The sequence below is a fragment of the Furipterus horrens genome, unplaced genomic scaffold, assembly GCF_987537825.1.
Source record: "Furipterus horrens unplaced genomic scaffold, mFurHor1.1.pri manual_scaffold_12, whole genome shotgun sequence".
Lineage (NCBI taxonomy): Eukaryota > Metazoa > Chordata > Mammalia > Chiroptera > Furipteridae > Furipterus > Furipterus horrens.
This window is the reverse complement of record NW_028327182.1, coordinates 83,220,217-83,277,607: the sequence shown is the minus strand read 5'-3', so window position 1 is coordinate 83,277,607 and position 57,391 is coordinate 83,220,217. Positions and strand designations below refer to the sequence as shown.

The following is a 57,391-nucleotide window of genomic DNA, read 5'->3' as shown; positions in this document are numbered from 1 at the left end:
TGGTTCGCCAACGGGCCCAGCGTTATTTATTATATGGTGCCATCCTTTCCTCACCGATTTGTGATGTCACCTCTGCCAAGCTTTTGCAAAGAACTATGTCTGATTTCTAAGACCTGGACACAACCTTGTAACCCTCCGAGTCCCTTAGCAGCCTTTTTTTCTGAGGGAGCTGCCTCTCTCTTGAACTGCTCTGCTGTCATCAGTGCTGGCTCCCTCGCCCAGCCCGGAGCTGTGCGGAGTCTAAGCTGGAGCTGTGCACCTGCTTGGCCCTGGCTCCAACTATGCTGAGCTGCTGCCCCACTGCCAGACATGGATGGAATGCCACCGGGGGCTGTGGGAACAGGCTTCCTGCGCAGGTGCGAGGGCTGGCGAGCACAACGTGGAAACAAGTGTTAGTCATCCCTCCATGGAGTGAACCTCAACTAGTGGGAGGGAGGAGGAAAGATGGAGCCAGGGAAACAAATTTCCCTCTAAGGTTACATTTCATATTGCCCTGCTTCACAGCGTGTCCCCCCTCATTTTTTTCCCCACCTTACATCCTAGGGCTTGCACCCCCCAAGTCAGTGTCAGCACCTCAATCCTTGCTTCAGGCTGTACTCCCATTGGTCTCCTGCCCTGTGTCAGTAACAGTCGGATTGAATTTTCAAAAGGAATCATAATAACTGGGAAGAGAGGCTCTCTTCCCTCTTCCTTTTATTCAAAACTATTTGACTATTTTTGGCCCTTTCATCAAGCCTGACATCAACTTTAGAATTCGTCAAGTCCTACAAAAATCTTGAGATTTTAACTCAAATTGAAAATAATCAAGATTCTGCAGAAATAGTTTAAAAATTAGACTTAAGTCATGTAACATTAAGAATTTAACAAGCTAATCCTATTTATAATAAAAACCCACTAAAGGACCCATTACTAAAAACAGAAGAAAGATTATTTAATATATAGTACGTGTATGGGACATTTATCAAGTTGACAAACCATCCACTCTGATGTATATACCATATATAGAAATCACTTGACGCATCAAAATATTCCTAAAGAGTAAGGCTCATGTATTCATGTACCAAACATCTGTCAAGTGTCTGCTATAGGCCAGACATCAGAGGTAAAAAGAGAAACGGTAAACTCTCCAGCTCAACGCACTGGCTTCAACAGGCTCAACTAAACAAAAGAACTTTTGTATACAAAAAGATATAAAAAGAGAGGCCTGGAAAAATATTTATAACACCGAAGATAATAGTAACACATTAATAACTATCATATAAAGATATTTGTAGAATAAATCACAGTATGTATCAAAAATCACTGATTCCGTCAATCTCAGGTACAAAAGAACATGGTGGGGGAGGTAGGTGTTCCTGGTGTATTGTTTTTATTAAAATGGAATCATAGGTATAATATTCACTGAGCAATATATCTTGGGCAATGTGTGCACACATACCTCATTCTTAGTTAATTTCCACAGAGTATGTGATGTATATTCCAAGCTTGATGTTGCTTGGTATACAGACACTTGACTATTGTTGAAATATAAAGAAAGGTTCATTTCCTTCCATTTTATAAAAAGGTCAACTGTCATGAAAGAACCTGTTAACTGAAGGAGGACAAGCACCCTGCTTAATCTAGACTTGTATAATTAAAAAAAGTATATATATATATTTTAAATATATATATTTTTTTATTATTTTACTTTATTTATTTTTAGAGAGAGGGGAAAGGAGAAAGAGAGGGAGAGAAACATCACTATGTGGTTGCTTCTTACACACCCCCAACTGGAAACCTGGCGTGCAACCTATGCATGTGCCCTGACTGGGAATTGAACCAGTGATACTTGGTTCACAGGCCGACGCTCAATCCACTGAGCCACACCAGCCACGGCTGCCTTGTAGAATTTTTAACTTCATTTACTCTCATCTGTTTCGGATATGAGTCTGTTCCGTGGCCTTCCCTACATTAATTTGCCTAGAGAGTAAGAGATAATCTATAATGTTTTATAACAGATAGGTATGTGCTAAATAGAAGTGGAAAAGAACCGAATTTGTATGCTGACTCTCCCAAAACCAAATACAGGAGCTTCTTGTTAACATGACTCTGGCAGTGGGTGCCAATATAAAGACAGAAATACAACGCTACCTGTTAGGGGGTGAGGGAATCGAGTATATTTACCTATTCTGCACTCCTAAAACATGGATATAAGGGAAAATACTTTGTTCATCCTATTATATGTGATTATCACTCTCAAACCTTCATTTTCTCAATTCTCTTCCTAAGACAGACTTGATTTATAGCACCAAGAAAGAGTGTATCTTAAATGGGAAAGAAAGGAAACAAGATGGAAAGAATTAGGTATACAGTAGTCCCTCTCTGTATCGCAGTTCACTTATCGCGGAATTTTAAAAAATATATTTAATTATTTATCGCGGATTTTTCGTTATATCGTGAGATTTTGCGGTACTATATACGTATGTTGTTAAAGTTACATAGGTTTAAGAGTGTAGAGTATGTTTAAGAACATAAGTAGTGTTTATAAAAGTGTGGGAAAGGTTAATAAGGGACTGGGAATGGTTTATAAGTGTGGGGGAAGGGTTTATAAAGCCTTAAAATATATAAAAATACTAAAATAAAAGTAAGGTTCCTACTTCGTGGATTTTCACCTATTGCGGGGGGCGGGGGTGGTCTAGAACGTAATACCCGCGATAAGTGAGGGAATACTGTACTGCATATAGCAAAGCCTGCAGCTCTAACAGCTATCTGCCTACATATATCTCTGCCAAGTGGTGCTTACACTAAAGGTTTAAACTTGGTTTTATCCATGTCTTAAGAGATAATTAAACTTTGAGTGCTAAGTCACATTCAAAAACACTCATGAGAATTACATATAGAATCACAAGTTGTACAGAAGAGAAGTAACATAGTGATCCTGAGCCCATTATCTTTAGCAAGGTCGCCCTTGGCTGGTGTCTGGAAACTTGGTTTTAGGAAGGGTTTCCACCATTCCCTGTTAAGAATGGCACACAGCACCGGAACTGTTTATGTAAGCAACATGCTTTATGCTGGACCCGTGCTTTCTTTCTGACAGTGTGAAACTTGGGTATGTGTAAGGCAGAATGTACTACATGACCAGCTCCCAATCATGGGCACTGAGTCTCCAATGAGATTTCCTGGTAGATGGCATTTCAAGTGTGCTGCTTCAGGCATTAAGTGCACTCTGTGACCCTAAGGGAGGGGACTCTTGAAAGCGTGCGGTTATTTTATTCAGGACTTTGCCCCACATGCTTTTTCCCTTTGCTGATTTTGCTTTGTATCCTTTTACTGTAACAAATCACAGCTATGAGTCCGATGACAGGCTAAAAGTTCTGCAGGTCTTCACCATCACGGAACCTGGGCATGGCCTTGGGAGCTCCAGACACACAAAGGTTTTATACTGTGAATTCTAAGTATCAAGGAAAGGTAAAATGATAATAGGGTTTTGGGCTGTTAAAATCACTTTTTTTTTTAAAGCTACACTCTATCAAAGAAAAATAATCCAAGGGATTTTTTTTTCCAACTCACAAGTCATTTATTTGTATCAGGATCTAACCTTCATTAAGATGGTTTTAGGTATTCAGGAATTTAGGACTGCTATTTCATGTTAATGAAGTAATATCCTGAAGGTATTTCTGCTTACTACAAGGCTGAGGCCAGGACCCAGAAACAGATCAACTAGTCCAATATAAAATTTACATACTTATATTCCTATACAATCTTCAAATTGTTTCTAAGTAGGCACTTTATAATCAGAATAAAGATCAGCTATGTACAAACAAGCTGTTTCCTTCCTTCCTCACGAGTATCATCACCAAGGTTCTTCAAAATAAACGTCAGAGAGCTTCTTACCAAGAGTTTATATATAGTCCTAGTCACAGAATGTCCTGAACAGCGCCAGACTTGCTCTCTAGGCACACCATCTTTAAAATCACTGAGCACATTGCTGTTGCAGGAGTAAACTGTAGAAGTGACTTCTCTATACAAATAAGAGTCAAAGTCACAATTAGCTTCAAAACTTGGACTAATTTAATGTTAAGAACTAGTGTTCTCAGAAAACTTCATTATTTTATGCAAATTTTCTCTAGATAGACCTTAACCTTGAAGGCAAGACATGCGTCCCATAACCATCCACATCCATATTTTCAAAGTTATTCTCCAATTGGCATTATTTTGCCAGTACCTTAAAATAGAGTTTTTCTAGTACACTTTGGTCTTAATTTCAGCTGATTCCTTCAGTTTTTATACAATTTGCATTAGAATAAAAATTTATTTTTAAAGAAAAAACCACTATCATATATATACTTCAGAATAGCATTTCCAACAGACTTCAAAACAATTATGTTAGTAAAACAAAACCCAAAAACCTAAAATCTAGTCACAACAAATTAAACAAGAAGTTACTTTACAAAATTGCTACTAATCCCAGTACGTTTTGCTTTCAGATAACAGTGACCACAAGAAATACTGAAACAATATTTTCCAGGGTTCTCTAGCCACTATACAGAAAACCCCTTTAAGACGTACACCCCCCAGAGAAGCCGTATCAATCCACCTATTTATTTTGCATCTTTTTCTCTAAGAAAATAGGGTGACAACTTTAAAACAAGATGAAGTAACTTTTTCTTCATTTAATATTCATTGAGTGCTTATCCTGTCAGGACTTTCCATGGATAGTAACCTTAATAGTCACAACCATCCAAAGAGGCTGGCACATATCATTACGTTACCCCTATCTTACAGGTAAGGAATCAGAAGTGCAGAGACCGGCAGCTGCCAGGTTGTGAAGCCAGGGTTTGAACTTGGGCTGACCACAGGGTTCATTATCCATAAACATTACACTTGTCAGGAAAACGAAGGATGGGGCAGATATATAAAAAAGAACTAGGTTATGGCTGGAAGAGAATGTCACAACTGCTAGAATAGGGCTGCAAAATTAAGCATTGCTCACAAGGGTAGAGAGAACAGAATCCTACACTATTTCTCCATCCCATCGGCAAGTCCATTAAAAGGATGGAGAACAAAGATAAATTACAAGGGATTTTCACTTAAAAAGTAATGTTCAGTGCAAAAGGACAAATATTCAAAGAAAAAAGTAGGTAAGATACAATATAAGCGTAAATATACTTATAAGATCCCAGGGATTGGTAGTCCAATTTTTTTAGAACCTGAAGTAAAAATAATCTCTCTCAACAAATACACAGCCCTGGCTGCTGTGGCTCAGTGGATTGAGGGTCGGCCTGCGAGCCAAGTGTCACTGGTTTGATTCCCAGTCGGGGCACATGACTAGGTTGCACGTCAGGTCCCCAGTTTGGGGTGCGAATGAGAGGCAACCACACAGTGATGTCTCTCTCGCTCTTTCTCCTTTTCCCTCTAAATATAAATAAACAAATACTTAAAAAAAACAAAACAAAAAAATACAGAAAGCTACCTTAAGTGATTAAGACTCAAGTGTGATTGAGTAGAGGAACAGTACTCTTCTCTAGAAATACATCTTAAAATTATTAGTCAAAGGGAAAACAGGTTCAACTCCCACTTTTGTCCATAACTTCAAAAGACTATATATAATGTTCATAGCGAGGTTAAATAATTCAGGTAATTTCCAAACTGGGTATTTCACTTGATACTAGAGCTCAAGAGATTCAATATGTAAACTTTAAGTAATGAACTTATAGGTTATCACACAAGAAAACTGAATGTCTACTTGAAGCTATAAGTAAACTGTTTATAGAGAAAAATTCCATTTGCTTGGTAGTTCTATTTACAGAATAAATTCTCCCATTTAAATTATTTGTGTTTATAATATAAAGGCACGTGTTAAAAACACTACATTAACTTAACATTAGCTATTACTCCTCTAGCTAAGTCAGTTGTTTAATTTTAAGAGTGCCCTGTTGAAAACACTGACAAAATCTTTTGTTCTCCAGGCATTTGTGAGGCATCCTGACTTCAAACATAATGACCAAGTCTTACAGATTATGGCTTAAAAACACAAACAAACCCGACAGTATTAAAGAATAAATAACCTTGTAACTCCTTCATATCGGACATTTATACATAAAAATACATACTAATTATTTCGTCCAAGGCTATAAAAGATACATGAGAAAAACTCTAGATTTTAAAATAAATAAGACCGAAGAGTCCAAAATAATTCCAGAGGTTAAAAAAACAATGACGCCCTGGCTGATGTGGCTCAGTGGATTGAGCACTGGCCTGTGATCCAAAGGGACTCTGGTTTGATTCCTGGTAGGGGCACGTGTATGGGTTGCAGGCCAGGTTCCCAGTTGGGGGCACCCAAGAGGCAACCACACACGTTTTTCTCCCTCTCTTTCTCCTTTCCTTCCCCTCTCTCTAAAAATAAGTAAATAGAATCTTTTTAAAAAAGAAGAAAACAATGGCTACAGACTTCAGAAAGTTGCCTAAGACCACATAATAAAAAACGACTATAAACAGTTAACCATCTGCATATTTTATTACTCTGAAACAAGAAAAAAAAACATATAATAGAAATGGAAAGGCCTTTCCAAGAAGTGCTAACCTACACGATAAACGCATACCCCATTTATCATTTTAAGCGAGCACTGTTGCCAAACTTAAGGCTTGCCGCCTTCTTTCTCAAAACCAACATTTTGCTCCCAAGAGACTCTTAATGTGAAGACCAGTCACCATATGTTTCAACTAAAAGTCAATTTCTATTTAGAAATCACCGTCACAGTCTCCCATCACACCCACCTCTGTACAAACAAATGCCTGGCACATTCCAAGTTAGTGATTTCTGAAGGGCTCATTCACCTGCCCGCTGTTCAGTAACAAGTCCGTTAATATCAACAAAATCCAGGTTAATTTTCGGTGCATTTTCTAGTACGAGATTGCACTAGACGAACTGGCAAGCATTTTAAAGCGTGCAGACTGCTACCCCACACGTGAAACGCTGAAGTGTCAATAACTCCCCAGAAGACGGTCAGCGACCCCTGTCAATCACAGCGCATGGACCCCGGGTGCCACGCCCCCTCCCGCCCATCTTAACGGACCCTAAACCGCCAGGCACGAGAGAATCCGGCCAGCGCCGTGCGGTGACCTCGGAGGGGAGGCGCAGGACCCCGGAGAACCTAGCTCAACACCCCGGGGTCTGGAATGGCCAGCCCCCACCCACCCAACGCTCCGCATTTCTCCCCTTTTCTCTCTTACCTTTTCGCACAGCGTCCGCACTTGGTTCTCGTTCAGCTGTTTACACTCGTTCAGCTGCTCGACCCACTGGTCCAGCTCCTTGGTGAACGCCTTGTCGTCCATAGCGGCCCAGTCCCCCTCCCCGCCGCAGCCCTCCCCCCTCCCCGCCCCCACCCACCCCCGGCCCCGGTGCCGCTCCCCTCTCCGGCCGCCGCAGCCGCCTCCCAGCGGGAGAACAAGGAGTCGGGGAGCACAGCCGCGGGCCCCGCGCCCCGCCCAAGCCCAGCAGACGGCTCCGGGCGCGCGGGCTCCAGGAAACCCCGAGCCGTCCTTGCCCGGCGGGCCGCGCGCCCCGGGAGTGGGGAGGTGGGGCGGGCGCGGCGCGGGTCTTCAGCGCACCTCCCGCCGGACGATGGCCACCCACCGCCACCACCTCCTGCCCACAGGCCTCTCCCAGTTTCCGCCCACCTTCTCTCTCGGCCTTTCTCTCCCCTCCCTCTGGCTTTCCGTCATCGCCCGGGCATTTCCGCCGGGAAAAGGCGAGCAGGCGGCGCCGCCGGGGCAAAGGACGCGAGGATGGATGCAGCGCCCCCGTGTGTCTCGGCGGAGAAATGGTCCGAGAGGGCCGAGGATATCACCGCTTCCTCGCTCTTCCCTTCTCTAATTCTTCCCCAGTTCTCGCTTCTTTCTTCACATCCGTTTCTCTAGAAACCTTGTCCCCACCTTAGTCTCCTGCAGTCCTTCTTCAGCGCTCTGGAGAGGGATTGGTAAAGCTTGTACCTTTCCTCAACGACATGGTCTCCCCAGATCGACCACTCTCCAGCAAGCACTCAGTATTTATTGAGTGAATAAGTGAAAATGAATTTCTTTTAGCCTTGCCTCTGCCACTAACTAGCTGTGGGGCCCTAACATCTCAAATCTCCCCTTTCAGCATCAGAAAGATGAGATGAGTGCTCTGCATTATATCATTCCATGTCCTTTCCAGCTACAGCTTCCTTTATTGCGTATACTGCAGTGTTTAGGCAATGCTCTAAGTTGTTCATTCAACATTTATCGAGCAACTAACTGCCAGATTCCTTAAAGAGCAAATGCCAAACAGATTGCCTCTGTTGGAGGCGCGGAGTAAGTACGGAGCTGAACCCAAGAGACAGGTGTCATCCTGTAGCCGAAGGCAAGGGTACCAATCATGGCTTTGCCAACTTCTTAGCTGTGTCCTTGGCAAATCACCAAATCGCCCTGAGTCTCGGATTCCTATCAGTTAAAAGGACTCAGTAAGGCCTACTTTTTCAGATTCTGAAGATTAAATTTTACAAGTGCCTACAATAGCACAGCTTGGGAGCAATATGTTAGTTGCCTTATCCCTCCTAAGCGAAAGTTATAGGAAGCTTTAGAATGCTGGATTTGAACTAGATTTTGAACATTCTGCCTGGAGAAAAAAACGTTCCTAAAGGATTTGTTGTTTTGTGGCAGAGGACAATTGGGTGAAAGACCATTGTCTGTGTAGAAAAGCTATAAAAATACTCCTATCAGAAAGAGGTCACAGGGTGGGAAATAAAGCTGGAAGAACTCCAGTCTGCAAGTAACCTGTAAATAGCAGCAAACCAATTGAAGAACAAAGCATGAAAAGGTGATGAAACAATACTGAAGGGGCAACTGTATGATTGTGATAGACACTGCAGTCTCTGAAGAGGCAAGACTAAAGGTTTCAAGGAGGCTGAACTTCGGCTAAACCCAAAAGTTCAGAATGAAAATGAGAATGGTATTTTCCGAGTACCTCATTTATTCCCTCCATTACAACGTTATTAAGTAGGTGCTATTATTGTTGTTCCAATTAATCAAATGAGGACACTGAGGGATAGAGGATGTGTGACTAGACCAAGGCCACTCAGTTGGAGCTAGGAAAGGAAGCCTGGTAGCTCTCCAGCCTGTATGTTGTACTGTCACCAATATTGCCAATAATTTTGTTTAATACTTTTTAAAAGGCTCCTTTGCCCCAAGAGTACATGAATATTTTATTATGTATTGTATATAAACAATAAGTGAAATTGTATAAGTGAAATATGTAGATTTTCTATTAAAATTGCCTTGCAGTACTTTTTTGGGTGATTTTTCTTATTTTAGTAAAACATAACATTTACCACTTTAACCACTTTTAAGCCTACAATTCAATGGCATTAGAAATAAATTGTTGAACAAAACCCTCACCATTATATCTGTAACTTTTTCATCATCCAGTTGTGCCAATAATTGCCATTACCCCTTAATATACATATACCTTTATGAATTGTCTCAAAACTGAAGTGCCTTTGCCTGACATCCTAAAGAAGCATTTGGTGCTTACTCTAATTCTTGAGTTAACTGGATTGATTTAATTCTGATTAAATATTTTCCCATATTATATCATATTCCGTTGATGGTAAGATACCAATTTTTTTTTTCACGGCTTAACATCTCTGAAATTGAGTACCAACTTACAATTAATGACATCTTAGATTCAATCAAATCCCCTTAGAATGAGAGTTTATAGCCAAAGTGCTGTGTTCAGGATACTTTAGTTTGGTCTCTCCCCGCCCTTCACTTTAGTGTGTGCTGATGGTCTTCATCTGATAGTTATTTTTGTTTCTGCTTGCATGTAGTTTAACTTTTTTTGATATGTGGAACATTACCCAAGCTTCCAAAAGTAAAGTTTATCCAAAAATGTAATTATTTCCCTTATCCATTTCATGTTGTTCTCCTACTCTTTGTAGGTAACCAATTTCAATGTTTTGTTTTCCTGTGTTCTTTTATACAAATATATGCACATATATTTCCTCTTCTTTCTCATACAAAAGGTAACATTATTTTTGTACTTTTTTTTCAATTAAATATTTCACAGAAAACACCCTTATTGGTTCATTCAATTTACAACTGTATAGTCCACTAATGTAGGTAACATAGTTTATTTAACTGGGTCCTTAGGTGAGTAGTCTGAGCATGGTTAATTTCATTCACTTTATTATTTCAAGAGGGGTCTTGGGTAGGGGAGAAGTCTCTAGGGCCAATCTGATGTGAACAAAGAAGATTGTTGTTCAAGCTACTGATAGCATTCTGGAATAATGAGAGACTAGTGTTTGGATACCCTAAAGCTGAGAACAACAGAACACAGAGATGGAAGAAACCTGAATTCTTAACATCTGTAGCCATGGAATCAACTCTGATAAAGGCTGCCTGTCTTCTGAATTTCTTGTAAGATGTTAACTTATTTTTAAGCCAGTTTGAATGGGATTCTATACTTGAAGGCAGTAGCATTGCAACTGATACTCAGTTTGGTGCTGGGAAAGGCGTACTTGTGTAAGAGATTCTAAAGTACTGATTTAACCTGGAAGGAGGGCAGTAATGCAGTTTGTAAGCATGAGGGAACAAAAAGGAGGTAATGAAGGTGAAAGCAATTGGAGTGGAAGGAGAGCTCCCACAGTTTATTTAGTTTCTAAGTCAGTTCTCTGTGGGGTGTGGTTCATGTAACAGGTATGTACGCACCCAAGATCATCCACATATTTGCTAATTCTTCAAGATATACAAGAGGAAAAAAAAAACCCTGAAATCAGATAAATCCCTGAATTCAGTTCAGATCATTCTTCTTCAAGTTCCAAAACAATAGTATTTACAAATAACCAGGGATTTTTTGTTTATAATGCTAGCTCAAATTTCAATTTGTTCTATTTTTATTTTTAAAACCAAACACATACTTGAGGGAGAACATACTACATTTTTTCATGTTCTGTTTTCAAAGTACAGATTTCTAAACACAATTGAATATTCAGGTAAGATTTTCATTTTTTTAAATTAAATTCAAACTTATGAAATAAAAATATCACAGTATCAAGACTCTGGAAGTTGTTTAAAGAAAACATCTTTAATTAGAATATTTAACTTTTACCTAAAAGAAACATTTTTAATAATAATTTGTAACCTCTTTTTATAACCAAACACAGATCAAATGGCTGAGGCAAAGTCATTTTTTGAATAACAGTTAAGATTATTGCTTTAATACGTGTTTAAGTGTTCTGATTTTTCCAGACTACTTTTCAAACAAAACTACTATATGGACAAAAGTAGATGTTATCTTGATATTGCTTTAATTCTATAGTCTGTTTTCAAATATCTTTCTCTCAATTGCAGTTTTTTGATTGACTTTCCTCTTTTATTAAAGATCTATGTGTTAGAGAAGAACCCTAAGTATTCTGAATTCTACAGTATTTGGTTAATGTGGCTAAAGAATTACCCTGGGTGTTACTAGTGTTTCCTAAATTCAAAATTCACTCTATAATAAATATGGCTGAATTACACTGTTGGAAGCCTGTGCTAAATAACATAGTTTGCTAACTTAAAAAGTCTGAGAGAACACTGAGGGTCAGCTATAGGACCAACTAGCACTTGAGAAAATTCTATCTACTTGTGAGGAATCTCTCTGGTTGGGATCTTACAGAAATCAGGAATAGTTCTCGGTGGTCAGAGAGGTTGCTGAAGATCACAGTTACACACTAAACCCCTGTTGTTCTACAATTATTATCATTAAGGCGTTTTTTACTTCTGTAGAATGTTGAAAAGGAAAAAAATCTGTGACCCCAACACCAAAAAACTTGTATTTGTGCTACATTGTTTAAATTACTAAAACAACACAAAACTAATGGCATAAGCTAAAGACACTGCGCCCTATTATTTGCCACAAAATCATCAAAAACCTTTTAAATTGTGAAATACAAATACAAAAGATAGTATGTGGAAAAAGTTGTTACAGAAAAGATATGAAATGTGCTTTAATCTCAATATTTTAAATTTCTACTCAAGGACAAATACTGAAACTATGCAAAACTATGACTATAATTTATAAATAAAAATTAGAAAGTATTGATATTAAAGCAATTTGCCATGTTGGACATAGTAAAGTTGTAAATTACATAAATAAAATATCAAGAATTATAAAATTATTGTTCTAAAACCAATACAAGTAAAAATAATCCTATTTTACTCTAAGTCAAATGGTATAACATTACCATAAACAACGCAGCAAAAACATCAGAAACAAAATTCTTATTTTTAAGATTGCACTACTTTTGCTTAACCTTAATCATAGTGTTACATTTAACTCTCCTTATTCCATTAGAATAATCTCAAAGAAAATCTTTATATAACTGTAATAACTATGATAGCAACATTTCAAGAAATAAATTTCAAAAAGTAATGTTAATGTTTCTGATGGCTAGGCAGATACTGAAAATAGCCTAGTACAGAGTTCACTGGGAATAATTATGGTATTTTAGATGTCAGAAATTGACTTCCCATTGCATTATATGATACTCTGTTGCAGTTAAAACTTTTATAAAAGGCTATATGATTTATATTTCTTACCACACTAACATATATTTAAAACGTTAACATAAAAATATGTAATAAAAATACTTGGAAAACTTGTAAATCTCTTTTATTTCAGTAGACAGAAAACTGTTTCAATGTCCTGGATGAAAGAGTTCTTGAGGTTGCCATGGAACTGGAAGAAAAAAACACACAAAGATTTGAGATAAGTTAATGATGCAGACTAATGGCACAGTACAGTGGAAAGGCCTGAGTTAAGTTAGAGCCGAAGAGATCAAAGTTCTAACTGCACATCTGCCCCGTACTAGCCATGGGATCCCAAGAAAGTGATTTAAACTTCCCCAAGAAGTTCCTTCATCTGCAAAAGAACAACAGTACCTGCATCTCTCTCAGGCATCTTGTGAGAGATAAATGGGATAAAGGATGTAATGTGTCTGGCACACAGAGCTCACTCAGTCCCTTTCCTTTAGTTCCATTTATGGTGTTGAACATGAGCATCATGAACATAACAGCAAATGGGTTATAGGAATTGTCACATCTTCAGAAGGATATAGTTCCTGTGTGTGAGGTAATCAAACTATCCGCACTCATGAAAACTAGACAATGTACTTATATTGCTTCCTAATTTTTTAAGTTACTCTTGGATACTATAATAAGTAGATAATCATTTCTTTTCCTTTTATTTTCATCTGACTACTATAACTGAAGAGTAACAATTAAAATTTTTGAGAATCAAAGCTGGACTTGATTCCAGAGGTATCTTTTTTAGCATCACAACAGCTTGAGAACATTATTAAGAACACCAGAAAGCTCAAACTATGAGAACCTTTATGAAACAATTACATTCAAGATGTCTACTTTAATTCACAGGTTTGCCACATCTATGCTTGGTGTGTTTATCATTACAGCAGCAGCAGCAGCAGCAGCAGCAATGTATCAGATTAACCAAAAAGGGCTATCTACTCCCCCAGACCCCCACTTAGAGTTTTGGGTTTTTTTTCAGATTGTTTCTTGGTGAAAAATTTCCAATCCTGTTTAAATTCATTTGGTGGCATGGAGAGGGAAGGAAAGATACAGAGATAATTACAACACCATACAAAACTCAGGTGCCTTATTATGTGGAGGTGCACACATAAAGTACTATGGGAGAACAGTTTCAAGTTCAATGTGGCTTGCATACAGGAATTGAAGTAGGGGGAGAGGAGGCTATCTATATACACAGGACTGTGAAGGGCCCTGCATTCTGAGCTAATTTGAATTTTATTCTGTAGGTGCCAAGTGTCAGTATCAACTCCAATGGAGAGGGGATCAGATTTCTTTTTTTATTCCTTGTTTGTGAAACTCCTTTAGGTCAGGGGTTGTTCCCTTTTTTTTAAAATTCACTTTTAAATTACAGTTGAAGGGGAGCAATAGAGGAAAGATCAGGCAACTGTAATAGAACAACAATAAAAAAAAACTGCATTGTATTACCATTTAGTCCCCTTGTAACCCCCTTCCCCCAGCAATCACCACAATGTGGTCCATGTCCATGAGTCCTCTTCCCTTTTTGCTCAATCCCTCCATCCCCCACCCCACCCCACTAGCTGTCACCTGCTCTCCATCTAGGAGCCTGTCTCTGTTTTGCTTGTTGGTTTATTTTGCTCATTAGATTCCACATAGTGGAATCATATGGTACTTGTCTTTCTCTGACTGGCTTACTTCACTCAGCATAGTGTTCTTCAGGTCCATCCATACTGTTTCAAAGGCTAAAATTTTCTTCCTTTTTATGACTGAGTAGAATTCCATTGTGTAAATGTCCCATAGTTGTGTTATCCATTCTACTATTGATGGGCACAAAGTTGTAGGAATCATGCTACCTAATATTAAACTATACTACAAGGCCATAGTAATCAAAATAGCCTGGTCCTGGCATAAAAACAGACACACAGATAAAAAAAATGGAAAAAATAAATTATAGTTGACATACAGTATTATATTAGTTTCAGGAGTACAGTATAGCACTTACACATTTATATACCTTATGAAGCGATGACAGAAAGTCTAGTGACCATGTGTCACCATACATAGTTATTATGATATTGACAATATTCCCTATGCTGTCTTATTAGGTTTTTAATTAGAAATAGAACTATGTTAATAGGCTGCTTCTTGTCTATATCAGACAAATGAAATGAATTAATTCAATTAATTTTTCTACTTAATAACTTGTAAGAAAATTCAGAATTGATTAAAAAACAATTCTTTTACATTTCTCTAGGACATTAAGAGATTTTTAAGAGTGTATTTTACCTCTATTGGCAGAATGCTTGGGTGTTAGTGAAAAGTTTTTGCATAATCATTAATAATTGCTTTAAAATTGTACTTTAAGCCCTGGATGTTGTGGCTTAATGGACTGAACACTGACCTGCAAACCAAGGGGTCACTGGTTCGATTCCTAGTCGGGGCACATGCCTGGGTTGCAGGCCAGGTCCCCAGCTGGGGGCATGTGAAAGGCAGCCACACATTGATGTTTCTCTCCCTTTCTTCCTCCCTTTCCCTCTCTAAAAATAAATAACTAAAATCTTTAAGAAAAAAGCTTCCAAAGGATGGGACATCCAGGTCTTGTCTCTTAAAAACTAAATAAATAAAATGAAACTGTGCTATGACTCTGGTAAATATGCATTTCAATTTAATTTTTAAAAATATGTATTATAATCATGATGTTTTACAAATAGAATTATGTTAAAGGAAATAATGTTCAATTTCCAATGTCAAACTACTAAGTTGTTCTATCAACACATTTCAACTCCATTTCCACTTCTGCCAAGTGGTATATTAAAAATACAGAAAATGAATGATTGGTTTATTTGATTGAAGTTTCTTTTTCCACCTTGGTTTTTTTACTCTATTTTTCTCCATTTATTAAAACAATGTATATGGTCCCAGTAGGAAAACACAGAAAAAGTTTCTACAGTCCCCAAATTTTATCACCCTGAGGGAAACAGGTTGAAATGTTGATGTACTTCATTTCAGTATTTCTATGCTTTTCTTTGACTACATAGGTAAATTTATATGACACAATTTTAAAATCTGTCATTAAAAATTTTTAATAAAGCCTTTAATTTTCAAAGCATATTTCATGGTATGAATTAATTATAATTTTATTAATAATTCCCTAAATTGAATTTTGTTGAAAAACATATTAGTGATATTAATTTTTTCCACCATTAACTAATACTTGACAACATAATTTAACTCTGCTTGATATTCAAACAATTCCACATATCTGCACAGAGAGAAATGACTATGTATCATCACTTATAAATTCCATTTACATAAATATACAAAGATAAAAGTAAAAATACAATGAAGCAAGCCATTAAAACTTGTGAAACTCACCATATGTCCAAGGAACTTGTGGATGCACACTTGAATCAGGAGGGTAAGGGTGTGCAGCCTGTGTTAATGGCTCATAGTGAGCATACTGTGAAAAAGCTGGTTGCTGAACAGTGTAACAAACAGGCAGCTGAGACACAGAATACCTATATGCTGGCATAAAGTTGTATGCTTCTGGCTCCCCAGTGAAGTAACCAACATAGTGAGAGTGCAGAAGATTAGAATGTGTATTCTGGACAGTGCTTGGAGCTGCAGTCAACATCTCAGGAGGTGGCTGTACTTCAAGTGATGTTATGCCTTGGTATGTGTGAGTAATGACATCACCACTGCAGCTGCTGTGATGATAAACATACAAAGCGCAGGAAGGATATACAGTTCCAAATGCATGTTCAGAAGAATAATACAGTGAGGTACATGCAGCCTGTGGAAGCTCATTCCAATATGTGGAGGCATTCTGGGTTAGGACTTCTAAATTTTCATTATTCTTTTGTTCAGAAGAAGAGTATTCTGCTGTTTTGTTGACAGTAAGGGTTATCTTCTCAGATGTTTCAACAGGTACAGTGCTGGGATTCAGTGTATCCTTCATATAGTTTTCTTTTGACTCAATTTTTGCAGGTTGTGTTTCACTTACTTGTTGAACAGGTATTTTGTTCTGGATAAATATGGCTTGTGGAGAATTAGTGCCTGTAGAGTTTTTAATAGATGGGTTTAATACTTCACTATCTTGAAGTTCAAAGACAGTGTCATTCACTTCTAAATTGGCAGGGATATTTCTCACAAAACAGAAAATAGGCTCGGTGGGCACTGATGCATTAGGCAGAAGAGAAGAATCAGTTCCTGGTTTTATGTCTGAGAGGTCTGGGGAATGGTTAAGAAATTTCTTCTGGCAAGGTGTCTCATGGTCTTTTGAAAAGGTGCCATCTATACTTTTTTGGTCACAAATTGCAGAAGGACAATCTTTCTTAGCACTTTTTGTTTCAGTAGCACTCAAATTCACATCTCTTTTCTTCATGCTATTTACTTTTTCTTGTTGTCCAGTGAAATCTTCTGAAGTATCAGAAGAAATATTAGTTAAATCTATTTTTCCCTCTGACATGCAAGTATCTTTTAGGTTCTTTAAAGGTAAAGGTGAGCCAGGTAGTGCTTTTTGCATTTCAGCCTTTTCTGGAGATCCATGGTTTCTTTTCAGATTGCCAGATGAACTTGGTCTTGTTTTACTTTCACTTTCGGGATGAGATCTTGTGGTCCTTGTACGTGTAACACATAATAAAAACCATTTTAAATATGCAGTTGCAAAATCTTAATGTAAATATATTTGAAATTTTTATTCAGGAGAAGAGTTCTTAGGATTAACATTTCTCTATTGGCTGTATACAGGTAACATATTCCACCAGTTTCATTACCTTGGTTTGAATCTAAATACTTTTCCTGTAGAAAGTGGTATAGTACACATTTCAAATATATTTTGAAAATATACAGTGCTTCCAATATTGTAAAAAATTATTTATGCTTTGAATATTTTCTGATAGAGACCTTTACAAATAGAAAAGCATCACTATTCGATTCTTTTAGTGTAGTTTCTAATTCATATACCTCCAACCCAATGACAATCTTCTTTACTTGACACATGGCTATATATATAACTGGTGAACTACCAAATGTGTCCCACCCCCCACCCCCAAGATCTTCAGTTATCACTAACTGCTAAGATATTTTGTCTGTTCAGGGTCAAGAATAGGAAATGCAGACCTCCGAAATTCCTTGCCAGTTTAATATTCTTGGCATTCCTACATAAATTTAGACAGTTTCAAACAGGCTACAGGAAGAATCAATTATGGGAATGTATAGAGCCAAATAGTTAATACAGGTCCCCAGTGTAATTGTATTTTTTGGTGTCTCAAAAAATTCTTTTAATCACATCTGGAAAAGAACATGTTGAAAAGAAAAAAGTAACAACTCCTCTACAGTCAAGAGAAATTAATCTCTGGCCTCGAATTTGTATTTTCCACTTAAGAAATTAAAAGCTCCACATTTTACTTAATCCAGCTTCCTTAAAAAGCACTTTAGGGCTCTCAGGATGGCTTGGGCTCTCTGGCTCCTGGGCTCTTCCTCAAAGATGCCTGGCTGATCTGGCAGCAGCTGCCTGCGTTTCCCAATGGACGGCCTTTTGGATGGGAAGGAACTCCAGGCACAGACTGGTATCGGGCTGGCCTGGCAGAGGGTGGCAGGGTTATTCTTTGGGTGTTCTAGAAGGGACGAATTCTAAGGCAGAACCCTGTTATTCTTCCAAATTGTGTAACTTTTGTATCTTATGTTTCTTAGTTTGTCAACTAACCCTATAGAAGTAAGGTAACTAAAAACTAACGGAGAAATGACAGGAGAACTCAGGTGTTAAGAGTTTAGCATTAATTGATAGGCCTAAGAGACTAATTCTTGTGGAAAGCTTTTATTCCAAAATTGTGAAGCTTTTGAATAGACTCCTTTCCTTTAACACCAAAAAAAGAAAAAGCACTTTAATGACAACCTAGATCATCATCCAACCTCATACAATACTTTGACACAGTTTTCAGAAAGTACAATTTTGACTTTATCACATTTCCAATGATGTATGTGATGACCAAACTTATAGACTGACAGTTGCCTGTATTGTCTGTCCTTTTGTGTAATTTCTTAGAGGATATTCTTCCTTGAAGAGAGTACCCTTTATTAACCTTATAATTCATTTTCCTGCTAGGTGAAACAAAATTTGATTCTTTTGGAGTTGCAAATGCTACCTATACCTAGTTACCAAAACCAAGATGATTATAGAACTTGTTCATATGTTATCCTTCTAACAGTCTATTCATCTTTATACCACTACATAACTATTCAAAGTTTTGTGTGCCAGGAAATAAAATGCTGTATTTAAAGAAGTAAAACCAAGTAAGACATAAATGAGGATTATTTTTGTATTTTATATTACTCTCCTTCATAAAATGAAAAGATGGAAGAAAATTAAGCTTATCATAAACTAAAAATCTTAAGAGAGTTGAAAGAAAAAAGATATGACCAATAAGTCCAGTGGTGCCACTTCATGTCAAAATAAGAATATAATGTAATCAGATTTTCATAAAAGTAATTCAAAGAGCTAGGCCTTCTTTTGAAATCATGTTCTTCATATAGTATAGTGTTAAAACATCCTTTTATGAAACACTGGTATGCTTATCATATGTGTGCCTATGACTAAGGTCCCACTTAGTAATATGTTGGCAATTTATATCTTTTTAACCAATTTTGAAATGTGATGGTCTCTAAAGTCCACAAGTCTAAAAAACTTAATCACTTGTCCTATTCTTTTAAGTCATTTTTAGTAAAACCCATCACTAAGCCCCATCAATTCTTTAAGTAATGTCTGTCAAATATGAGTTTTACTTTTTTACTATTAAAATATCACTCTAAATTCTGGCTGACTTATGACTTCTAACTGTACTCAGAATCTCTTTACCCTTTACATCTTTTAAAAAACAAATTTCAGAGGACACTATCCTTAAATTCTTATAAAGTTCATACTCGTTAGGCCTTACTTAATAAACTGCATAATCTCAACCTCTTTCTCCTGCCTTAGCTTACTCTTGTCCCATAAATTACACGTATGATCCAACATAGGTATAAATAAATGGTTTAGTCTTGCTCCTTAATATGTGCTCAATTTTGTTTAGTTTTTCTTCAGATAGGGCTGACCGCAATTCCTACCTTGGATGCTTGAACGCTGCCTTTTGTCTGTTGATTTTTGTGACATCTTTCTTGTTAACCTATGTTTAACAAATACAAAGTAAAGCTGCATTGGTGATGGTTTAAAATACAATATAAATATTTATTATTTTAATATCAGATATTTGCAATTGCTAGTTCTGTCATCACCGAAAATGCACTAACACTACATTCATTAATGATCCTCCTTTTCAAAAAGCAGTGACTCTGCCAGACTTCCCATATTTCATTAATGTTTGGAGACACTTTAAAAAAAGAAATTTGCAAAATTCTTTTCACCCCCACATTTTATAAGAAATCTTGGAGTCCATTTACCACTGCTTCCTCTTTTTTATCTTTTAGTAAAGTAGTCACTAAACTCCATTGTTAAGTAGTGTCTGTCAAACACAGATTTTCCTTTCTTATTCTGTAATATAGCACCCTTTTCTAAGCCCTGAATGACTTACTGCTTCTACCTGTACTCAGCACCTCTACCGTCAAATCACTGAAAATACATGTTTTAAAGGATGCTGTCCTTCAACATGTAGAGAATGAAGGTCAAGCTCCTTAGACCTATATTCAAGACATTTTACAATCTGAAACAATCTTCTTTGTCCTTAACTTGTCCATTAAGTTAATTTTTTTGTTCAACTTAATTTTAAACTTATTTCTCAAGATAGGTCAATAATCATTGTCTTTGCTTATATTATTTTCCATAACTTAGATACCTTCTTCATTTTTATGCTCGTATTTTTTTTTTTTTTTACTTTAAGGCAAGGCTTTCATTTGTGTTATTCCATGAAATCAACAAATAAACATTCTCTCCCTCTTTTCTTTTGCTTTTCTTCTCAATACTTAACAACACCTTTTTAGTATCACCCTCTTCTCACTCAATGTGAAATACACAACTTTTGCTCTTATGTTTTGGAAGTATGTTTATAAACTGGCTGTTTATTATGCATTTTCCTATAAAGACAATGTAATGCCTAATGATTAGTTTCCTAGTCTCTAGAACTAATGGAAACAATTAGAGTAAGCTGAGAAAAAAAAATCTTACTTTTCATTTTGCATATAGGTTTTTCTTCACTTTTGAACTGTGAAATTCTTGAAAAATTTTAAGGGAAGCCTCCGAGAGCACAATAAGAACACTTGTTAGTACACTGCCTGGTTTTACATCTGGGCTCTCCCATTTAATAACTGTGACACTGGGAAAGTTCTTTAACCTTTCTGTCTCAGTTTCCGTATCTTTGTTTTTTAAAGATGTATTTATTTACTTATTTTTAGAGAGAGGGGAAGGGAGGAAGAAAGAGGGAGAAACATCAATGTGTGGTTGCCTCTCGCACGCTCCCAACCAGGGATCTGGCCCACAACCCAGACATGTGCCCTCACTAGGAATGGAACCAGTGATCCTTTATTTTGCAGGTAACACTCAACCCACTGAGCTACGCTAGCCAGGGCTCCTAACCTTCTTTTTTTTTTAAACTAAAGATTTTATTTATTTATTTTTTAGAGAGAGGAGAAGGGAGAAAGAAAGAGAGGGAGAGAAACATTGATCGGTTGCCTCTTGTATGCGCCTGGACCAGGGACCAAACCCATAACCCGGGCATGTGCCCTAAATGGGAATTGAACCGGCAACCTTTTGCTCTGTGGGATGACACCCAATCAACTGAGTCACACCAGTTAGGGCTCAGATTCCTTACCTTTAAAGAAGAAAATAATAGTGCCTACTTCATAAGGCTTTCATGAATAATAAAACAGTTAATATGCATTTGTGCAATATTACAACAGTGCCAAGAACACAAAAAATGCTGTAAAATATTTGTTATATAAATACATTTATGGAGGACTTCTAACACTTTCATGATCATGTATTTAAAAATATCTCTCCTATTTCTCTATGTAGATAATGGTAAAAAACACAGGCTCCATTAGCCAGTTTTTAATATTCACATTAATTATATAATCTTGTTATATAAAAGCTACTCGATAAATACTTGGTCACTCACTTAACTCACATTCATAATATTGGACCTTCCCTTACAAAGCAATTAAAATTCACATCCAAGAAATATTTTCTAAGTTAAATAATTTATTTAATTTGTATGTTTAAAAGACATTTGTGTATCTCATATACACAAGCATTTATATTTTATAGGTATTATAAATTGCCGAATCCAATGTTTTAGTAAATTCATTTTGCAAGGCAATATTTAAACCATTCTCAATTTTTCCAATTCGGCTAACTACTTATTTGGCTAAAGACTAAACTTGTTCTCAAAGATAATACTATACAGGTTTTGTTTTAAAACATTTGTTACCTTTTGTTTTTTACAACTGGAAGCAGTAGTATTTTTCTCTTGTTCCTGAGAGTCTTGACCTTTGTCTACAGTGATAGGTCGTTTCTTAGAAGAATCTGAAACATTTTTTATCATGCACTCTGAGATTGAGGGTTCCGTCATACAAATACTGGATTTACTGATATTCTTCCTAGGTTTTACATGAACGTTCATTTCTTCTTTTCTCTTTAATTGGAAAGTGTTCTCTCTGTTATGCAGCATTTGGCACAGGATGAAGGAAAGGGTTAAGTCAGCATTCTTAGCACATATTACCTTCGTATGTTCAATAATTTTCATGATTTTCATAACATGAGCCATTTTCCCTAAATCTTTCCGTGAGGCAGCCAATATATTTTCAAGCAGTGTAGAAAACTGACTGTAGTTGTATTCTAACTCGGTCACAGTGCTTCCGTAATTTATGGATGCTATACATGGCACAAAGTCAATATATGTGGAAACAGAATACTTAGAATTCTTTAGAAGTTTTTTAATTTCTGAAAGTTCTTCAAGTTCTCTTGAGAACAAGTGAAGAGCATATGAGCAATTAACAGATTCACTATATTTGTAGGTAATGTCCAGGTCTTCTTTAACTTCAGAAATAGAGGTCTCTATCACTTTCCAAAGGCAATCTGTTGAGTTACCTTTAAGAAATGAGAAAGAAGCCATTTTTTCTTGGAAGCTAACCAGGCCAGGAAGAAGTGACAAATCAAACCAAAGCATACCTCGAAACCTTTGTTTACCTAGTTTCTTTGCCATTGAGTTTTTAAGAAAGTGAACTGTTTCTGAGAGCATGGCTATTTCAATATAGGTTTCAGTGGCTGCAGGTTTTAAAATTATAGCCTCGTGTCTGTGGTTTTCAAGCATGTCCAAAACGTTTTCTTCTGTTATAAGAATATTATCCCTGTTATCCTCTTGCAGCATCTGGAAGCATTTTTTTAAAATTTCTAAGTGATCAGTACATCTCGTAGTGAGTTCCTGTAATTTTTTTAAGTCTGCAAATACAGCCTGATCCAATATTTCACTAATACAACAGATATCAGGGTGTGAAATCAAAGCACTGTTAAGCCTACGGTTTTCTATGTTAATTTTTGCTTTGCTTATTAGATCATCTGACTTCCTGGGAGCCTTCATAGTATTCTCTTCAAGACCAATATTGGAAATTTGTTCACTGCTTAAATCTTTAGACAGTGTATCATATATCTTTTGTAATTTAGAAAAAGAACACTGATTCATCTTGAGTAGCATTCCTTTGTTCTTCTGTTCTGAGTACCTTTTGTTGAAAGATTCTCTCTTCTCTTTCCAAACAAGACTTTTTGCAGCATCAAAAAAGATATGTTCCAGACCAAAAAGAGATATATTAATACCTACTGCTTCATTGCTCTTGATAAAATTAACTTTTGAGGAGATCATTTCAAGGATAATCCACAAATGGTCTTGTTTTCCTGGACAGGAATTAACCTTATGAGAGTTCCCATACATACTGATTAGCTGTAAAGTAGTTTTTCTTAAGGTTTCTAGGTCTCCTAAACTATCTCCAAAGTTAACTCCACAGGTAAATGGAACAGAAAGAGAAAAGTCAAAGCAATCAGAACAATGCTTCAATACTGCTTCACACTCTCTAATCTGTCGTTTAAATTTTAAGAATGTATAGTATGAATTGTTTACTCTTTTGGTGTCTTCTAATAATTCAATTAATTCATTGTGATATTTCTGCAACTCACAGAATGCGTTATATTTTAGCCTTCCTTGAAAAGCAGGATAGAAATTGGATTGTTGTTGGAATCCACGTGGCCTGCCAAGCAGCTCACTGTACAATGTCTCATCAAACCAAAGCAAGCTTCGGAATGTCGGTTCACTTCCTAAGATCCTTTTTTTGTTTTCAATGAACTGAATAGTTTCCATCATCATTTGGAGTTCTACCAAGGAGTCAACAGCACATGGTTTTAATTTGTGTTTGCAATTATTCCACAAGTTTTTCTCTACCAACAGTTCTCTTGAAATCAAGATTTGCTCAAGTGAGCTTTCTTGTTTTCTTTCAAAAGCATCAACAAATAATGGGAGAATACTTTCACAAACCTTAGTTTCTTCCTGTAGACTCTGCAAAGATGATGCTTCATCTGCTCTCCTTAAAATTTGAGCTAGCTTAGCTATAAGGTCTGAATGATTAGCTGAGCAATGTTTTTCTTTTAACTTATTCATGTATGATGTAGGCTTCTGAGGAGTAGAGACTTCGGAGGTTTCAGAGTGAGCATGTAAAGCAGGCATATGATTATTTCCTAAAATGTCTGGTTTGGAATTACAGGCGATTTCTGAATGCAAGGTATAATCTGACCAAGAGTCATTATTAACTTGAACTCGCCCCACTTTCTCTCTTTCTTTAAGCTGATTAGAAACTGTGTTATTCAAAGAGAATGTCTCAGTTGTATTCTTAATGCTTCGATGAGAATCAATCAAGTTATTTTTAATTGTTTTCTCACTTAAGTAGGGGGATTCTTCTAAAATCTTATTTTTTTGATTTCTGTATAGATTCTTAACAGTTGGTCTTTCAGCCATGCTTTTTTTATGAATTGAATCTTTTGCTTTTTCATTTTGTTTAACTTTCCACATATTTCTGTCCGGAATATGTGTCTTTGAAATACATATTTCTGAAGAACCCTTTACATCATCTTTTAAGAGCAGAGAACTATCACTGGAAAAATGCCTCTTCATTGTATTTTCCCCGTAACTTTTACTTTCTTCAGTTACTGGTATGAGATCCAACTCAGAATTCTCAGTAACATTTCTTTCATCCCTGTCTACATGGGCACAACTACTTGGATACCATTGTTCCATCCTTAGAAGCTCCTTTCCGCCACATTCTTGCTGACAGTGTGGTATATCGGTGGATGCTGCAAAAGGATCTATAGCAAAAGTTCTCTGTTTATCCATATATGGTTTTGAAGATTCTCCCTCACTATCTAACACTGGAGCAGCTGCTAACTGAGGAATACTATTACACTTTTTGCTTGTTATCAAGGTTTGAAGTAATGGGTCCATACGGGCATTTCCTGTAATAGTGCCTGGTGCGGCATTCTCACTAGATGTCCATTTTTCTAGAAAATTTACTTCCAGGTCTTTTTTATAACCAGGTGAAATAAAATTATCTGGTTTATAGTTGTCGGCATTCAAAAAGTTCTTCACTTTTGATTCTAAGACTGAAATAACTATGCCAGTTTTTACCTTTGTGTGAGCTATACAAGTTGCATCATAATTTTTGTCTGTGCTAAAACTTACATTGTTTTCTTTTATGCAACTTAAAGATACTGAATTAGTTTTATTTATTACTTTATTAGCTTCAGCATTTTCTACTGCATCTTCATTATTATATCTTAAATGGTTCTCAGGCTTTTTATATTTATTAACATTAGATAAAGACCTTATGTCAATTTGATTTTCTTTTTTAGTCAGTTTTTCATCTGAGTGGTCTGGGGAAAACAGACACCCCATTTTTTCAGAAAGGGTTTGAAGTTCTAAGGGTCCAGAATTTCTCATACAGGTATTGTTATAAGTTGACTGATTTGTACTTTGGGATGTGGAACACAGAGGTAACTGTGATTCAGGATATTCTTGATCACAAAATTCTCTCAAGTGAATAGTGTTGTGACTCCTGGAGACACTGTTGGCCACATTTCTCTTAGAAAAGCACTTTGTGGTTCTCTCTTCACTTGTTCCATAGGACTGGTACTTTGATACATGAGTTAATGATTTATTAACTTCAAATCCCAAAGCTCCTTTCGCTTCTGGTTTGTCATATTTTCTTTTTGATAAAAAATGCTTAGTAGAATAATAGCTTTTTTCAGAAACAGAACCACAACCTTGAAGGTCACAAATTTCCCAGAAACTATTGCACATTATTTCATATGGTTTTGGTAATGGGTCCTTCCTTGTTTCTTGTACTTTAGCTATAAGCTCCAAAGATGTGTTAACTCTTCTATGAGCCTTTTTTAAGTAAAAAAGAGCTCTGTCAAGTTTTTTGGAGAGACATTTGCTTTTGCATAAAGATACTTCACTATTTAGAATATCCAGGACATTTCTAATGTGTTTTTCTGACTGTGAGAAGGTTTTAATTCGTCCTGTGGATAATGAAGAAAAACATTCAGATGAGACCTGATTGGTTAGCCTCCTCTTCTTTTCACAAATTTCATGCTGTGGTCTGCTCTGGTCCCTAAAAGGTGTATGTAGCTTTCTTTTGTTAATTCTTGATTCTGTGTCCTTTCCACTTCTCGTATCATTACAATCAGTTTTTGACTTTGTAAAGGAACATCTGCTTTCATTATTTATTGTTGTGACACTCAAAGGTTCAGTAAGCATAGGTCCACTGCTTTGTTCTTCAGACATGCGATTCATGTGTGTATTATGATTAAAGTCAAAAGAAAGTGAGATTTCAGATTCATTCACTACTCCTGATTCTTGCTTTGTATTACCAAATTCATCTTCGCATGGGTAAGCTGAATTTTCACCAGAACACTGGGAATAAGTTTCAAACCCCAGAATTTCTCTTTCCTCTTCCTCACTTACTTCTGGTCTTGTGGCTTCAGTTACATATTTGCAAATACTATCTTTCAATGAAAGGGACTTAACAGTGGAACTGAATCCTGTCATAAGTGTATTAGGAATTCTAATTTGTAGATCTGGAAGTAAAATTGGGTTGAAGAGCTTTGCTTTGTTTCTTTGTGTAAAGGAATAATCACGGTAAGGATGATCACTGTGCTCCCTTCTTGCAGTGCTTCTCAAAAATTCCTTCTCCCCATTATTGCTTCCAAATAGACCTTCCCAATCAATACGAGACTTCAGAGCCTCATATGAGGCCCCAAATTCTTCATACTGTATACTTCCATAGCTACGAGTATCTTGTTGAGATGGAAAAGCATCATCACACTGTTTTGATCCTACTTCAATTTCATTTTCCAGTTCAATACTTTGAAGAACTGAGTTATCACTTATTGACTGATGAAATGAGTTGTATAACTTGTTTTTATCTATATCCATCTCACAATCAGAAACCCTATGTTTTACTAACAACCCCAAATCTGGACTCTTAGAACAAGTTTCTTTAAACTTGTATCTTTGGTGATCTTCATTATATGTTTCTAATGTGGGCATCATAGTTCTATCTATCTGCATTACAGCATTTGAGGATACATGCACTGAAGAATTCAAGATTTTGGGATATATGGAAACCAAATGCTCTGTACTCCTTATGGTATTTTGTGTATCTTTTTGTTTTATGGAAGTGGTAGTATCTTCAGTTTCTAATAATGTAGTTTCTGTTGCTACATATTTTTCCCCCAAAGTCAGATTAAATGTAGGAAGTTCTTCAGAACTCAGAATTTCTATATTACTGGAATTTTTATTCTCCTGCCTTTCATCTACAGTAAAATTTTTGTTTGTATGAAAATTCTGCTTCTCATATTCATATGTATTTTCTATGTTGTTTTCTGTAGATGAAAGAATGTCTTCTCCTTTTGCTTCATTTTGGCTTTCTTTACTGTTATCTCTTTGTTCTTTGAAATAAACATTGACGTGTATATCATTATTCAACTGTGCATTACAGAACAGACTATGATCTTGACCTTTATCATCAACCTGAAAAGTTTCTTTGCAACCTCTTTGAATCCCTTCTAACAACACTGGATCATTATCATTTTTTCTATGGGCACATGTATGTTCTCTAGCTATGCTACAATTTGAATGGTCATTAGCTATTCTAACATCATGAGATAAAATAAGTGTATGCATTGGCAGCTCTTTGGCCTGGCAAACATCTTTTGCATCCTGGAAAGCAGCGCTTAAAATGCTAACATAGTTTTGATTTGTTTTGTCCAATTTCGGTTCCTTTAGTTTTTGAGAAATGGCAAAACCACTATGAATGTTATCTTCATTCTCCAAACAGTGCTGAGGACGGTTTTGTGAAAGGCTCTCTACTCTTGAAGTAAGATTATTTTGTAATTTCAATGCTAGATTATCTAGCTCACGCTTATAATTTGTGGTAGATGTGGAAGATTTTGATATTTCTAACTCTTGAGTGATTAATATTTGATCATAATTTTTTCCAAAATAATCAAGACTCTCATCTTCTTTGTATTCTTGGTGCAAAGAAATGTTATTATCTACTGGGCTGATTTTTGTTTCATTAGTACAATAATTATCAATCTCTTTCCACAAATTTTGCTTTTCTACTTGTTTGGAATAGTCTTCTTGGCCAGTGAAGTTTCTCACCTTTCCAGTGTTTTGAATGTACTCGTGTATGCTTTCTGTCTTTTGGAATGGAAAAACTGCAGACATTTGGTGACCATCCTGACATACAGTTTTTAAATCAGAATATTGTGATTCCTGAGAACTGTCGTTGCCATACCCTTTTGCACAAGTATTCACTGATTCATTAGAGTTACATGGCTCACTGTTTTGTACAATTAAAAGTGGGATGTTACTTCTCTGTTGGGATCTCTGGGCTTTTTCCTCACTGTGCTTTTGGTTCTCAACTTCTGGAACTACATCTGACAAACATACTGGGAAGGAAAAATTGTCTTGGTCCTGAAATTGTCTTGCCATTGTAATTTTATTGGGAGTTGTATAATTACTGTCCTTAGAGCCCATGTTGTGTGTCTGAGCTTGTGAATCATCAAAAGCAGCTTCGAAGCAAGGTACATTCAAACAATTAGTAAGAACAGCATCGTCACCAGGCATGACTTCAGATGATGAGGCAGAATTAGTTGGCATAGAAAGGCTGATTTCTGAGTTAACAAAATCTAAACTCTTCTTAAATGGCAAAATCTTATTTAAATCTGTAATGTTATTATGTTTTTCCATGTTTTCTTCTCTCCTCGCAAGTCTTGGGTCTTTGATGAGTTTTGAAGTAATAACTGTGCTTGAGCCAATATTGTTATGAAAGGTTAAAGCAGCAGGAAGACCACTTAAAACATTTTTAAGATGTGTCAAATTTAACAAGTCATCATTAACACTTTCTTTGGTATCACTGGGAATACATGAAAGATCTGAATCATATGCATGTACTTGAGAAGTGTCTTTAGATTTTGTTAAATTGTGCTTCATCTGTCCACTACATGTTTCAATTACAGAAATGTTTCCATTTTGCACATTTTCATAGGAATTAAAAATATCTGAGTTGGAAGAATTTATCTCTGAACTTGGTGCACTGCATGAACAGTTCTCCTGAACAAACAGATCTACAGGTTTTCTGAAATGCTCAAAGATGACAGTAGCATCTTTTCCTTTTCCAATTCTTTTGGCCACTGTACAGTTATTCAGAGAGCATGTCCTTTCTGTGGAAATAAAAATAAGTAAATGTAGGAAGAAAAAGTATCTTTACAGACAACTCTATTAATAAACAATTTTAATTTAAAGTTCATCAAGTAACCTAATAATTAAAACTATGTTCTCAGAGAGAAAAAGATGAGTAACAAATGAATAAAGTATAAAAGATGAAACATGAAATTTTGTCCTTACACCTTACTAAAGAAAATATTTGCCATAAAAATTTGGATGTTGCAAATACTAAGAACTAGAAAAATTAAACAGGAATAAAAACATGTTCCTTTTTAGCTCCAAAAAGGTTTTCTGACATTAACCTTCACCAGAGTCCCTCCCAAGAGGTCCCAGAAGCAAACACACCTAGTGACCAGCTTTAGGCAACACCAGAGCAAGATCCAATCAGCTTCACAAGTGGTATAGCCCAAGAAAGATCATGGTGGGTACTGCTGAGGTGAATGCCGCTTCATGTGGTCAGCACCCGCACAGCAACTCGTACACTGTGGTTGAGGTCAATTCCCAAAGTCAGCCAGCCTACGGGTCTACCCTACATAAAAAGGAGCCAGTAGCAATCTAGACTCAATGACAACGGGAGGGCCCACATTACCCACACAAGAAACGTTCCTGGAGCAACCACATCAGAGGATCAAGGAGACTGTGCCACTGTGTCCCACAGAATACCTACTGCAGAATGCCACCCTTCCAAGAATGGGAGTCATTGCATATCTACCTAATACACAGAAACAAACACAAAGAGGTAGCCAAAATAAGGAGACAAACATGCCTTAAATGAAAGAACAGGAGAAATCTTCAGGAAAAGGGCCAAATAAAAAGTGAGAACTTCAACAAAGAGATGTCAGACATAAAAAAGGACAAAGACACTATAGAAAAGAACCAGTCCGAAACTAAGGATACAATATCTGAAATGAAGACTACACTAGAAGGAATAAACAACAGGCTGGATGAAGCAGAGGACCAATCCTCAATCTGAAATATGAGATAGAAGAAAAAAAAAATTAAGAGCAGGAAAATTAAAAAGAATTTAAAGAATGAGCATAGTTTATGAGAACTTTGAGACATTAAGTGTAACAGCATCCACATCACAGGGGCACCAGAAGGAAAAGAGAGCGAGCAAGGGATTGAAAACCTATATGAAGAAATAAAAACTGAAAACGTCACTAATCTGGTGAAAGGAAAAGACACATAAGTTCAGAAAGTGCAGACAGTCCCAAACAAAATGAACCCAGAGATACCCACACCAAGACTCATCACCATTAAAATGGCAAAGGTTAAGGACAAAGAGAGGACTTTAAAACCAGCAAGAGAAAGAAGTTAGTTACTGACAAGGGAGCTCACATAAAACTGTCAGCTGATTTCTCAATAGAATCATTTCAAGCCAGAAGGGACTGGTATGAAATATTCAAAGAGTAAGGACCAACAACCAAGATTAATGAGAGTAAAGCTATCATTTAAAATTGAAGGAGAAATAAAGAGCTTCCCAGAGAGAAAAAAAGTAAGAGTTCATTACCATCAAACCAGTATTACAAGAAATAATAAAGGTTTTAAGAAGAGGAATAAAACAAACAGAGAAACGTAGTTATAAAAAATAAAATGGAAATAAATACGTACTTATCAACAATCACTTTAAATGTAAATGGATTAAATACTCCAATCAAAAGACATTGGGTAGAAAGTGGCAGCATAAAGGTAGTACTTGCTTCCTTCCACAACCACATCAAAATTACAAGTAAACTACAGAACAGCTATCATCCAAACCCTTTGAAATCTAGCTGAATGGAAGTCCTACAACTAAGGATATAAAGAAGCTACATCAAGACTGGTAGGAGGCGTGAAGATGAGGAGTAGGCTGGTCCCACACCTATGTGTGGCAGATAAGAATAAGGAGAGATATTTCAGTTGCAGAGGCGCTCCCCATTGAGGAGTGAGGGGTCCCAGTCCCACAACAGCCCACCCCAACCCCTGGTTCCAGTGCCAGTTAAGATAAGACTCTATAACTTCTGGCCGTGAAAACCAGCAGGGATTGTGGCTGAGGGAACTGGAGGGCTTCTGGAGCCTCCAGCAGTTTCCTCTTAAAGGGACCATGCACGGACTTACTTAGACTCACTCTAACTTCCAGCACTGAGGCATCAGCTTGAAAGGCACCAGAGATATACGGGAAGGAACTGAACAGTCTAGCATCAGCTCAAGAGCTGGAGAGGCAGCTTTCTTCTAGACAAAAGTGTGGGCCGATAACCCCCCATCCTTCTGACAGAACCAGCAGGAATGCAAGGTTTGCTTAGTATCTGATAATCAATTAATGGGATATACTATAGTAATAGGGTGAAGAATGAAAGCAACATAATCATTTTAATAAGACGCAGCAAGACCATCTGACACAATCCAACAATCTTTCATGATAAAGACACTTAACAATTAGGAATAGAAGGGAACTTGCTCAACATGATACAGGACATAAAAAACCCCTCAGAGCTAACATCCTATCAGTGAATGATGGAAGCTTTCCCTCGAAGTTCAGGAACAAGACAGGAACTTCTATTAAACACTGGAGATCCTAGTCACTGCAATTAGGCAAGAAAAAGAACTAAAACACATTCAGTTGGAAAGGAAGAAGTAAAACTATCTGTATTTGCAGATGACTTGATCTTGTATAAGTAAACCACTAGAAACATCTGGAGTATGCAGATAAGGTTGCAGGACACACAAAAATCAACATTATTTCTATATACTTGCAATGAAAAATACAAAAATGAAATTAAGAAAATAATTCTATTTACAACAGAATAAAAAAGAATATACTACTTGAGAATAAATTCAACAAGTGTAAAACTTAACCCTGAAAAATTCACTTCACACCCACTAGATGGCTACAATGAGAAAATTGTGTGATAATGAGCAAGTGGAAAAATCCTAACCCTCAGACACTGCTGGTGTGGATGTAAATGGTGAGCCACTTTGGAAAAACAGTTACAGCAATTCCTCATATGGTTAACACAGAGTACCATATAACCCAGCAATTTTACTCCTTAGCTATAAACCGAAGAGAAATAAAAACACAGGTCTACACCAAAACTTGTACAATCACATTCAGAGCAGAATTATTCATAATTGCCAAAAACTGGAAACAATCCAAAAGTCTATCAGCTGATAAATGGATAAATATAATGTAGTATATCTATACAATGGAACCTTACTGCATAAAAAGGAATGAAGTACTGATACATTCAACAACATGCAAGAACTTTGAAAACACTGTTAAGTGAAAGTCACTCGTCATAAAAGGCCACATATTTGACTTCACTATATGAAATGCCCACAACAGGCAAATATACAGAGACAGAATGCAGATTAGTGATTGTTTAGGGGTACAAGGAATGAAGGGAGAGGGATATGATAGCTTTTAAAAGTACAGTGTTTCTTTTAGAGGTGATAATAACAACATATCACACTCACTAGGATGGCAGAAATCAACATTTTTTTAAAAAGTATTATGTGTTGGTAAGAATGCAGAGTAAATGTGTAACCTGATGCAACCTCTTTTGAAAAATATTTGACATCATCTTTGAATTGCCTTTCAAATTCCTGATGTAAATATACTGTATAATCTACAGAAAATCTCTTGCACATAGGTACTGAGACACTTACATGAATGTTTAAAATAGCAATATCTGGAATATGAATAAAACAGGAAAGTATCCAAATGTCCTCAGAGGATTAGTTTATAGTCAGAAAATGGAATAATATGTGAGTGTATACATATATGTATGGAAATGAAGAAACTACAGTTATACATCAACAAAGAAGAATAACACAAATATACTGAGCAAAAGTCACAAAAATATCAATATATGCAATATAATTTTAGGTATAGAAAGTTGGAAATAGGTAAAGCAAATAAATGTTTTGCTTATTCATAATGTATTAGAAAATAATATCTAGAAGGTGTAAGACCAGTACAAATGCTACTGAAGTAAAAAAACATTATGTATCTTACCAGCCTTCTTAGGAAATCCTGTTGAGAGGAATCTCAAAGATGTCATAAGGTGTCCATTTTCTACTTTTTGACCAATAAATTTCACTGTTACTATTGCATATGGAAGACACTGCCTAGGTTTATCTACTGGGTTTGAAAGAACATTGTATTCATAGAAGTATATCTGAAAGGTAAAGAGGAAAAGAATATTTTTATGCTGATTAAACATTTGAATAAGCTAATATTTTAAAAAACTATATAACTGCATAATGGTTTTATTCATCTGTTTCCATATACCACCCCCACTTCCTGCCTTCTTCAAACATTTTTTTTTTGAAGATGTATGAATTTTTTTCTCCTGCCACACAGTTTTTTTCTTGGTAGGCTATCAATATCAGCAGAAGTAGACACACTCTGTTTTTAAATTTAAAAAATATTTTTCCATTAAAAGTTTAATGTTTTGGATATGCTGTGAATATACTACACTATATTTTATTTGGCTGGAAAAGTTAATTAAGAAAGTAACCATAGCTTAATGTATTTTACACATGGGGGCATATATATATACTTCTAGAAGGTTTAGCTCCATTTAATCATATATATGGTTATATATAATGTATATTATATATAATTTAATATTTTTGTACAAGACTAAACGTCTACTGTTTCACCAACATATGACAGAAAATTATCATTTCACATGTAATGACCAAGATAAAAGTCATTTCTCCTTTGCAAAGCACAAAGGATCAATAACATTATATCAAAATAGCCTTGTTGAAAAAAAGTTGGCATGCTTTACAAGTCAGAAATAATCTTATGGAACACCTAAATAAAAGCAGACACTCTATTTTGAACAAAGTTAAATATAAATCTGAAAACCCTTTTACCAACATTTTCAGAAAAATATTAAAACATTTTTCACTATTTATTTATTTAAGGTAATATTATACTGAATGAATTAAGAGATGTTTCTTCAATATTTTGGGAAGTTATTTTAAGTCTTGTATCATACAATGTGAACCATGTGACTTTGAAGTAGTCAAATGAACAAAAACATTAACATACTGCTGAATTGTAGGCTTGTAGTTCAATGGTATCTTTTGGGGAAGGTATATTTTTTGACATATGGCAATCAAAGTTAGGAGAAGGATCCAAAGAAACTTTGTTTTTATCCAATGAAGGCTGGATTTTCTTCACTTTTCCAAAGAGAACCTTTTAAAAAAGGCAAAAAGATCTATAAAAAATACACCAAAACACTTTAAACTTTCATACACAGAGTTGTGAAGCTAGCTCTTTTAAAAGGAAAATCTATGAATGAAGAGATAATCCATGTTCCAGTAAATGAGATGACTTATTGTAATTATGTCAATTTCCACCAACTTAAACTTTAAGACTACAGCAATTTCAATAAAAAAATTTCAGAAAATCTATTTGTAGAAATGAGTTTTAGTCTAAAAACTTATCTGGAAGACTAAACAAACAATACCTCAGAAAATTCGGAAAATTTTTTGAAAATAAAAATTTGAGTCAGAGATAGAGAATGATGGAACGGAACAGGTGACTTGCACTTCCAGATATTAAACACTTTTTAAAAGGATGAAACTACCATAAGAGAAGGCAGAAAGGGGAGAAAAAACTGGAAAAAATAAAAAAGCTCAGGTAAGTCCAAGCAACTATAACAACATTGTATAATATTAAAAGTACTATTTGAAATAAGTAAAGGAAAAACAGATTATTTAATAAATAGTGTGAAACAACTGGAAAATTAAATTCCTTTCTTAATCTATAAAAATATACACTGAGATGACAAAGATGGTAAGGGCTGCCTTTGCTTACTGGAGTTTTGGTTTAAGCTGCACACCCAACTAGAGTCAGAAATAGGAGGAAATTTTGAATGATGATAACGATGATGACAGTAATAAATATAATCATTATTTTATATAATGTAACTTAAAAACACAAATAAATGTTCAGGTCAATTGAAAACAAACTGAATATAATATTTAGTATTTGTTTTGGGCTACCTACCTTAAAAATTATAATACTTTCTACATTAATGCTTTTACTCTGAGCATAATTCAAGGCAACATCAACATGTCTAAATAAATAAATTCCAAGAAGAGGATTTCCTAATATCTTCAATGTAGATGCCTTGGTACTAATCCCATTCTGATATATCTTAGCCATATCCCTCTTAGAAAGTGCTAAAAAGCAGAAATGTTCTTCAAGTTCTCTGCCATGTCTTCCATTCTCACGCATCTCTGACCTAAAGCAAAAAAAAAAAAAAAAAAAAGTGGTTAAATGAGAACATCAACGGAATTTTAAACAGAAAATAAATATTCCAGCTTAATACAGTTAGAAAACAAGACAATTAGTGATAACATTCACAGGTTACAATGTCCTATGGTAACAAGTTAGGTTGAAAATAATCTAAGGAAGAAATTCAAGTAGTAGTTAGATTTCTTGAATGCTGCAAAATGCATGCATTTTGTCATTTTGTTCTCAACTCCCCTCAAATTGAGTTGCTGTTGTTATACACATTTTTAAGATGAGAATATGATGTTCAAAGAATTAAAACTTGCCAAAGTAGAAAAGTAGAGTTAGAATTGTAATGTGGCATTACATTCCAGAGCTCAAATTCCTACCTATTTGTGTTACAGAGGAAAGGATATACATTTTTTAAACACACATATAGAGAGAGACACATACACACATATACATGTATATGGTCAATTATTAGGGAATTGCATTTTTCAGGGATCTAGATAACAGCTGGAAGAAATAAGCAAGAATTTGATTACCAACTCCTATCTCAGTAGTAAGATAAATCATCCTCATAAAGGATTATAATCTAAACTACAGACACTCTTCAAATTTCGACTATAATCAAGAACCACTTAAAAATATAAAACATCTATCATCCCCCTTCAACTGGCAAATTAGATAAGGGGTTCTTTATGGCTTGGTCAGCAGTATCACTGGCAACTTGTGTGGCAGCAGTTCAATCACTGGGATAGGAATGTGATGCCAAATGATTATAAACAACGGAGAACCTAAAGAACCTAGCAAATAATGTGTGTACCACACACACAAAAAATTGTTCTTGAAAACTGCATGCTACCAATATTTGTCATTTCCTCCAATATCATTCACAGAATTTATATGAAGTACATATACTATGCACATTTGCCTATTAATGTTTATTTTATTTGCAAGAATGACTCACCATTAATAGTAGACAGGGCTACAAAACCCATGTCAACAGTTATAATCAAGACTAACTGATTAGATCATGACTGACTACTCTCTCAGTTCCTGGGATGTCAACCTTAACTTTCAACTCCATGTGACATTATTTGCTGCTCTTGCTTTCAAGTTGACATCAGTAGGTTCTGTGAAACATCAAAACCTCTATTTTTTGTTAAGGTTTAAATCTCACAGAAGTATAATAATACTTTTTGTTTTCCCAATTTCTCAATTGGTTTTTCTTAGGATCTGGAAGAACATTAACTTTCTGAGCAATGCCTGGAAGGACTGTCTGGAAGGACCCAAGTATTTGCTGGGAAAGTAAGTTCTCCCACATGGAAACACAATAGCACAAAGGGTGGGGGAGAGGGAGAAAACTGAAGTACATTGTTGTAAGGTTTTTTCCTACACATAAATATAACATTATGTGAAAGTATATTGTTATAAATTAAAGATGTATAACAAACACTAGAGCAGGGTTTCTCAACAGTGGTGCCACTGATATTTTGGGCCAACCAATTCCTTGTGTTACTTAGTCATCTTACTGGCTAAACATTATGTCCTCTTTAAGGAATTAAGTAGAATAAAAAAAAACAAAGATTGGACCCAGGGATCCAAAAACCTATATATCTAAAGCAGAAAACAGTCTCTGGAGTTTTGTATTGATCGTAATACTAATAAATACTTTGTCATTGTCAATGAAGTTTTCAGAATTATATTGGAAAAAAATTTAGGACTAAATATGACTCAGATAATAAAAGTGAACAATAAGAAATTCGCCTTTAGAACTATTTCTACGTCTAAAAAGTTTGTAAAAGGTTGACTTTTTGAAGTTACTCCAAACTAGAATCTAAGTCAGCTTGTCAAATGACAGAAGCTCTGAGTCTCACGAACTTCTTTTCAGAGATGTTAGGTAAAATGAATCTGAATAGTCTTTTGTGTTTATAGTAACATGTAACCAGGTAAGAATAAGAATAACTATTACATACAAAGTGCTCTATTACCAAGACATTAATACCATCAGAGTCTATGTTAATAAGATATTTATATTGTCTTAAATATAAAAAATAAGAGCTAAGAATACTTTTTCAGAAATGTTTCCTCATGTTTTTATGCAGCAATATTAATGAGGAATAAGTGTCACAATTTGTCAGCTCCTGAACCTTACATATACTTTAATCTCTAGAGTGCAAAGTTCAAAATCAACACAGCACTCAAATGTTAACTTTGTAGATGTACTCTTGGTTAGGGGCTGGTCATTATTTTAAACCACTATTTTATTAAACATTAAGTAAATAAATATAAAAAACAGATAAGAAAACTTACATTGATAAAGAAGTTACATACAACAAATGAGTGGTAGAAACAGGATTAGAATCTTGAATATCCTTTGAAAGAATCTTGAATATCCTTTGAAAGATCACGAATTTATAACTAACTGGGCTACCATGACGTCTATCTACTGAAACCAACTACAACAGACTACAAGGTCTAAGTGCTTCAAATAGAATGCCTAAGTCACAGTTAATTACATCACAGAATAGGTTCCAAAGATAACTTGTTCTGGTAAATGAAACACAGAAGTATCATTATCTTCAAGTTTAACTGGAAACAAAACAATGCTATTTAGCTTCTGCTACTGGTTATGTATTTAGTAGTGGTGCCTAGAGGACAGAATGAGAATATTAAATTACGTTTTTCAGGATATAAAGAACATGAAGTAACTGGCTTTGGAGAGCTTGAAAGGGAACATAATTGTTTTCAGATCCATCAAACTGCTGGTGATAAGTGATCCTTGTACAGCTGGAATAAAGTGCAATATATAAATGAAACATAGAGAGCTAACAGAAATTGGGATTTTAACAAAGTTTAAATAAGAAAGAAAAATTTAATGCAAGAATAGTGATGTCACAAAGATGGTGAGGTAGAAGACTCCGGCCTCCAGATAAACAAAGATCAGTAATACACTGTGGAGAAAAAAATAGGATGACTAAAATTATATTCAGAAAAGTGAAGAATGACACAAAAAAGGTCAGTGTTAACTCCTTACTTAGCACAAAGTATATCCTTCTGAAATGTAGTAGCTAGAATTATTTGCCCTCGAAATTCCAAAGGCTAGTATAGCAAGACCTTGTTTGGACAATAGTTGTGCTTAGCAATTTGTCTCCTGGCAACAAGCCTCTCAAACGTTTCCATCCCACAAGGCACTGAATTTGGAGTAGCCCTTACCTATTGCATTCTAATTTGATACAATCAGTTTCCTCCCTGAGACTGCATTTAAAATATATCTTTACTCTAAAAACTTGAGTAGTTTCATTTACCCGGTGGAAAGTGCTCAAAAGGAGGTATTTGGGAAAGGTAACGGGCAATAAAGTTGTGCTTTGTGGCATACTGATCTCCCACTAAGTCTCTTTCCTTTTAAACCCATATTCACATTAACTCCAGAAAAGATTAATTTTTTTCCTTCAAGCTAATTTTGCAAAGCTGATCTGTGAAACTAGACTATAAGCAGAAAGGTTCTTTCTGACCAATTCTGAATTTTAAAGGTTCGTTGGATCTAAGCAGAAAATGGGCAAAGCACTTCAATATTCTGGAGTTTTTCATACAACCCCCTCCCCCCAAACACAGCCTATGAAGCATATGGTGTGAGCCCCAAAGTATAAGGGAATATCACTATCTTCCCATCTGGGAACAGTGGGGTTCCCTACTGCCCTCCTTCCAGGTTAAATCAGTACTTTAGAATCTCTTACACAAGTACGCCTTTCCCAGCACCAAACTGAGTATCAGTTGCAATGCTACTGCCTTCAAGCATAGAATCCCATTCAAACTGGCTTAAAAATAAGTTAACGTCTTACAACAAGAAATTCAGAAGACAGGCAGCCTTTATCAGAGTTGATTCCATGGCTACAGATGTTAAGAATTCAGGTTTCTTCCATCTCTGTGTTCTGTTGTTCTCAGCTTTAGGGTACCCAAACACTAGTCTCTCCTTATTCCAAGGATGCTTTCAGTAGCTTGAGCAACAATCTTCCTTGTTCACATCACATTGGCCCTAGAGACTTCTCCCCTACCCAAGACCCCTCTTGAAATAATAAAGTGAATGAAATTAACTATGCTCAGACTACTCACCTGGAGTGGAATGTCAAGTACAAATTCAACCACAGCATCAAGCTGGGTACTGACAATTTTTTAAATACCCTTACATATATATATCTAAAATGTTTAAAGGTTAAGTTATCTTATAATGAAAATGATCAAACTGATACAAAAAGCAATGGACTTAAGATTTCTCTTTTACCCACTAAGGCCAGCTCAAGTTTCGAAGTCTTCAAAACATCTCTCAAGACTCTTGGGAAGAATAATCCAATTCTCATCTGTACAAGTATATCTTTATTATAACATATTTTATATTTAGCTGGCTATCTTTCCCACTAGAATGTTAATGCTTTAAGGCTGAGGAGAAAACATTTTTCTTTGAGGGTATCAAATACAGTATTTTCAAACTGCAGTTGGGAATCCATGTATGGTGGCTGTCAGCTATAGTTTATGTGGATTTTGGACTGCAGAGGTGATCAACGTCCCTAACCCCAACATTGCTCAAGGGTCAACTATAATCTCTGACACAGCAGACACTCAAATGTGTAATGAATGATCAAGTAGAAGATATTTAATGTGTTTTTGCTGTTTTCACACTTAAGAAGATGGAATAGAGATTCGTCGGCAGCCGTCCGTCTTGAGAGACGATGGTGTAGCTTCTTAAGAGTCTATCTGCACCGCCGAGAATGGCTGTGCAGTCCGACTCGGGAGTGACACGGTATCTGTCTCCTCCCGTGTTGAATCGACATCTTGTGATGACGCTGGAGTGTCCTCTCCAGTGAAGCTGAAGCTACAGAGCCTGGGCAGGGTGATATGGAGGGTCTGCTGATATCTTTCTGGAGCTACTTTATTTTGCTGAAACCACAGATTTGTAAGCTTTTCTAAGGGGACTGATAAAAAGAAAAGCCAGAGGCAATGAATGTTATTAATACTTTCTCTTTTCATTTTATTACTCTATTATTCTTCTAACCATTTTTATTTTCCCTTTTATTTTTCTTTTCTACCTGTGCCTTAAGGCTCATTAAGGTACCTCCTTCCATCATTCATTTTTTAAAACATGCAAAATTAGGTTAAATAAAAATTCAACCTAATTTAATAATTAAGTGCCCACTGTTCTGCCAGACTCAGTCCCATACTATGGACACAAAAACAAGTAAGATAAAACTCACAATGTAGTAGAGGAATCAGACAAAATCAATGTATTGTGGTTAGTTCTATAAAACCAGAACAAAGTTCTATGGGAAACAAGTGAGTTTGTCAAACTGGACAGGAACTATACCTGTTGGTCATTTAGAATGTCTAACATCGATTGGGTAGTTGTTCTAACATTTCTGTAACATTACTAAGGACAAATAACTGGTTAAAAATTAAGTTATATGGCAGAGGTTGGGAGCGCATTATGAAAAAAGGACAAAATTTTAAAGTGCCTAGAAGAACTGAAATCAAGGAACAATGCTAAGAATTTATTTTTGATCAAACTTATTTCAATCTGGAAGGGGCATAATATACCCAGTTCATTCTACTTTTGCTCAAAACTGTGGTTTTTAGATAAGAGAATATGCCACAAACTAACTCTGTCATTTCTATAAATTCTCCCCCCAAATAACACCAAATGGGGCGGCATGTGTGAGTCAAGAAGAATTGATTCCAAAACAGAAAAAGAAACCCCAAACATTTAAAAATGAGTTCTAAGAGCGGGTCCATCAGCTTTTAAGATAAATGCAAATTGGTAAAGGAGGCAAGTTCAGATAGTGAAAAAGCTACTCTGAATTTTGTTCAGGTAAGATCTGTATCTATAAATACAAAATATTTACTGCAAAAACTTTGCATGTGCTCTAATTCTATCAAAATAACATAGTGGAATGTGCAGTCCCAAAAAGGAGAAGAGATACTTTTTAAAAAATGAAATGTCAAAAACAGTGCTTCTACTGGAATAGTTGGAAATAGTCAGATACAATCCTGCCTAATAAAGACATCAACTCAGTCTCTGAAGGGTTGAGTCAAGGAAAAAAAATTACTTTCTAAATACCTTAACTGCTGTTTTGTATCTTCCGAGGCACAAGGGATCTACAAAATTGCTACTTAATGAATGTGCTGATGTGTGTGCTTCTGAAAATTTTATCATGATTAAAAAATTAAGAACGTCTGACATCTGGCTAATTAAGGTATAAAACTTAGAAATCAAATCTCACACTTAGCTTTTCATTATTACAAAAGGTTATAAGGTAATAAAATAATGAGTAAACAATCTATACTTATTTTCTAACTAATGTTGATCAAACCTCAAATGGTAGAAATAACAAATTCACATAAGGCTTCAGAGTTAAAACAAAATGAAATCTCAGACTTCTTTAGGTCACAGTAACTCACCTTTTAGAAGTAAAATTTTTTTCCAGCTCCTCATTGTGAACCAGTTTTGTATCCCCAAACTGCCAAGAGGATTGTAGATCACCACTTACATCGAGCAGGTTCTGGTTGAGAGTATCGCGTATGAAACTATACTCTCTAGCGTTGGTCAAACACGATGACAAGTAAACTAAAGATAAAGAAAACAGCAAGTGGTTTGCATTTAAAATGACATCCTTGTACGACAACAATTGTGTATCTGATATGACACAAAATAACCAAGTACTTAAAATTTTCTTTAACATCTGGAGGCAATAATTTATATTTAAGGTTTTGTAACAGTAATGTAGACTTCCTACACTTGTTATAAATGAAAATATAAACCCTGTTTTTTCTCTACATGCCCCATGAAGTTCCTGCAAGTTGACAGATAGTGTTAGAATTCAGGTGACACATTTTCAATTTAAGATGTGCAATGACTCTACAACATGCATTGTTACACACATACCTGGTAGCTGTTAGGTACTGAATATTTTTTGTATTTTCCCCAAATAATAAAACCTATTTACCAGGAAACTATTTGGTTGCTTTAACTTGCAAAAATACCAGAACATTTTTATAAACTGCTGACTTGACATAGTGGCATGAATAAGAGGTAACAGATATTTTCAGGACAATTAGCAATGTTTTAAGCATGGCTATATTAAGAATACACACAAAAGGATTAAAACTCTTAAGGAAGAGGATGCAGAGGAAAGGAAGGAACAGATACAGTTGATTGTTATTAAAGTTGCCGCCAGCACTGAATTAGGAATATAAGCATACCTCAGATTTAGTGCGGGTTCAGTTTCAGACCACTGCAGTGAAGAGAATGTTGTACTAAGTCAAGCCATATACATTTTTTGGTTCCCCAGTGCATACTAAAGTTATGTTTACACTATACTGTAGTCTGTTAAGTGAGCAATATAATGCATTATGTCTAAAAACGCATATAACTTAATTAAAATACTTTATTGCTCAAAAAATGCTAACCATTATTTGGGCCTTAAGCAAGCTGTAATCTTTTTGTCGGCGGAAGGTTGCTGGTGGGGTGGCTCGGGCAATTTCTTAAAATAAGACAGCAACAAAGTCTGCCATATAGATGTGACTCATCCTTTCACAAAGGATTTCTCTATGGCATGTGATGCTGTTTGATAGCATTTTACCCACAGCAGAATGTCTTTCAAAATTGGAGTGAATCCTCTTAAACCCTGCTGCTGCTTTAGCAACTAAGTTTATGTCCTATTCCACATCCTTTGTTGTTACTTCAGCAATCTCCACAGCATCTTCACTAGGAGTTGATTCCGTCTCAGAAAAACATTTCCTTTGCTCGACCATAAAAAGCAACTTCTCATCCATTAAATTTTAAAAAAAGATTTTATTTATTTTCAGATTTTATTTTTATTTTTAGAGAGAAGGGACTGGAGGGAGAAAGAGAGGAAGAGAAACATTAGTTGACTGTCTCTCATATGCCCCCAATAGGGGACATGGCCCCAACCCAGCCATGTGCCCTGACCGTGAAGGGAACCAACAATACTTTGATTTGCAGGCCAGTGCTCAAACCACTGAGCCACACCAGCCCATTAAAGTTTTATTGTGAGATTGCTGCAACCCAGGCACATCTTCAGGTTCCATTTCTCATTCCAGTTCTCTTGCTGTGTCCACCCCATCTGCAGGTGCTCCCTCCACTGAAATCTTGAATTGCTCCAAGTCATCCATGAGGGTTGAAACCACTTTCTTCCAAACTCTTAATGTTGGTCTTCTGCTTTCTTCTTTTGAATCACAAATGTTCTTAATGGTACCTACATATAATAAATTCTCTCCAGATTCTCAATCTGTGGATGTTGGGTTAGCAGGCATGAAAATAACATTAACCTCATTGTGCATCTCCATCAGAGCTTTTGTTTGACCAGGGGCTCTGTCAATGAGCAATAATATTTTGGAAAAAATCTTTTTTTTTTGAGTGGGTCTCAACAGTGGGCTTAAAGTATTCAGTTAACCATATTATAAACAGATGTGCTGTTATTCAGGCTTTGTTGTTTCATTTCCAGAGCACACGCAGAGAAGATTTAGCATAATTCTTAAGGGCCCTAGGATTTTCGAGATGGTAAAGGAGCACTGGCTTCAACTTAAAACCAGCTGCACTGGCCCCTAACAAGAGATTCAGCCTGTCCTTTGAAGCTTTGAACCCAGGCATTGCCTTCTCCTCTCTAGCTATGACAGTCCTACATGGTATCTTTGTCCAACATCAGACTCTTTTGCCTACAACAATAATCTGTTGTTTAGTGTTTGTCCTGTCATTAATTATCTTAATTAGGTCCTCTGGATAACTTGCTGCAGCTTCTACATCAGCACTTGCTGATGGAGATGGCTTCTTTTGTTAAACCCATGAACCAACCTCCGCTAGCTTCAAACTTTTCTTCTGCAGCTTCCTCATCTCTTTCAGCCTTCAAAGTACTGAAGAGAGTTAGCATCTTCCTCTGGATTGGCTTTAACTTAAGAGAATGTTGTGGCTGGTTAGATCTATCCAGACCACTTTACCTTCTCCATAGCAGCAATAAGGCTGTTTTGCTTTTGTATCATTGTGTGTCCACTGTAGTAGCACTTTTAATTTCCTTGAAGAACTCTTCCTTTGCATTCACAACTTGGCTAACTGGTGCCAGAGGCCTAGCTTTCAACTTAGCTTGGCTTTTGACATGGCTTCTCTAAGCTTCATGGTTTCTAAGCTTTTGATTTAAAGGGAGAGGCATGCAACTCTTCCTTTCATTTGAACATTCAAAGAGGCCATTGTAGGGTTATTAATTGGCATAATTTAAATATTGTTGTGTCAGTGAACAAAGAGGCCTGAGTATAAGAAGAGAGATGAGGGGAACAATCATATAGTGGAGCAGTAAGAAAAGAAAACATAGTTATCAATTAAGCTGTCTTACACAGGCATGGTTTGTGGCACCCCAAAAACGATTACAATAGTAATATCAAAGACCCCTGATCACATATCTCCATAACAAATAAAATAATAAAGTCTAAAATATTTTAAGAATTATCAAATGTGACATTGAGAGATGAAGTAAGCAAATGCTGTGGGAAAAATGGTGCCAACAGACTTGATGGTGATACTTATTTCATCCCTGATGGGTGTAATTTGTGGCTTGTATGTGTTTTTCTTTGTCAGTCTTGCTAGAGGCTTGTCATTTAAAAAAAAATCTTTTCAATTAACCCGCTTTTTGTTTTACTGATTTTCCTTTCTTTTCTACTTGATTTGGGCTTATTACGCTATTCCTTTTCTAATTTCCTAAGGTAAAAGCTTAGATTACTGATTTAAAACCCTTTCTATTCTCTAATGTAAGTATTTAGTGCTATAAATTTGTAAGCAATGCTCTCTCAAATTTTGATATGTTGCATCTTCATTTTTATTCAGTCCAATGTTATTTTTAATTTCTCTTGAAATGTCATGAACACTTAACAATGTGTTGTTTACTTTCTTTGTGGTTGGAAATATTAGTTTTTAGTTAGCATGTAATCAGAGAATACATTTGTATAACTTCAATTCCTTTAAATATGTTGAAATATGTTTCATGGCCCAACATACTATCTTGAGTATCAAATGGGTGCTTAAAAAATGTTTACACTGCTGTTGTTAGGTCATGTAAAAATGTCAAGTAGAGCCTGTGGGTTCACGGTGTTTAGTTCGCCTATGACTTTGCTGACTATCAACTGTTGAGAGAGGAAAGCTAAAGTCTTTAACTATAATTCTGGATTTGTCCATTTCTCCTTTCAGTTTTATCCATTTTGCTTCATGTATTCGAAGCTCTGTTGTTTGGTGAATACACACCTAGGATTGTTATTAGTGGACTGACTGACCCTTTCATTACTATGTAATATCCCTCTTTGTTCCTGATAATTTTCTTCTCTCTGAAGTTTACTTTATCTGATATTAATAGAGCCTGCTTTATTTTGATTGTTTGCATAGCCTGTATTTCTCCTCATGTTTATTTTCAACCAACCTGTAGCACTGTATTTGAGGTGAATTCATTGACAGTGTATAGTTGCGCCAACCTGTCTTTTAATTAATATATTTAATCATTTACATTTAACATAACTGATATGTTAAGTCTTAAACCTGCCATTTGTTTGTTTTATTTTTCCCTCAGCTGTTTAATTCTCTGTTTAATTTCCCTGCATTCCTGTGGGTTACGTGAACATTTTAAAAATTCCACTTTTATTTATCTATAGTTTTTATTTAAATGTTTTAACTCTGAGATGACTGTAGATTCACATGAAGTTGTAAGATATAGTGCAGAAAGATCCTAGATCTTATTTACCCAGTTCCCTCTGATGGTAACATCTTGCTTTATAATCGTCTTAAACATTTCCTCTGTGTGCACTGAAAATCAGTCGGAGAATGTTACACATTTTGCTCCAACTGTCAAAGATATAATAATTAGAAACCTCAAGGGGAGAATGGTCTACTATATTTTTCTTTACTTTTACACTTTCTACTGTCCTTCCTTTGCTCTTAATGTTTGTAACTTCTTTCGTCATTTTCTGTTTGGAGAACTTTGTTTAGCCATTCTTTTAGGGTGGATCTGCTCATGAAAAATTCTTTTTCACTTTATCTGAGAATGTCTGTTTCACTTCTTTCCTGAAGGATATTTTTAGTTGAGGACAAAATGCTCGGTTGACAGCGCTTTTCTTCCTGCACTTGAAAACTATTGCGCCATTTCCTCCAGGCTCCATGGTTTCTAATGAGTCTACTGTCAAACAACCTGTCTCCTACAGACAATATGTGATTTCTCTCAAGTGTAAAGTTCTTTTTCCTTCCTTAGTTTTCAGAAGTTTGATTGTAATGTGTCTTGGCATGGACTTCTTTGGGTTTATCCTGTTTAGGGTTCATTCAGCCTTTTGAATGCACAGGTTTATGCCATTTGCCAACTTTGGATATTTTCAGCCAATATTTCAAGTACTTTCTCAGCTCCACACTCTTTCTCTCTTCTACTTCTGAGACTCCAAGGACAAAGATGTTAGATCTTCTACTACTGTTGCACGGCTCCCTGTAGCTCTGTTAATCTTTTATGTGTTTTTTTTTTTTTTTTTTTTTTTTTCTGTATTATTTAGGCTTGGTAATTTCTATTGTTATAGCTTCAAATTTGCTGATTCTTTCCAATGTTTTCTTCTCTGGACCCCATCCAAGTAAGTTTTTACTTAAATTATTATATTTTTCAGTTCCAAAACTTACACTTGGTTTTTTATTACATTTTCCATTTCTTTGTTGAGATTTTCTATTTTTTCATTTGTGCAAGAGTGTTTATAAGTGTTTGTTGAAACATTATTATGGCCACTTTAAAAGCCTTGTCAGATAATTCCAATACTTATTCCATCATTGTGTTGGCATCTGTTGATTGTCTTTTCTCATTCAAGTTGAGACTTTCCTGGATGGTGGTAAGATAAGTAATTTTTAAATTACATGTTGGTCATTTGGGTAGTGTCGGGAGACTCTGGATCACGTGTAATCTTGTGTTTTAACAAGCCTCTACTAAAACTGAGCTGATAGGATAAGTGTGCTAGTAGGGAAAGGGGTGGGGGAAGTACGAACTGTTCACTATCAGGCAGGGTTGAAGTCCTGGCTTTCCACAGGGTCTCCATTGACACCCTGGGGAGAATGCCTTGTTACCATGGGAAAGGGGTGGAAGCCCACTTTCTCACTCAGCCTCGACTGACAGTTTTGGAGTGGGACAGATGCCTTGTTACTAGTGGGTGTAAGAGATTCCCATGCTCCCCACTTCATCTTCACCAACTCTCCTCTCAGTGAGAAGGTTGATTCATTACCACAGGGCAGGGGATGGCAGGGAGGGTAACTTATTATTGCCATGAAGGGGAGAGACATAGGTAGAAGTCTATACCTCTACTTACCCTTACTGACAAAGGTGTAGGAGCAATGTTTTTTTTTCCCCTAGTGTTTTGCAGGAGTAGGGTGCTTAGTGTCAAATAGGCTTCGATCTATCTAGGATGTCCCTTTCCTAGTCCTTGGCAAGAGGGAACAGACTTTTCTTGGGGCTTTTTGTGAACTATGACAACTGGCATTCCTGAGTTGTGGGTTTACCACATGAGACATGGAGGAAACAAAAAGAAATCCAAAGAACTTACTGCTGTGTCATTCATTAAGTCTCAGGGTCCCTAGCCAGTCAGTCATCATCTCTCTGCCTTTCAAAGCCTTATGTTTGTTTTATCTATGATGTCTAGCATTTTTAGGTGTACTTAGTGGGAGGGACAGGAGACGTGTCTAATTCCATTTTGTGTGGAATCAAAAGTACCTGTGTGTTTAAGGTATTAAAGGCCTGATTTAAGTTAATTTTATAGTCAAAATAGAAGATAAACGTAAAGTAAGAATCAGATAAATGCAGTAATAGTTATGAAATAACCCCATCTTCCATTGAAATATTACCTTTCTCAGCTGTCTTCCTGATCTTGGGAATGGTAAATTTCTTCAAAGAATGGCCTTCTCCATCAGTAATTGATAAAGGTTCACTAACTGAGTTCATTTCCCCCGGTGTTTTCTGTTCAGCAATCTTCTTCATTTCCATTTTTTTGGTGGCCTAAAATAACCCAAGGTTATTAAGCAAAAGGTCAATAAAAAATATGAGGCAATGACAGTAAAATAATTTAAAAGTTCTTACATGGAATTAAATAAAGATTTATTCTTGGTCACACTCGCAACAGGTTTCAATCTCAAATTGCCAGGTAAAATATTTATTTTGGGAGTTTTTAATAGACTTTTTCCTTGTAATTCATTTAATTATAATTGGTGAACAGAAAGCCTCTGTGTTCCTGAAAAGCTTAAAAACTCCCAAACATCAATTTTTCTTTTTACTAACATTTAGTATTTTACCAAGACACTTCTGTGAATAGACAATATTCTCTAAATTAGAATCACTGGCTTTGAAAGAAACTTATGAAAGTTGTAACTGACCTACTGCATGGCTATCCCAACAACTGATGACCTAAAACAGTCACTCATTGACTGCTGCTCCTAAGTATCACTCTACAAATGGTTTAAGACATCATATACTGTTATACTAGTAGTAACAAATTCCTTTTCCTCCCTTCTCTTCCTAACCCCTCCCCCACCCCACTGATTCTTAACCTTTCAAGTAGCACTAATATCAGATATCAAAGAAAAGCTATGAAGCCCACATACATGTATACATCTATTTTTAATACCATTTAAAAATACAGTTCATGGGCCTCCTGATATCTATCAACGGCTTAGCTCAAATGTTAGATCACAATCCAAATAGAGAGCTGTCAAAATTCCACAAAAGGATCACAAAGGGCAAGATTCTACTGAAGGTTTGTAAAGGATCTTTCCCCCTAATCCACACTCCTCTTCACTTTATGAAAGGTGATCTTGCAATCTCCCAATCTACTGTGGATCAGAATAGGGAATGGACAGACATCTCCAGAAACAGAAGAGAATCACTCTTACTATCAACTAGCCACATTGACAGACACTAGTAGTGCTGACTCCTAATAAGAATACAGTTGACTTCCGGCCAAGATGGAGGCTTAGACGGACACGCTAGGTCTCCCTCTACAACTAGAGAGGAATACAACTACTTCAAAACAAAGGATAACTAGAAATTCCAGAAAATAAAACTACACGGAAGCCCAACATATGAAGTTATAAACCAGCGGTGCCATTTGGGCAGGTAAGAGTTAAAGAGGGCAGCGCTGTTTGCGGTCGCACCTGGAGCGGCGGCGAGGATTCAAGCCCCTGGCGGTGCGCGACCCCAGCACTGGGGAAAGCAGCCACCGCATCGCCCGCCCCCAAAGAAAGCACCACAGGGCTGCGAAACAGGTCGCGGACAGGCACCAGTCACTGGATTGTGACGCGTACACAGGCACTGCCCCCTACAGCCGGCCCAAGAAAACAAAACGCATCTGTCAAAATGAGGCAGACAACTATAGAAATCCGGGTGGCACAGCTCACCAGGCAACAGATGGAGAACCTGACAGATGAACAGATAAGAAACCTGTCAGAGGCTCAGTTCTGGGCCATTGTTATCAGGTGGCTTACAGAATTCACAAAAGAGCAGGAAAAAGATAAGAAAGAAGCGAAAAACATTCATAACGAAAGGAACAAAACCACATACGAGACAGATGGTGAGGAAAAAAAATCCAGAGTTCATTTCAACAAACTGGAATATGGAGAAGGAACAAGCAGTCAACCAATGCAGCGAGAGGAAATGGGAAGCAACAATGAGAGGATCAGAAACCTCTGGGACAGCTATAAAAGGCCCAACATAAGAATCATTGGTTTGCCAGAGAGTGAGGAAGATGAACTAGAACTTGAAAAATTGAGTGAAAATATAATAAAGGAGAACTTCCCAGACTTGGGGAAGGGAATAGACTTGCAGGTCCAGGAAGCAAGGAGAGTTCCCAAGAGACTGGACCCAGGGAGAACCACTCCAAGACACATTATAATCAAAATGTCAAAAATTAAAGATAAAGAGAGAATCTTAAAAGCAGCAAGAGAGAAGAAAAGAATTATGTACAAAGGGGTCCCAATTAGACTATCAGCTGACTTCTCAAGGGAGACCCTACAGGCAAGAAGGGACTGGCAAGAAATATTCAAAGTAATGAAAATCCAAAACCTACAACCACGAATACTCTATCCAGCGAAACTGTCATTCAGAATAGAAGGACAGAGAAAGTGTTTCCAGGACAAAATAAAACTGAAAGAGTTCATTAGATCCAAACCACTGTTATATGAGATGTTAAAGGGACTGGTTTAAAAAACAGAAGCTAGGGAGATGAAACAAAGGCAAACTAAACAGGCAACGAGAGTGGAAAAGGAACTGTGGGTACGGGAAGCATATTGGGGGGAGGTCAACAGGGAGGGGGAGTGGGGAGAGGGAGGGAGATGATATAGGAATTGGGGATCATGGTAGGAGGGAATGAAATAGACGGAGAGAGGTTGGGAGGAACTGTATGCACAACTAATGGACATGATCTAAAAAGGGGGGACAACTGGAGGGAGGGGGGCCACCGGGTGGAGGGGAGCAGAGGGAAGGGAAATTGGCACAAATGTAATATTTTAATCAATAAAACACATTAAATCTCAAAAAAAAAAAAAAAATACAGTTAAGCCCTGGCTGGTGTGGCTCAGCGGATTGTGTGCCAGCCTGCGAACCAGAGAGTCACTGGTTTGATTCCCAGTCAGGGCACATGTCTTGGTTGTGGGCCAGGTCCCAGTTGCAGGTGCACGAGAGGCAACCACACATTGATGTTTCTCTCCCTCTCTTTATCCCTTTCTTCCACTCTCTCTAAAAATAAAGAAATAAAACCTTTAAAAATAAAAATACAGTTGAGATATACTAGCTCTGGAGATAGCTACCAAGACTACCATAGTCATCTCATAGTTTTGTAAGAGGGAAAAGGGAGAATAATTTATTTAAAACCACTTATATGACAAAAAACTCTTCAATTAATCATGATCTATACCTACTGCACACAAAGATAAAGGTATACAATCATCAGTTGAATATACTTGCTGTGACAATCCTCAATATTGCTTTTAAATAGTTAAATTATATATTTGAGAAAGGTGAATGATATTTCAGATGTATGGCTTTTTATCAAATGTTTCTCTAGTACTAATAAATATTTATGGAATTCACTTAATTTGTTCAGAAAGACTACCTCAAATTAAGAATAAAATGAGGACACCACCCACTATCACTGCTTCCTTTTAACAGTATGCTAGAGGTGCTTGCAATGGCAGAAGAAAAAAGGTATAAAGGGACTAAAGTAAAGAAAGTAAAGGGCTTGGGGATTTCTGGGAGTGAAAGCAAGTCTCAGTTTGTAAAATAAAGTTTAGACCCAAATACTATAGAGAGATTAAGAATAAATTTCACTTCGAAAGGAAAAAATTATAATGGTTCAAATTTTAGTTCTACCATTAGTTAACAATGTTAGAATATTAGGCAAAATATCTAACTTCTCTGTGGCTAACAATAGTATCAAGTGCCTCACATGGTTGCAGAACCTGGCACACAGTAACTGCACACAATTAACCATTAGTGTAACCCTGAAGTCTGTACTATGGAACCAAGTTACAGAGTTTGTAAAAAAGTACAGTATTGTAAAGTTAGCCAGGTCAGAAGGCAAGTGAGGTTGGTCTTATTCTAGCTCTGCAAACCAATTAATCTTGGAGAAGTCACTAACATCCTATACAGTGCATTACTCTGTGTGCATTAGTCAGAAAGGAATTAGTGGCAAAGGAATAAATCCCTTTTACGTAAACAGCCAAGTCAGAAAGACATAATTCTCTCGAAGTCTATTTTAAAAGAATATTTGTACCAAGATTCCTAAGAACTGTAATTAAATATTAAAGACCTGAATGCTTGAGACTTCTGGTAACAGATTAGCAATTACTAACTGAATGTGCAAATTTTTTTACCTAGTTACCTAAGAGTCTTTAATAACAGTACCTTGTAAATAGAAATAAACCAGTAGTCCTTCAATTGAACTTGAGAACCCTAGATTTGTATTAGTAAGACTTAACTACTATCAGTTATAAAAAGGTTTCCTAATATAAGGCAACTGAGGATGACTATAGATACATGAAACATTATTGAGAAAGTTTTTTTCGGTTCTCTTTCAAATGTTTACATTAATCAGCTTACTGACTTGCCTTTAATATCTCTAAAATTTTGCTTTCTTTTTGACAAAAATAATGCCTCAGTTTCAAAATTTTCTGGTAAATAATACTGTTCTAACTTATTTTTATTATTACCTTTTATTTGTGCTAAGTAGTACTTATTTTCCATTTATTTTCCATCCCCGAACATACTTAAGTAAAAAATAAGTCTATTTAAAAATATTAAAGAACTTTTTGTAATGATGGTATGCCAATATGGCAAAAATCATTCCTCTGTTAGTATTCTCAGGAAAGAGTTCTGAAGAATAAATGATGAGTGAAGTTCTTGGAACTTTAGTCATAAACACATAAATTCTGAGTTCTTGAGAGTTCTAAACAGTTGAGACTAAGAAAAGTCATCATACATATGATACACTAAATATATACTTAATGAGATTTAATCCATTAAGTATATATTTATTTTATGTATATATATATTTTTTAGTCCAAATTTTCATTTAATAGATCAGGAGTTGGAAAAGTAGAGCTGTGGGCCAAATCTAGCCCACTACTTGTTCCTGTAGGGGCCACAAGATAAATGACTGAAAATCAGGAATAATATTTAATGCCATTTAATTATATGACATTCAAGAGTCCTATTAGAAAGAGTATAGCTGAATAAATGACACACACACTATGGCCCACAAAGACTAAAATTTTTACTATCTCGTTTTTTACAGAAAAAGTTTGCCAACTCCTATTATAGATGAAGCAACTAAGTGTCAAAGAACTGAAACAATAAAAACTAGGTCTCATGACAGCCTTTTCAGGGCTCTTTCTCCTCCTACACTTCCACTGGTGTAATGATCTCTTCACTATATTCTGAACTCATCCCTTCCCACTTTGCTTCTCTCTATCCTGCTCAATAGCATTTAAAAAGGCTCAAACCTGATCATTTAAAAAACAAAATAAACAAACCTTCCAGTCATATTTACCTTTATCTAGATCACCTCCTTCTTCTTCCTCAGCCTTTCAATTCCACCTCTATTACTCCTCCTAAACAGCATTCAGTTACCCATGTCCACATCAGTCTCTCAAGCACGCGAGTTCATTTCTGGTTCATATCTGACTTGGCTTCTCTACTTTTGATACTCTTGACCAATCAGCTCTTCCTGAGTTTTGTGACTTCATGATCCTGAGTTTACAGCCACTTCTCAGGTACCTCTTTCTTAGCCTCTTAATAACTCATCTTTCTTTATCTGTCCTTTACTATTGTTTTAATTATATTTTTATTTATATAAGAAAATATTGTCTTAAATTTTTTTTAGTATTTTATCAAACTAATCTTTGCAAACAATAAAAATAGAACCTGGTGGTTTTAATTTCATTTCTTTCATTTTAAGTGAGGTTGAGTCATTTTATTTTTTTCTATGAATTACTTGTTCCTTTAGTTTTCTCCATTTTTTTTCCTACAAGTAAGATGGTCTTCTAGTTAATGGTTTGTAAAAACTCTCTATAGAGAGAAAATAGTTTATAATTTGTCATAAGTATTGCAATATTTTTGTCTTTTAATTTTATGGGATTTTCCTCCCATAGCAAAACTTTAATTTCTGTGTAGTCTGATTTCTCAAGATTTTATTATACTGGATTTTTATACTATCACCAACAGTGTATGCCAGTTCCATTTGTTCCACCTCCTGACTGACCCTGATGTTGGGAGACTTTAATTTTTGCCAATCTGAAAGATGCAAATACCTCATTGTGGTTATTTTGCATTTCTCTGATTTTTGATGAGACTGATCATCTACTGAGTATATTTATTAGTGATTTGTGTTTTCACATCTGTGAAATGCCTTTTCAAATGTTTTACCTACTTTTCTATGAGGTTGTTTATGTATTTGCAAGAAATCTTTTCAGGACACTAACTCTACCAATTACACATGTTGCAAACAATTCCCCCCACTTTCTAATCTTCTCTTTTCGCTTTTTGGAACAGAAATATTTAATTTTAATATGGTCAATATTATGAAGTTTTCCTTCACATTTTGTGTTTTCTTTTTTGCTTCTAATCAACTCTAAGAAATAATTCTCCCAAAGGTCTAAAGACAATCCCCACATTCTCCCCTAAACGTTTTATAATTTTGTCTTTCACCTTTAAGTCTTTAATCTGCCAGAAATTCATTTTTGTCTAAAGTAAGAAGGGTAAATTTTTCTATGTGAATACCAAACTTCACTGGCATTTGAACAGTCTTTCACTATTCATCGATAATACCATCTCTGACATACATCAACTTTCCATACATGCATGAATTCTAGGCTCTTCGCTCTGTTTTACAGGTTGGTGTTTTTCTGCATCCCTGTGCAAACACCATACTATAAATAAATCTTGATGTATGTGTGGGCATAATAAAAAAAAAGGAAAAACAAATCTTGTTCTTCTGAATCATCTTTGTTCTTATATACACATTTTACAATAAAATAAGCCTGTCTAATAAAAAATCTTGTTTAGGTTTGAACTGGAATTTCATTGATTCTATTGATCAATTCTGGGAGAAATGATATTGCTATATTAGTCTTCCCATCTGTGACCATGGTGTATCTCTCCTCTTAGTCATGTCATAATAATATCGTTCAGCAAAGTTTTATAATTTTTTTCCCATGAGGGTTTTATACATTTTAAAGAATTTATTCTAAGATAATTTATAATTTTTAAATTACTATACATGGTATCTTCAAAAGTTACATTTTATTTCCTGCTATTATGTTTTAAATGGTGTTAATAATAATGATAGTAATAACAGCTAAAATTTATCTGCAACACTTACTAGGTACCAGACACTTATGAAGTGAATTAGATATGTATTGATCAATTTAATTTTCATACTATCCCTGTGAGATACCCTTATTTTAAATTAGAAAAGGAAGTGCAAGGACCGGCCCACAACCTAGGCATGTGCCCTGACTGAGAATCGAACTGGAGATCTTTTTGCTTTGCAGGATGATGCACAATCAACTGAGTCACGCTGGTCAGGGCAAGAAATTTTATACTGTATACAAGTTGATGTCATAAAAGTTCGATAGTTCCATATGTTAAACAGCCCAGATTCCTCCCCTATCTTTCAAACTACAGTACTTAGAAAACTTATTTGCCGGGAGTACTTCTGTAACTATGGGACTTTTGTTTTCTTAAACATCAATAGTTGGTCAATTTCTATCCTCTGAGATATTTTGTTTTTAGAATCAATGAAACAAAATTTAAAACCCATCTGATTAATACAAGGGTGACCAAATATGGCAATACTACTTTTCATTAAACATGTAAAAATCTAGCTACAAAATAACTAAGTTCCTTTCTTTTTTAAAATGTTTTCTTTTTTGGTGCTCTCTTTAGTTTTTAAAAAAACTTAAAATTACAACTGACTTTCAATATTATATTAGTTTCAGATGTACAGCAATGTGGTTATTTATATAACTTACAAAGTGATCCCCCTGACAAGTCTTGTACCCCCTGACATCATACACAGTTATTATAATATTTTAAATTATATTATCTATGCTATTCTTTACATCCCCATGCCAGATTTATTTTTCTGTTTACACTGGTTCAAAAGGCAATTCTAAATCTTGAATACCACCAATGTTCTAAGCAATATTTGCATACTGGCCTGATTTTCCAAATTAGGTATTCAAAGATTCAATGTTTGTGCTAAATTAAGTTCAGTTTTGTATGGGCCAATTTTCTCCACTGGACTATACTACCCGTTTCCTATCTTCTGTACCAACAATAGCTCCTTATAAAGTGAGTACCCAGTAAACATTTATTGCAAAGGATAAATATGCACATACTTGAAAAGCATTCCAATGTAAAAAAAATGCACATTCTTCATGCATCTTTTAAAATGCCATGTTATTTATACATCATCTGTAAAGAAGTGTTTGCCCAAAGTGGGTTGAAATACATCAATACAGTAATATAAGAAATAGTAGTAGTAAAGCCGTTATTTGAAATACTTACCACTCTTCAATGAAATCTACCATCATACAATTATGTTCAGGATTCAGTCCATTCATAGAAAGTGACAAAGGAATATCTACCAAAAAAAGAAAATGGCAAGAATACATATAGAGTGTTACAATCCGAAAAATCTCCTTACTGTCCTCTCTGTTCATCTTTTTTTCCTGATTCTGCTTCCGTTTTACTGCTGTTTCCCTTTTGAGTAGGAAAGGGTCTGTTTCCCACATGTCTCAGTGCCTTCTCTCTCATACCCTTACATTCGTTTCTCCCCTCTCACGCCTCTTTTCTCATTAAGTCCTTCTCTTTCTCTTCCCTTCAGTACATTCTCATCTGCTATTCAGAATCAGCTCACCACTTTTATGCAGCCATCTAGCAGAGAAAATGACATTGTGACCCAGATGAACTTGCTCTTGGATTTTTATATATTGCCCCCCCCAAACTAAATACGAAGTAACTGCTAGTTTTATACCAGAATTTTAAGTAACAGTCACTGTATATAGTTATGATACATGCTATGTACTATGTAGGTAATTTATATATAGCATCTCATTTAATCTTCACTCACTGGTAATATTATTCCCATTTTTCAAATGAGAAAACATTGAGACTTGGAAAATTTAAGAAACTTGCCTAAGGTTACCCAACTGCTAAGCTGTTTTTCAAGTCCAGACTTGATGTCTGGATTCTAAACCACTACACCATCTCAACCAATTCTTAAGTTTCTTTTT

General features: G+C 35.9%; 2 protein-coding genes across 2 annotated transcripts in view; both read right to left on the bottom strand.

Moving 5' to 3' along the window:
• The window catches only part of PPP2CB (protein phosphatase 2 catalytic subunit beta), a 22,286-nt gene extending 14,948 nt beyond the window's left edge, over positions 1-7,338 (bottom strand). Inside the window, exon 1 of the mRNA XM_090258313.1 lies at positions 7,213-7,338. Within this exon, the coding sequence (XP_090114439.1) occupies positions 7,213-7,314 (102 nt within the window). The 5' untranslated portion in view covers positions 7,315-7,338. The remainder of the gene's footprint in view (positions 1-7,212) is intronic.
• A 4,256-nt stretch (positions 7,339-11,594) lies between these two features.
• TEX15 (testis expressed 15, meiosis and synapsis associated) lies at positions 11,595-56,722 on the bottom strand. The gene is made up of 10 exons (XM_090258625.1): positions 56,664-56,722; positions 48,452-48,602; positions 41,995-42,160; positions 35,314-35,551; positions 34,351-34,497; positions 33,304-33,466; positions 21,966-29,305; positions 19,651-19,709; positions 15,922-17,165; positions 11,595-12,718 (listed from the first exon to the last, which is right to left on the bottom strand). The coding sequence occupies exons 2-10, from the start codon at positions 48,588-48,590 to the stop codon at positions 12,678-12,680; spliced, it is 9,537 nt and encodes a 3,178-aa protein (XP_090114751.1). The 5' UTR covers positions 48,591-48,602; positions 56,664-56,722; the 3' UTR covers positions 11,595-12,677.
• Between the last annotated feature and the right edge of the window lie 669 nt (positions 56,723-57,391).

Excerpts from the sequence above, each read along its gene's own strand:
- TEX15 (XM_090258625.1), bottom strand. The coding sequence starts at position 48,590 with ATGGAAATGAAGAAGATTGCTGAACAGAAAACACCGGGGGAAATGAAC. Across the intron at positions 42,161-48,451 it reads CAGGAAGACAGCTGAGAAAG|TTTACTTGTCATCGTGTTTG; the intron begins GTAATATTTCAA and ends CTTTATCTTTAG. Across the intron at positions 19,710-21,965 it reads CCAGTTGTAAAAAACAAAAG|GTTAACAAGAAAGATGTCAC; the intron begins GTAACAAATGTT and ends TGTTAAACATAG.